General features: G+C 41.1%; 3 protein-coding genes across 4 annotated transcripts in view; all 3 read right to left on the bottom strand.

Moving 5' to 3' along the window:
• Window positions 1-1,415: 1,415 nt before the first annotated feature.
• On the bottom strand, window positions 1,416-33,898 carry LOC139462413 (zinc metalloproteinase nas-36-like). The gene is made up of 16 exons (XM_071244116.1): window positions 33,767-33,898; window positions 20,141-20,215; window positions 14,543-14,720; window positions 13,610-13,736; window positions 12,992-13,064; window positions 12,173-12,376; window positions 10,212-10,335; window positions 9,511-9,645; window positions 8,991-9,100; window positions 8,173-8,321; window positions 7,737-7,852; window positions 6,447-6,600; window positions 5,613-5,701; window positions 4,915-5,116; window positions 2,619-2,747; window positions 1,416-1,503 (listed from the first exon to the last, which is right to left on the bottom strand). The coding sequence occupies exons 1-16, from the start codon at window positions 33,896-33,898 to the stop codon at window positions 1,416-1,418; spliced, it is 2,085 nt and encodes a 694-aa protein (XP_071100217.1).
• A 3,317-nt stretch (window positions 33,899-37,215) lies between these two features.
• LOC139462422 (uncharacterized sodium-dependent transporter YocR-like) lies at window positions 37,216-59,126 on the bottom strand. Its single transcript, XM_071244128.1, has 12 exons — window positions 59,080-59,126; window positions 48,242-48,362; window positions 46,857-47,040; window positions 46,178-46,292; window positions 45,359-45,560; window positions 44,724-44,886; window positions 44,111-44,245; window positions 43,209-43,348; window positions 42,152-42,243; window positions 41,083-41,234; window positions 39,932-40,061; window positions 37,216-37,900 (listed from the first exon to the last, which is right to left on the bottom strand). Exons 1-12 carry the CDS (start codon window positions 59,107-59,109, stop codon window positions 37,700-37,702), a joined length of 1,665 nt encoding a protein of 554 aa, XP_071100229.1. The 5' UTR covers window positions 59,110-59,126; the 3' UTR covers window positions 37,216-37,699.
• Window positions 59,127-61,968: 2,842 nt separating this feature from the next.
• Window positions 61,969-72,089, bottom strand: part of LOC139475078 (bone morphogenetic protein 7-like) — a 45,321-nt gene continuing 35,200 nt past the window's right edge. For both annotated transcript variants that reach the window (XM_071258327.1, XM_071258317.1), the window contains 3 exons: window positions 71,570-71,749; window positions 70,190-70,263; window positions 61,969-66,159 (listed from right to left, as the gene is read on the bottom strand). In XM_071258327.1, coding sequence (XP_071114428.1) covers window positions 65,899-66,159; window positions 70,190-70,263; window positions 71,570-71,749 — 515 coding nt within the window. In that variant the 3' untranslated portion in view covers window positions 61,969-65,898. The remainder of the gene's footprint in view (window positions 66,160-70,189; window positions 70,264-71,569; window positions 71,750-72,089) is intronic.

Here is a 72,089-nt window from a genome sequence, read left to right on the forward strand (position 1 = left end):
CAGTGTTGATAAGTGGTTTGAATGTTTTATTCCATACAAACTCCTACTGATATGTTAAAGCGTTGAACATTGTAAGCTGTCAACCTTCAGATAGATGTAGGCTTTGTGTGTGTGTGTGTGTGTGTGTGTGTGTGGAACACACGGTGTGAAGGTGATGACTACCCACTGTAGCTGCTTATACAACATATATGTACAACACTCTTTAACAAACATAAACAACACTTAAGTTAAATAAAAAATCAGCACCTGTTTCATGTTAAAATGTAAGATCCAAAAATAACAATAATAATAGTTGACAATTTAATACAAAGATTTCTTGTCACAGTTATTTACATCATGTATTTCAGAAACTTACAATTAGTTTTGAATATTTGTGCACTATAGTGTCCAGAATATTGACTGAGGATATCACTACTCTGCAGTCACTTTATTGTTCTACAGATCAGATTGTTTTTCTACTTTAGAAGTCTGTGTATTTTTATACGCATTGTTTACAGGAAAATAAGTTTCCTGTAACAACTCCTAAATGTTTCATGGAAAAAAGATGCCTGCTTTCAAGGCGTTACTGGAGTGATATTGTTTGTCAAACAAATGGATTTATTTATATCCCGAACAGTATTTATAATGTTTAAATGTAAACAAAATCAGGGTTTTCTTAGCAAGATTTCAAAGTTGTTCACATGACCTTGAAAGTAGGCGTACACAGGTATTAAAAGAGAAGAACGCATTTGTCAAGTGTACACCCTGTATGACATTGAAGATGAATATAAGTTCCTTTTTATATCCCCATTTTATGTAACATTAAGGGCTAAGTACACACCTGAATATTACTATGTTAATCCCAATTTCTTTAAACTCACATTCCTGTTAAACAATTCGAAGTGCTAACTTTTACAAAAGTTACCGATGTTTGTTCATCATGCAATGAAACACTAGTATGAAACACTTAACTTGAATTGTACGTGTCTAGTCTAATATGTACAAGCAGGGAGAGAAAGCATACGGAGGGCATAATTCCTGCCAAGCATGTATACAAAACAAGACAAGAAAACATAATATAACAAAACTGATGGTGATGTCTGACATGAAATATAACAATGAACTATGACCATACACGAAGCACATCATTCCTCCATCACTACAGCAATGGACGCCCACTGTTACAAAACGGTAAGAGAGAGAGATAGAAGCACTTCTTGGAGACTTGGACCAACTGATTGGTGATCCTTTTGTGGTCATTTGAGGCCACTGGCATCATCAACATGTTGCTATGCCAACAGAAGGGGAGAATCGAAGGCTCTGATGTATGTGGAAGAGCTGACATCAACATGGTCAGCCTGCTTGGACACAGTGTTTCTAGCTTGCTGGTCAGCCAGTAATATCACAGATAGAATTGGTTGGTGGTAGTTGGAGAACTAGCTTGGGTTTTCGACACATTTCCCATTCTCCAGGGAATATCCCGTGCAACACTGAGTGCTGCACACGGCCATGTAGGTCTGGTACCTGAAACATTACGTTTACGGTGCAATAAATACGTTGTAAGTGATTCCTTGACATTTGATTGACTGACAAGCAATTCCTGTAGCATTTATGTTTCCATAAACCGAAAAATGATTCGACCACGCCCAATAACGGACTACTGTTTCGTGAATAGAATGGACGGGGCTTGTGTTGCATTACTGCCTGAACGATGTCACTTATGTATTGTCTGCAGTCTTTTGCGTTAATAATTAAATAAGCAGTGCGTGAGGTTATTATTGTTAACGTATTTATTTGTAAGAATAAACTTCAAAGTGTGTTTGCGTTCATGGAGTTATAGACGTAAAAGTCGGAGTGCACGCTTAGTGTTAATGAATCAAATCAAGGGGAGATAACACGCTGTGTATTAAGATATAGATTATCTGTAAGGATGTCTCAAAACAACGAACTAAGTTGCATCGCTCGCATATGAACAGTAAAAACTACCGAGAGCGACTTTTCTGGCAATGAAACCACCCATGTTTAGAATGATAGACACCAAAGGAAGGGTATTCTGATTATTAAAGTTATTTTACCAGAAACGTTTACACAGTCAAAACACATGGTCAGCTGTCGTCATATAACGTCAACGCCAGAGAATAACCATACTCGATTATCCGACGGAAGAGGCAAAATAGCGGTGAATATTATGTGAACGGATCACTGAAAGTCAATGATAAAAACGTGTTCGCGATAAGGGGTAAGCATGTCCTTCAATTATTGAAGCCTGTTTTGTGTGTCTAAAGAATGTGATGCTTGGCAGCAATTTTGCTTGTTTGTTTGTTTGTTGTTTAACGCCGCACTCAGCAATATTCTAGCTATATGACAGGTCTGTAAATAATCGTGTTAGTCGCCCCTTACGACAAGCACAGTCTCCGTTTACGGCAAGCATTAGTTGCTGAAGACCTAGGCCCACTTGCACAAAGCGATCTTAGCGTTAAGATGATCGTAACTCCCATACTTTAACATAGGCTTACGATAGTCTTAGCTCTAAGATCGCTTTGTGCAAGTGGGCCCTGTTCTCTAGCTTTGTGGCAGTAAAGGGTGTTAGGTTTTTATGGCGTGCATCTGATGGACGATGTTGTGGAATGTTGCATCACCTTGTGCACATCTTGGAGGACCAGATCATGCACTGCTGCTGGTAGCTTCTCTTCTTGGGACACAGGACCCTGGCGGAGGGACACGGGTTGTCCTGGCAGTTCGTCGTCTGCTTGTCCTCCGTCTGGTTGCTGAAACACGGAACACCCTAGGAAGAGGACAGGTCCACTGCACAGTCGTCCTCTGTGACTGTTTAATGTCTTTATTGGGGACGATTGGGTAGCCTAGTGGTTTAAGCGCTGGTCCGTCACACGAAAACTGTGTTCAATACGTAAAAGGTGAGATGAGGTGAGATTATTGCACTTATATAGCGACGTGCATGCACGTGTGTGTGTGTGTGTGTGTGTGTGTGTGTGTGCTTGTACTAGTCCGGACTGATGTCGATATATACTGCTAGCACACTTAGATACCACGCCGCAATACCCCACTCAGACACAGTATACTGACTCCGAGCCGACCAGTCCTTGTTTTAGCCCATTAATGCCGAGCGCCAGACAGGGTAACAAAAAGTACCATCTTTTAAGGTCTTTTGGTATGACGCGGCCGGGGATCGAACCCCGGACCTTCCGCTCTACCACTAGACCACGGAGGCGGTCCTATACGTAGAAACCCATTTGTGACTCGCAACGAATCTAAAACCCTGCTATGGCGTTAGGCTGGGACATATATGAAATTATTCCAGAAAAAAATAATATTGTCTCCGCTTATGTCCTGCCAAAGCATGTCACGGGACAAATAAGTATCGGTTGCCTCCTTTCAGAGAAAAGACTCAATAGTAGACAAATATTCTGTTTCTAACAAAACTCAGCCCATCGGAATATTACGTGGTGGGTGCCTTGGAAAAGGCTATTAGTACCCTAGTCCGAGACAAGTGAAACTATTTACATTTATATGTGAACTGGCGGGCAAAAGGAAGTATACACTTAAAAGTTGGATTTTACAACAAAATTACAAAAGTTATCAAAAAGTTACTAGGCTGAAAATACTGAAAACGGAAGGTTAAAACACAACTGTGATACCCGTATCAATTACTTCAGCATCGTTATAACCAGTACTTGTTTGTTTTATTTTAGCCACCATCAAACATGGCGCATACATTGTTTTGAACCAGCACAATAGATACTATGAGTTGAGTGTATTAGTTCATTATCAATACAAAGGTGTAGATACGCGAGGACCTCACCAACTCTAACTTCATTATAGTTAAGAATCACGTATCTGTATATGGCCCCATGTCCACGCTGTAGCCAAATAGCGAAATCCACTTGTCAAGCATCTCAAAGTATATTAAGTGTCTTTGGATATCAAATATAATCGATAAAAATGTATCGACGATTGTGTATATATTTGATATCAAAAGACACGAGGGTGAGATTATATTTATCATCCAAAATCATTCTTCCAACTAGTTTAGTTTGTAAACAGTAATAGTGAGTGAGTGAGTTGTGTTTAACGCCGCTTTTATCAGTATTCCAGTTATATCACGGCGTTTCAGCTTAACGTGGGAGGAAAGCCCGAAGTGATGCAGGTCTCAGATATTTACCACTTCGGTGAAACCCACGAGCACTGGTATGGTGCTGACAAACCTAGAAACATAATCGGGGCGAATCGGGATTCGAACCCACTTTCATAGGTTTCTGGCGTGCCCAAGGGACGCAACTCTGCACAGCGAATCGCGGCGCGTTAGACGACTGGGCCACCCGTGCCCCCTGTAAACAGTACTAATTAACCAGTATCTTGAATGTAATCAATTCAGTCTTAGTTGCAGACAGATTAGGGATGTCATTTGATTGTGAGGTAAGCATTGACGTCACTATTTCATTGCAGAGGTATCGCTTGATATTACCCATAAGTTAAGAATCATCGTGTTAAAAACGTTCCTATATTTGTACATGTGAATTTTCCCCATGTTAATTGGTCAGTTGAAGCAAAATGACATCATATTACATCATTGTTGAGAAAAAACACCATGACGTCAACCATTGTTTACTACGTCACAAATTTATTACATTACGTCATCTGAACAACAGAATGCGATATGTGAAGTTTATCCATAGGGTTGAATTTTTTTACGTTTTTTCTTCATTTTCTCTTTGAAACGTGAATTAGTAATGTAGAATAACCTACTCAAACTCGGGATTACGGATTATCTATTGTAAAAGGGATTAACACCATTCCTCGGAGCAGACAACCCGTAGCTCGTTGGTTATTCTGTCAATGATAATTTCGTGGACTTCAAATTGCCAATATTTCACAGCATGAGCACTGAAAGCCAAAGAAGTGCATCCCGTTGTTTACCTGCAGGATCTCTTCTGTTTATCACAAGCACGTGTTCTGGTTCGTGTCCCGCATCCACCGCATGACCGTGAGCACGCCGACCACGAAGACCACGTGGACCAACCGGTGTCGATGACGTCGTTGCTGATGGCCCGCGCACCCCCCTCTACAATATCAGTGATTGTGGAGTGTGTCGTCACTACATGGGGTTCGGCTAACGTCACTGAAAGAGGTGAGGTGAAATGTACTTGTCTGGACGTATGCCGATTTTATATTGCTAGCCCATTGAGATACCAGTTTCAACATGGGTACTCTAAGACAAAGGATACCGACTCATTAATACCGAGTGAGTGAATGAGTGTGGTTTTACGCCGCTTTACCAATATTCCGGCAATAGTGCGGCGAGGGACCCAGAAATGGGCTTCACACATTGTACCCATTTGGGGAATCGAACCTCGGTCTTCGTTGTGACGAACGAACGCTTTAAACACTAGGCTACCCATGGCACGGGATATTGTAGTGAGGAGGGCGGTAGGGCCTTTTATAGATTAGTTATTGAAAATAACGCTGATGATGGAGGGACATTTTTTATTCCCCCCCCCCCCCCCCCATCCAAGAATACCCCCAAACACAACTGGGCACACACTGAACTTGGCTTATCTAAACAATGTCCGTTGTCAAGTTTGGATAAGTTTGCTTCATATGACATATATACTTACATGTGCACCTGTTACCAGAAAGCTTGAAGTCACCACAGCATTGGCCTACTTCACGGAGACACTCGCCACGTCGATACGCTGTTTTTATTCTGAAGCACAATGGATTGAGTGAGGTTGATTTAAATCCGCGTTGAACAATAGTTCAGTTTCAACACTGTGTGTGTCCAGTAATAACTGTTACCACTTGTGTGAATCTCATGAGCACATGATGTGGGAGGAAAATTGAATTTGAACGCTCGATCCTTTGGGTGCACAACATATCCACTCTCGTCCCAACAACAAAACTGTTCTTGGTTGACAATTTTTGTTTACAAAGTATGCAACACCTATCTAAGAAGCATGCACATTTTGACTAATTAGAGTGTGTAGATATTGTTTTACGCCGCTTTTTGCAACATTCCAGAAATATCACGGCGGGGGACACCAGAAATGGGATTCACACATTGTACCAATGTGGGGAATCGAACCCAGGTTTTCGGTGCGACGAGCGAACACTTGAACAACTAGGCTACCCCATCGCCCCTCGACTACTTAGAAGAGATTATAAAATGACATGCACCTATTGTTAAAATATTCTGTTACCTCGGATGATATTTTAAGCACCCAATGTACGCATTTTTTTTACATTTTGGAACACAAGCATGTCTATTAGGACATTTGGATTTGTTTGAATAAAACGTCGATATGCACGAAGCTTATTAAGTGTTCCAGCCGCATGTCGTTGACATTATGGGAAAAGACATATTGCAGCGTCAGCTGTTTTTGATATACTGTTTTTTCAATCGAGTCAGTCCTGGAATTAATCAAGGTTTAAGAAATGAATAGTTCACTCACGCGTAGTACCCGCATCTCCATCCCACGGGTCTGAAGAAGGATGGACACGGCACCCACTCCTTCAATGTCCACATCTTCGGACACCACCTCGTCTCCTGGACCATGCACGCCGGCTGGTCGGTGGTCGTCTGCTCCAAGCAGCCGCCGCAAGACGCTGAAAGGTTGACGTGACGTTATTTCCCTGTTGTATCACAGCAAGCAAGGGCACACTGGCTATTATCATTGCAATGTGAGGGGGGATCGGTTGTCTCCGCTTTGAACAGCTGTACCCCCGTATCTTGGAGAAAAGGACAAACCGACACAGGTCATAGACCTTTACCACGCACGGACAAAGCAAGGTAAAAAACGGGACGAATCAGGAATTCGAACCAACGATCACGGAATCTGGCACGTCCAAGGGACATAACTCTTAGACCACTGGGCCCCGCATGTATCTGTTGAGTAACAAAGCGAGGGATCGTGACTGAAAATGGCAGAACAGTGTTAGTAACACTGCGGCCAGCTCTTTAAATCACCAGGTGGGTTAGGCGAAATGGTTTAACGTCCCGTTCAAGATTAATGCAGTTACATAGCGACTTGCATGTACCACTGTGTGTGTAAGTCGGTCCTACAGACACTGAAACAAATATATCAACTACAGCCCATGCAAGTCTAGATTACTGCAGTATCTGAAAATGAAGAAAGTCTCTGGGCTCCTTTTTATTATATTTTATAACTATAATTTCACAACTGTAAAATATATTCATTTCAGAGACTAGTTTAGTGTATATGTGTGGCTGCTTAAAGAAGTATGGACTTAATACACCAGACACATTATACTGTCTTCGAGCCGACCAGTCCTTGTTTGGTCCGAACGCCAGGCAGAGCAACAACAAGTACCATCTTTTAACGCGTTTACTTATTTTCACTGTCAGAAGCTCTATCCACTATCCACTAGATCACGCAGGTGGTCTTTGAGTAACAAACTACGACTACAGAAGATTGAAGAGCCCATGTAATAAATTGTATTCACCAAGGGAATGCTAATGACGTTACATTATTCCGTTTGCTTGTCGTAAGAGGCGACTAACGGGATCGGTTGCTTGGTTGATGCATGCCATCGTATCCCAATTGCGTGGATCGATGCTTATGATGTCAATCACTGGATTGTCTGGTCCAGACTCCATTATTTACAGACCACCGTCATGTAGCTGGAATATTGCTGAGTAAGGCGTTAAACAATAAACAAACAAACAAAACATTATTACGTTATTGTAAAAATCTGACCTAAAACGGTATGTGTCCACTTACTTGAAGACACGATAAACTTAAAGCCACCGACACCGCCGTGTTTGGTTCTGAAGAGTACCATCATTGTGTTGTTCTCCGACTGTATGGCAGAGGTGGGTGCTTCGCCACAGCAGAATCTACACACAAAGGAAATCATACAGAAAACATAACCTTTGTAAGTACAAACTGGAATGACACACGCTGCTCGGGGGTGTGTGTGGGGGGTGGGGGGGGGGGGGGGGGGGTGGGGGGGGGGGGGGTGGGGGGGGGGGGGTGGATTTATATGAAAATAATTGTTTGCATTCTTCAAAAAAGTTGATCTAGTTCATATTCACTAAAGAGGTTAAAAAAAGATACTCAATCAGCGCCTGCGTGTCATTAACTGCATAGTAACGTGGCTTATGGTGAGGTTCAAATTGTGTTAATTTGATTACCTCAACCTTTATCTAAGTTTTACCTGGCTCCAGTCTTGGCCATACTGACTCTGTACTTTATTTCAGTGTATTCTTCATCACAAACATTGCCACCAAAGCTGTCGCAGGATGGTTGTGGTGACAGGAAGCCATCTTGGATTGGCATCAGGTTGACAACCTTGTCCTTGGCGGCCTGGAAATATTTAAAGCGACCTCGTACTGTTTTACATAGAAACTATTTTGTTTGCATCGTGGTGTGAAAGCGTGGAGGAAACCCCGTACTCATGAGTGAGTGAGGTTGGGTTTAACGCCGCTTTTAACAGTATTCCAGTTATATCACGGTGTGTCAGATTCATGTGGGAAGAAAGCCCGAAGTGATGGAGGTCTCAGACATTTACCACTTTGGTGAAACCCACGAGCACGGGTACGGTGCTGGCATACCTAGAAACATCATCGGGACGAACCGGGATTCGAACCCACTTTCATAGGTTTCTGGCGTGCCCAAGGGACGCATCTCTGCACAGCGAATCGCGGCGCCTTAGACGACTGGGCCACCCGTGACCCCTCGTACTCATGAAGGTCTGAGTTGTTTACAAGTTTGGGAATGGTCCGATATTCAATATCAGGGCAAAGCGTTTACCCGGATCCATGACCTTCTGGTGCTGACAAGATTGACAGATTCATATTTGCACCGCGAATGACTGGGACTCTGATCACTGGATCACCCGTGCCCCCGAAAACTCTGTAATGGACCTTGAGATAACAATACGAAGCAAAAAGGACATCGGCGCTGCGTACAGTCGGCATGATCAACTGTTCATTTCAACCTGGAGAGAAGGACTATGACTCCAGCATGACTCACCTTGATGATCCAGTTGCACTGCACGTTAGGCTGGTAGTGAAACGGATACCCGGGAGTTTGGATGGTGTACGTTTCCCGGCCCTGTATCTGCACGACCCCACCACACGACGCTGCAAACAGCCATAGTTAAGCTTCATTTTTAACTGATCCCTTATATGAGAATACGTCAATGTGAGGACAAGATACAAATCCGCATACAAAATATAATGTACAGTAAACGACGGTCATAACGAACACGCTTTTAACAAACTGACGGATATAACGATCTTACTTTTTTGGTCTCGATCATTTGCTGTATATATGCTTATAACGAACTACGGTTATAACGAACTCAAATTAGTAGTCCCGTTGTTTGTTTAGTAACGCATTAGTTTCTTATAAGAATAATATTTCTGTCATCCTTGGTATGTAATATTCTTCAGTGGCAGTATTGTATATCAATGACTTATAGAGTTGGTTGATAATATTCTTCAGTGGCAGTATTGTATATCAATGAATTATAGAGTTGGTTGATACGCACTACCTACAGATGGCGCTACCAACTGGCACGTGGTTCCTGTAAGGCCATCCGGGCATTTACACCGGGAGCACTCATTAGGGTCTGGATAACCCTCATACTGGCACATTCCCTTGACTGGCGAAGATGCACATTTGTCTAGAAATGAAATTCCATGAAACATATTATGTCAAATAGTGACATTCAATCCACACAGTGTTGCTTAATACGCATTTAACAGACCTGAGAACCGTTATTTCCATACATATTCAACCACATTCCAAGAATTTGAGAATCATTTGTATAGTGTCAAACAAATGCGCCTAAGGTATTCCTGCTAAATTTTGGTTAACTAGCATCCTTGGCTTTGATTGACATTTAGAAGTTCGAACATGAAGACACCAAACGGTTATGGTAACAGCTTCTTTATTGTTTGTCAGAACGATTCCGGACTACGTTTTGCCTCTTCACAAGATAAATGACTCAACTGGTACATGTAGAGTTATATACAGGTTATAGTCACGCGTGCTATGACTCTGCACAGAGATATAAAGATAACAGGGACAACGAGGCGGGGAAGACACTGTAGGCGACGTAAAAAGCTTTCTGCATATAAATTAAAGGGCCTCGTTCCACAAAGCTATGCTAGTGCTACCATGTTTGACCATACGCAAGTTTTAGCCCGGGTATGTTGAAAGAGCCAGGACGAGGCACCAAACACTCACCTTTACAGTAGGCGAGGTTGGCCTGCTTGGCGTCATAGAAAGACAGCATCTGACGTTGACCCAGCACATTCTGCTCTAAAGGTTCCAGAGTTTCGATCGTAGCTTTGCTTCCTGTTGAAAACGCCTGCATATGACAGATACAAACGTGTTAGTCGCCAGGATAAAGATACACTAGTTGTTGGTCGCCAGGACAATAGATACAAAATTTGTTGGTCGCCAAGACAACAGATACAAAACGTGTTGGTCGACAGGATAAAGACACAAAACGTGCTGGTCGCCAGGACAATAGATACAACATTTGTTCTGTCGCCAGGATAAAGATACAACATTTGTTGGTTGCCAGGACAATAGATACAACATTTGTTGGTCGCCAGGATAAAGATACAATATTTGTTGGTCGCCAGGACAATAGATACAACATTTGTTGGTCGCCAGGACAGTGGATACAACATTTGGTGGTCGCCAGGATAAAGATACAACATTTGTTGGTCGCCAGGACAATAAATACAACATTTGTTGATCGCCAGGATAAAGATACAACATTTGTTGGTTGCCAGGACAATGGATACAATATATGTTGGTCACCAGGATAAAGATATAACATTTGTTGTTCGCCAGGACAATAGATACAACATTTGTTGGTCGCCAGGAAAATAGATACATAATTTGTTGATCGCCAGGATAAATATACAACATTTGTTGGTCGCCAGGACAATAGATAGAATTAAAACGATGGGCTCCTTATCTTCTGATGCAAAATTATGTTTTCAAAGTGTTAATGAATAATCTGGGTAAAGCAGGAAATGACACTTTAAACAGAAACCTACAAAATACACGTATCATGATGACACTTCAGTTATCCATCATCTGGTTAAATATGGAAACCTTCTTGTCTTGAAATATAGATAATAGTATATGTTTGTTTGTTGTTCAATGCAACACTCAGTACATGACATCGGCCTGTAAATAATCGAATCTGGCCCAGACAATCTAGTGATTGATATTGTGATCAACGATCTACGCCGTCGGGCTCAATCAAGTCCTCGAGTCTGACCACCGATGCATTTGGTCGCCTCTTACGAGCAGCATGGGCTGTTGGAGACATAATGTAACCCGGAATCCCATCAGGCGAATGATAACTGGTGATGTGAAATGGGGTTTAACGTCGCAATCAAAATTATTGCACTTATATAGCGACGTGCATGTACGTGTGTGTGTGTGTTTGTGTGGCTGCTTGTTCTAGTCCTGACTAATGCCGATTTTATAGTGCTAGGCCAATGAGATACCGTGATAGTTTAACATGAAGATGTCACTCAGACACAGTATACTGACTCCGAGCCGACAAGTCCTTGTGTTAGCGCCTTGATGCCGAGCGCCAGGCATGGTGACAAATAGTACCACCTTTAAACGTCTTTTGGTATGACGCGGCCAGGGATCGAACCTTCCGCTTTACCGGGCGGACGCTCTACCACAAGACCACGGAGGCGGTCCGAAAAATAATAAGTCCCACATACCGCTTTAAAAGACAATTATGTTTAACATTACTCAGTATCTTTCAATAGTCAATTTGACCCTTGAAGATCCGGGGTAGAATGGGTTTTCAGCAACCCAAGCTTGCCGTAAAAGGCGACTATGCTTGTTGTAAGAGGCGACTAGCGGGATTGGGTGGTCAGGCTCGCTGACTTGGTTGATGCATGTCATCGATCCCAATTTGTTCGGATCGATGCGCATGATATTAATCACTGGATTGTCTGGTCCAGACTCGATTATTTACAGACTGCCGTCATATCGAGAGAATATTACTGAGTGCGCCGTTAAACAACAGACCAACTAATAGTCAATTACATTGAACTAAACTTAATCAAATTTCATCATGTTAACGTTTAGTTGTATGGAATGTCTGAAACGTCATCTCGTCATTCTCCAGCCGCTGCCTCTCCTCGGCTTGAATGGATTCTTACCGTGGAGCCATAGTGCATGACGGATCCTATGTCATACGGCACATCCAGGTTGTCAAGGTAACGCCACGATTCCTTTAAGAAGTTGAAGTCCTCGCCGACGCGGACGTTCTCGTACTTGACCCTGATGTGGTCGTCACGGTCAGGGCGAGAGTGCTCGTGCCAAAACCCTATGGCGTGTCCCAGTTCGTGCACCACGACCCCCAACTGTTGGCAGAAGACATAATTATATCGGGCGTCTCCATCGTCGATTATCCACTGTATTTCGCCATTACATTTCGATAAAAACCCAAGACCCACTTTTGATTGGATGGCGTCATGTCATTCGAGTCAAAACGAAGTTATGGCAGTTAATCGTCCCGGATATTTATCAAAATAGAAATAGATATAGAGCACCCAGATTATCGAAGGAGAGGCGCGCGATACACTGGGGCATATCTGTCGTTATGGTGATTTGAAATAGGGTTTAACGTCGCGTTCCATTTCTATAGTGTTAGTGTGTATCAGTGTGTGTTAGTGTTAGTGTTAGTGTGTTAGTGTTTGTGTGTTAGTGTATTTTAGTTAGTGCAGAGACCATATCGTTATATGGTCTCTGGTTAGTGTTAGAGTTAGTGTGTGTGTTAGTGTGTGTTAGTGTTAGTGTGTGTGTGTGTGTGTGTGTGTGTGTGTGTGTGTGTGTGTGTGTGTGTGTGTGTGTGTGTGTGCCTTTATTGGTATGACGCGGCCAGGGGATCGTATCACCGACCTTCCGACAAGACGCTATATGCATTAAATTTCATCAAAGAATCATATTGTTTATTTAATAATGAACATTTGACTTACAGAGAAACAGCCTTCTCCCACGGATATTTCCTGTAGTTTAAATGCATTTTCCTTGCCCACATAAGACCAGCATCTAGTAACAAACATCAATGAAGCATTAAAGTATGAGTGAGTCCAATTAATGAGAGGAAGATGGCGTATACATATTTCGAACGTATAATTAACTACAGTACGCCTTCCCCTAACAAAGCTCTTTGTATGAAGGTAGAATACCTCAAAAGGTTTTAGTCATTACAGATGCTGTAATTCCCCTGCTTTAGATTCGTACGCATCTGATGTGTCAAAATATTTCAGACCTACCAGGGATGCCTGGGACATCCAGTCAGGAACAGACAAACCGACTATGGTATGCATCCATTTTTACCAGCTTCAGAGATTCCAGGTCAGAATTGGTAACAAAAATGGCGATCAATTAGTCAGGCTCGGTGACTGGCTGATTGCGTGTCATCGTTCCCGGATATATTAGATCGTTGTCCATGCTTTCAGAAACCAGAATATTGCTGAATGCGTCGTGATACAACATTCACACACTCACATCCACGTTAGTAAACTCGTCACCCTAATTAAAATCAGATGTTTATCTCATGTATTGTAAACATATATTAAGCTGGCACCTACCCTGTGTGTTTCTTGAACAACAGCACGGGCCGGAGAGGGGTGTCTATCGGAACTTCCTGGAACCGGATGCATGTGTGTTCCTCCCAATGTCGCACGCCCTCCAGGATCTGAGCCTTCTCCGTCTTGTCTGCAACACCCACAGCCGTCACTACATCGCCAACCAACACTGGTAACCATATACCCATCGCACACTAAAACTTAAACTAAATCTGAAGACACGCAATCCTTGCTATGTTGTCCCGGCGCTTGATCGTCTCAAAACCATAGCAGAAAACTGTTTTAGTGTGCAATGCATACTTTTCTATCTTGCACATTTCTATCTTTGTGGACACATCTTAGTCGTCTTCCCTGGACGGCCCTCAGACATTAAATATCGAACATTAAATGTCCACGACTTACCATCACGAAATACCATCTGACACACTCCATCCCTTATCTCGCATAACCTTCAACGACATTCAAATTAGAAAGCAATGGAGTGCGTGTTTTCTCACACAGAAGCTTGTGGGTACCCTTCTAGAACATAATGGTGGTGGTTCCGTTATTCAACTGTTCTGCATAGCTAAATAATTCCAACCCGATGATATATCGTTATGACTATATATTAGAATATCGTGGTTTTATCCCGACACGGACTACGGTCTTATACCCGCTTATATCGAACTACGATATACTAGTGCATTAACCGATATACATTTTAAGGGCCCTTAGTCGAAGTTTATCGGTGTGGTTTGCAATCTAATTTCGTAACATGTAAGCACATTGCGTGACTTGCGCATTTAAGACTTGAACTCAACTAGCTCCAAGAGCTCGACCTTGTATACCAAAATACCAATGGTTTGTATTCGCAGTGAATATGAATGTATTCACAACAGGCACTGGCATCGTGGGAAACACATCCACGCATATATGACGTATGTAGCACCTACTCACTAAAGCTTAATTCCTCATCAAATCGATAGGGTATCGGGAGCGTCCACCACTTGTCCTGGTTGGCTGTGATCTTCCGTTTGCGTCTTCGTTTCGAGATGGAGTCGAGGATCTCTCTGGCTTCCTCCATCCTCAGTTTGATGTCGCCTTGAAACAGAACCTCTTTTAACAACACACCCTCCTGGAAATAGAGTAAGTGAGTGAGTATGGTTTTACGCCGCTTTTAGCAATGTTCCAGGAATATCACGGCGGAGGACACCAGAAATGAGCTTCACACATTGTACCCATGTGGGGAGTCGAACAAGGGTCTTCGGCGAGATGAACAAACCCTGGAAATAGAGACGTCGGCCGTTCGCCGGTTGATATCAATCGTACACTACCACAAGCCTTAGGGTAATGGTTAAACAAGGTGAACAAATGCTGCTCCACCCATTATTATGAACTATACACAATAAAGAAGAGTGAGTGAACTGGGCTTAATAACGCTTAGAATAGCAGCTCAAATATGTCATCTCAAATATGAGATTTGTACATTTATTTGTAGTATTTTTTAGTGGCAGCAAATAATTGGAGTGCTAGTAAAACGTTGGTTGCTGTCGGCAGCAACGAGTGGAATTTGGAGTTATCTGCCCTGGTTGTTGATTACATAGGCTTGATCGTTCGAGAAGTTTCGGGATGGGAGAGATTCCAGAAGGCCGGCTGTACCTATATACGATCGACAAGTGGCAGTTCGAGGCATTTTTCGATCTGACCTGCATCTTGGGATGGGATACCTGTCTGGAAACACCGAACTCCTGCCAGCTTATAACTTTTTTTATGAATTCAAGAACGGAGACTTGTTTCAAACATGCGACAGCGACATCATTCTGATCATACGTAGGTGCACTTATACATTATTTCTAGGGCATGTTACTTTTTGCTGCTCTTATTTAACACATTGTATTGTCTTCTTTGATTGTAAACCTAAAATTGTGTGTTTCAATATACGTTATTCCATATTCATTGATATCATGTCGTTCTGATTTCACAATATGTGCGAACATATTTCGGGTTAATCTTAGTGTTTCAATTTGTGTTTATCTCGTAACAGTCAAAAGTGATGCAGTTCGTAGACCATAAACCGTTAAACCCATGAGTACGGATATACAGCTGAGGGTCAAAAGGTCATAATAGGACTCGAGCCGCCGATCAGCGGATCCTGATACAATATGGGACGGATCCGCACAGAGACCATAGATGTGAGAATGTCCTTGATAAAATGATTTATATACATTTATGATGGGATTTTGTTTTGTTGGGCCACTGATGACGGCATGTGATATATCTCTGGTCTTGATGTCAAGAAATCTAAACAATTCTTTCCGCAAGTTATGTTTTTCTAGAACCATCCTGTGAGAACATTTCCGAGACGAGGCTGCACATTCGGTGTGATTTGCCAAAGGGGAAAACGAAACATAACTGCATTGAACGTAAATGACGACATCAGCGGATGAGAGGCGACACCGGAAATTTGAGGACAGTATTTATCTATTATTCCTTGTGATCATGTAAACAAAATTTTATAAAGGCTCCATTAGGCTCTGTAGCTCACCTGAATTGAAGGAAAAATGCCGACGCTGTTTAAAATCGGATCGGAATTTTGTGAGCAACAATTTTAGAGACGTCATTGCTGGGATCATTAATATATTCATACATCCATTCACAGCTTCAGCTCAATCAACCTTTTAGTGTCAGATAAGATGTCGAAAATGTAAAAGTTTAAGACAGACGGACGACCTCATGACTTAACATTTGCCCGGCCCCAGTATATATATATATATATATATATATATATATATATATATATATATATATATATATATATGTGTGTGTGTGTGTGTGTGTGTGTGTGTGTGTGTGTGTGTATGTATGTGTGTGTGTGTATATATATATATATATATATATATATATATATATATATATATATATGACACATTACTTAACAGAGCATTCCGCATTTTTATATATTTCGATAATTCAAAATAGACTCGCATTTTAACAGCTGCAGATATCATGCAACGTCATTCCTTAAAGCTATGATAGTGATGAAAATCAGTAATACAGTAGTGTTATCGTATATTTGATTTAACAGCCCAGTCGTCGTGGGAGGTCTCATGGATTACCTCCCACCTGTGTTTGTCTGCAGGTAGCAAGTGCTACGTCTAAACAACCAATGGAAACGCGGCATGGGAAAAAAAATAAGAGGACTTTAGATTAACTAGATTATATATTAATGGCAAGACAAACAAATCGGTTTAATCGAAAATTAAAGAAGAAAATCAATTTAAACTATTATTATTTATTATGAAAGGTAAGCCCCTTCGTGTTCGTTTCTTTATAAGCTATATACTTGGTATTCTGAAGCTATAGCAGGTAGGTTAAACGGTCTCCTTTAAAATTCCATTTGTGAAGTGAAATTGAGTTTAACCTGGCGTTCAGTTGTATAGCAACGAGGGTTTTAATATTTTGGCCCAACTATTTCTTAGCATAACTGATTAACGCGAGTATGGACGAAAAGCGACAGCGAACACGCTCTACCCACTACACCACGGAGGCGGTCCATTTGTATGGGTTAACGCTCACATACTAGTATGGAGAACTGTCGATGAAGACAGCCAGAAGCTCGGACATGTTTAGAAATCCAGACGTACATACATATATGAATGAATGCATTGCATTCATACACAGCGTACTGGAACACATACAGGCATATATCAGGCTAAATCCCATGTCGTCATTTGAATAATATAACACGATAATTCCTTAAGCAGGATTCGATTTACGCTAATGAAAGAAGATATTTTACATAAATATGACAGGTTTGAGATGTAATCTTTACGTACACTTGATATGTAGGTCTATGTCTCGCGGCCACGCCTAGCACGTGCGGAACAGGTGAAGGGAGCCCGCGCGGCCCGCAGGCAGAAGGTAAGATGGCGGACATACTGGCGGGAGTTTCTGATGGCAGACGATAACAGATCAGCAATTAAAATCGATGTAGCGGCCCCGGGGACAATGGATCAAAATTATGACATCTTGGTTATTGTCCTAAAGTGAGGAATATATCACGATTTTATTTGTTTTAAAGGAAGACAACCATTCTAATGTGTCTGATTTTAGATGTGTCTCTCATAATTGGTAATTGATGCCTTTCTGCAATTGGGTCGAATGTAGTTGAACTCTTGTGAGTGTGTTTGTAGAATATAGTGAAAATGTTAAAAGCTTCTTGGTAATCTGTGGGTAGCACTTAATTCTTAAATCTTAAGATTGACAACATGACAAACATGGATTGTCGATATATGACAGCCTGATAATAGTCTTCTGAGATCAAACATATCACTGATTGTTAATAGCCTTCTCAGTTCAAGAATGTAACGTTCTGATATTAGCCTTCTGTCATCAAGTATATCACATAATGAAAATAGCCTTCTGAGAACAAAGATATCACAAACTGATAATAGCCTTTTAAGATCAAATATATTACAGACTGATAATAGCCTTTTATGATCAAATATATCACATCCTGATAATAGCCTTCTGAGATCAAATATATTACAGACTGATAATAACCTTCTGAGATCAAATATATCACATCCTGATAATAGTCTTCTGAGAACAAAGATATCGCAAACTGATAATAACCTTCTGAGATCAAATATATCACAGACTAATAATAGCCTTCTGAGATATGTAGATCAAATATATCACAGACTGATAATAGCCTTCTGAGATCAAGTATATCACAGACTGATAATAGCCTTTTAAGATCAAATATATCACATCCTGATAAAAGACTTTTAAGATCAAATATATCACATCCTGATAATAGCCTTCTGAGATCAAATATATCACATCCTGATAATAGCCTTCTGAGATCAAGTATATCACAGATTGATAATAACCTTCTGAGAACAGGTATATCACAGACAGATAATAACCTTCTAAGATCAAATATATCACAGACTGATAATAGCCTTATGATATCAAGTGTATCACAGATTGATAATAACTCAAGAGATCAAGTATATCACAGGTTGATAATAACCTCATGAGATCGAGTATATCACATCCTGATGATAGTCTTCTGAGATCCAGTATTTCCCATACTCATTGTTTTCCAAACAATAGCCTACTACTACTACTACCACTACTACTACTACTACTACTACTACTACTACTACTACGACTACTATCGCCTTTATTAGTACAAGGCATAAATACAGGTTGTGGTTGCACCGACCGGTGGGCACAGTTAAAACATATTGGACCAATCTGTGCAGCATTTAACTATGAAATATGTTGACGCACGTGGATTGACCATAAGACATTGTATGTACTCTATCCATCGTCAGTATATATGCACCCAGAAAAAGTAAGGCGCCATCCTTCTTAACTATCCTTAACTTACTTGTGTCGTCAGGAAATATATGCTTATGACATTGGTTTGTTTTTAATAAATGTCCGCGTGAGTGAGTGAATTTGTTTTAACGTATTCCAGTGATAATGCGTGTTAGCTTCATGTAGAGGGAAAGCACGAAGTGATGCAGGTCTCCCACGATCATAGGTTTCTGGAGTGCTCAAGGGACGCAACTCTCCACCGCTAATTGTGGCGCCTTACACGACTTGGCCAGACGTGCCCAAACTTGCTAATAGGCTGGTACCAGAACATTGTATGTTTCTCCAGGTTGGCGCATATGCTTGAAAGTCAAACTAACTATTGCCACGAAACAAATCGGAAACATATCATCCAATAATCTAATTCGCTTTCTCAATATGAGGATGTCACTGTCAGCAAATATAAAATTAATGTAATTCGCCTGAAAACTACTACTTGATAGGATTTAAAATAACATATATAGTATGTGGTGTTTAACCTGTTTTTAGATGTGGATATTAACACAGACAACTATAAAATAAAACATGCATCAAAAGCCTTTAACCTAAATCCAATTACCCATATAAATGAGATAGGGAACAGCCTCTGGCTGACAGTGACATGAGAATAAACCCACAGCATAGATGTTCGCTTCATCTGGGGGCTAATTGAAACGTATTCCCATCATGCTTTGCGCTGACACTTCTATCATCCTGTCAATCACATATTGACCATACCTAGGTTGTGATAACATCCACGTACTTCCGGTTTAATGGCATAGGGCCGCCCAAGGCTAACACACCTATTGGTATGTTGGTAGAACATTTGCTGGGCCACTTGTTTGTTTGTTTGTTTGTTGATGTCACCTGTTTATCAAGTAGCGCATTCTCTCACGTACACGTTGGAAGAAATTGGGTTTCCTATGTGTATAGGAAGGACGGGTAGCGTTGTAGATAAAGCGTTCGGTCGTCGTGTCGAAGACCCGGGTTTTAATCCACACAAGGGCACACTGTGTGAAGAGGGGCGTTCGCCTCCGTGATTAGCGTTATCTCTGTAACAGTTCTACTATCTAATGACATGTTCAAGTAATGCCACTATAATTACAACAATTGTTAACAATATAATACACAATTTTATAATAATGTGTCCGTTTGTCAGATTTGCAAGTTGGGAACATTGCTACTCACAGTCGTGTTGAATATATTCTGGCTTAGAATGCCTGCTCGGAAGGTATTCAAGGTTCGGTTGATTGGTCGACCGGCCTGAAAAACAAAACAAATATAGGAAAATATACTTTAATGGAAAGCCGAGCCAAATGTTCTAATTTTGATATTAATCTTATAAGGTATCAGACATTGGTAAATGTCATCCACGATGTCACACGTAGAGAATTATTATTTTGGTATATGCAGCTTCAGAACGTTGTGCGTCTGTATAAATCTGTGGATGTACCCTTCATCAGCGGATGGTACTCAAGGGGAGTGACAGTCCGTTCACCCATGTACTTGGACACCCGGTGTCCTGGATATCTTGTCTATGTTTTAAATGCGCTGTTGTTTCTCAATATCCACAGATGTGAGGGATCGTGACATTGGCGTCTACTATATGTTTTCTGACGACTGCAATGTACTACCAGAAGTGGGTGTGCCGGCTAGAACATGGTTAAATACAACGGTACGTCCGTCAGTAGTCCGGATCCGCTGAATGTGGATTCAAAATTCGCCTCGATGATGCTCCTTGATCTGTCTGAATCCATACCCATTGGTTACATTAAGCGGCAACCGTCTAGGACTGGTAGTTCTTTGTGATTGTTCTAAAAAGCCTTGACATACTGTTCACCGTGGCGTCAAGTCATCCACGTGATAATATCGAAGTTTATATTTAAATGAAATAAAAGCGTAAAAAACATTCCAAAATCATAAGAAATCCATGCTGAGTCTATTTAACAATTTCGACTATATCATAAAACAATGCGATTACCGAAAAATACTACTGATTTAAGTAAAATGGACTGATGAGGTTGTGAAGTTTTGTCTGTTTTACTTTTTTTGAAGGTTATTATAAAATATTTTGCAGTTCACATTGGTAATATCAAAATAGGTTTTTTGAAATACTTCGGTTAATGCGCATATAACATTTGTGGAATCTGGCTATCTCCTTCACATCACTCTGACATCGAATGAGTAACACTGTAACACAACTGCCAGATATCCGGATGGTTCACATTTGAATACTTGATCTCTTCAAGATAACACAAGTGAGATGGGAACAAATATGTTGAAAATGTGGTCGCATCCTAACAATACACACCTTGTTGACGACAAATGTTTGTCTTTATAAATGAATAAAGTATTTATGAAATGTTGCCTAAGGCAAAACGGGAAAATGACTTGGCAAATGAGCTGTAAAATTGGAGAAATCCAAATCACAAAAAAACAGATATCTTCAAGACAAACAGATATCTGCAAAAAGACATGCATTTTTAACAGGCTACCTCATGACATGATACATAGATCGTATGGTGTCCCCGGATACTCGACTCCGATTATCACGAGTAGTGTTCGATTCTAATATCAATATAAAACGCCAGCGCCACAAAAAAAACATTCCTGATTATCTGTCAAAACATATTCCATTGGGGGCAAAAAGCAAAATAGCAATGAAAATAAATTATTTTATGAATGGATCACCGAAAAGCAGTGACATCAATTGTTCGCCAAAATAGTTAGCATGACCTGCCCTACCGAAGCGATGTCTGTATATCCCGCATTTCTTTTATAATTACCTATTTGTCTTTCATTCTTGGAGGTAACGGTTTGAGAAGTGAACCCTCTTCATCGCCCAGATTAAAACATTTTTTATTCGTATTTAAATACTTTAAGTAGGTCATTGTAAGATACACGTAGAGAAACTATATAAATAGTTGCTGAAGATACCTGGAACATATGTGAGTGAGTGTGTTGGGGTTAACGCCGCTTTTAACATTATTCCAGTCATATCACGGCGTGTCAGCTTAATGCGGGAGGAAAGCCCCAAGTGATGCAGGTCTTAGACGTTTACCACGTCGGTGAAACCCACAAGCACGCGTGCTGACAAAACTAGAAACATAATCGGGGCGAACCGGGATTCGAGGAACATTTGTCCGAAGCACATCACACCTATGCTATATACATGCTCTTAAAGTAAAGCTGTGCTTGTTGGTCAATGCCACAAATAGAATAGCAATATTCCATCTATATGACGGCCACCTGTCAACAATCGAATCTGAATCAGACAATCGTGTGATCGATATTGTGAGCATCGATAACCAAGTCACCGTGCCTAACTATCCGATCCATTTGGTCTCCTTACACGACCAGCACAGGCTGCTGGGGACCTATTCTAATCCGAAATTCTCTCGGGGGTCAAGTAAAGTTATTGTATTGACTGAATTTGTTCTTGATTTGGCTTTGTCCTTGTTTGTTATTTAACGCCGCACTCAGCAATATTCCAGCTATACGATGGCGGTCTGTAAATAATCGAGTCTGGACCAGACAATCCAGTGATTAACACCATGGGCATCGATCCACGCAATTGGGATCAATGACATGCTCTGGATTTGGAATTTAGCCCCATCTTAATGACGCAATGCCTATATGTTACTTCCTCTTGCTTTACAGCATCACATATAATGTCTTCATAAACATCATCAACAAAGCAGCCAGACGTTCTTGAAAGTATAAATCGTTCAAATCCAACATTTCAAAACACATTTTGAATTGAACGATTTCAAATAGTTTTTTGCTTTTACCGAAGGCCATACGCAATAAAACTACATTTCAATGGTGGTGATTGGCATACATGATTGAATATTCTGTAGAATATTGCATGTTGGACATATTTAGACAGATTGCGTGGCGGTTACAGTCTGTGGCCACCATAACATATATTACACACAGTGAGCGTTACATCGCAGTATTAAACGATATATGTACGACGAAAGTAAGGTATTTATAGCACAGAGAGAAAATGATACTCGTTTTCCATCTTAACATAGCTATTTTGCAGATCCACTGTTCTCTATTCCTTCCCACATGTCGTCAGTTACGATAATAATTTTACGAAAACTACATGTAAACTTGCTTATGGCAATAGAAAATGAATACACTCTATTTTTCACACACACTCAAACACACACACGAACACACACTCATGCGACTTATACAGGAATTGGAAGTGGAATCCTAGAAATCGTCACTGATCACACACACACACACACACACACACACACACACACACACACACACACACACACACACACACACACACACACACACACATACGTGAGACTTATACTTGAATTGAAAGTGGGATCCTAGAAATCGTTACTGATGTTGTCCACTTTTGAAAATAAAGATCATTTAATGTTTAAAGTATTGTTGTTATAGTACAAATAAAAATAATTGGATTTGATTCACCCATTAGGCACTTGCTATACATTAACGGACCTCGGGACGTCACAGATGTAGGACTATTTGGCTAGTAACTTGCTAAACCTCGACACAGTACCCTTGGAAAATGGAGAAATACAGATTACACCTGGAACATGCAATACACGAAGAATGCTCGAGACATTCCAACACGACTCAGTGTCTCCCCAAGGCTGTCATTACATGCTATGCTAATGGCAACATCCACCTACTCAATAGAGGATATTTCATAATCGCCGTAAATAATTAAGCCAAGCCTGTTAGTGGGAGAACGGCGAAGGTGCCCATTGAAAATATGGTCTTTGTGCGTGGACTCATTTCCTTACGGCTATCTGTTATTATGCGGACAAAGTGCACCCTGTGATGACACGACGATAATAATTTGTGATGAAGATGGTTTGTGAGATTGTCTTGAGGGTGTTCAATATCAGATGGAGTGAGTCTTGTCAATGAAACGCTGTGTTAGGTAACCCTATACTGGTATACACAATCATCCATTTCTTTACGTAGCCTTATACAATGACAGGACATAAGTGGTCAGTCCCGGGTTGTGCTTCTAATGGACGCTCACTTCCACACGCTGTTGTCTAAAATTTAAGTGAGAGCCACTTTAAAGTATATTCAGAGGTAAACGTAACGCTGATATAAAGATGTATTGATATATGTTGCAGGAAATGTATTATGCTGATGCTGTGGGCCATGTAGCTATAGATGTAGCTACTATAGATGTAGACTACTAGGGTAGCTGATGTCAGTCACATACATACTGCTGTCAAAGAGAAAGTCGTATCGGAACTATTCTTCCAATTAAAACTCCTGTAACTCTGAAATAAAGAACCTTATATTTCTCCCAGCTAGTATAATAAAATAAAACAAAAACTTGGTGACATTTATAATGTATTTAAAGCTTATGGAGCCACATTTCGTTTGAAATGTTTAAATCAAAGGAGAGATTTTTCAACATATTCAAATAGGGAGAATGCAAGAGTGTCTGGAACATAACTGGGGTACAACATTTCGAGACAATAGTTTCACGTTCATGTGTTTTCCTTCCTCAGTTTGCAAATCACTGATATCTGTAACTCCATACAACGGTTACTTCGTGGAATTATCTCTGGAAATCCTCAGGCAAATGTCAAGAAATTGATAATAAAAAATATTATGACTCACTTCAATAGTTCTACTGTTACCACAAGCGATATGTAAATGTATAGGCTTTCTGGCAGTCAGTCACTGTAGAAGTGCTTGTGTCAGGGCCACAGGGCCTCAGGGCTACTGCTTTCTTCAATGGATTGTACACGATGTCTTGAAGGATGATGCCAACGGGTGTTAATAAAACACTGTCACAACATTTTGAGCTATATATCATCTCAACATTATGTCTTTAATGACTGTCAGATTGAAAACAAATCTCCGTTTGGATAATAAATATTGTAGCAAATGTGTATTACATTGATATAGAATTTAACAAAACTTTACCCTAATGATAAAGAATGTTACATAACGAACAGCTCGGGATGAAGAATTATGGTGACCAGATTCATTGAACGAACACTACTAATGATGAAAGTAAGAAAACGAAAACTTCGCGCTGAAGAAACTAAATTATGGTGAAAAGGATGATATCTGAATCACTATCGTCACTGCACTATTTGTAAAATATCATAACAACTGATTGGAATATTTAGTTTTACTTTTAATTAATCCCATTCCCCCCAAAAATATATTCGTTCGATATGCACACGTGAGGGCATCAACCATGACGTAAGCGATGGCGTGGGCGGAGTGTGTGTGGGAAAGCTATTAGCAACTACACCACAAAAGCACAGTGGCGCCACAGATAAGATTTACGGCTACACAAAGATGGAGGGATAATATTTATTCAAATCTAAAGGGCACTTTTAAAAATAGTTTATAAAATATACATTGGGGCAATAAAGATTGTAGCAAATATGTAGTATAATGATGCAGAATTTCACTGAAGTACATGGTGACAAAGAGTGTTACATATGAGTAACAAACTCATCAGGATGAAGAAACTAATGTATGGTTAACACATTCATTGAAGTCTTCGACATGCATTTAGAAGTTGGGAGAACATGGGCACATGGCACCTTTTTCATGGATAGCAACTTCTTCTATTCTTTGTACGATGTTTCAGAGCTACTTCTTGCTCCTTCAGCAGGTGAATGCTTATTCACTCTATGCACTTATTAAGCATTCACCTTATGCACTCATTAAGCATTCACCTTATGCAGTACATGCTCGTACCAAGCATTCATCTTATGCGCTCTATACACTTATTAAACATTCGCCTTATGCACTCATTAAGCATTCACCTTATGCAGTCCATGCTCGTACTAAGCATTCATCTTGTACACTCAATGTACTTATTAAGCATTCACCTTATGCACTCTATGCACTTATTAAGTATTCACATTATGCACTCGATGCACTTATTAAGCATTCACCTAATGCACTCTATACACTTATTAAGCATTCACCTTATGCACTCTATGCACTTATTAGGCATTCACCTTATGCACTCTATGCACTTATTAAGTATTCACATTATGCACTCGATGCACTTATTAAGCATTCACCTTATGCACTCAATGCACTTATTAAGCATTCACCTTATGCATTCTATGCAGTTACTAAGCATTCACCTTATGCACTCTATGCACATATTAAGCATCCATATTATGCACTCTATGCACTTACTAAGCATTCACCTTATGCACTCTAAGCACTTACTAAGCATTCACCTTATGCACTCTAAGCACTTAATAAGCATTCACCTTATGCACTCTAAGCACTTACTAAGCATTCACCTTATGCACTTACAAAGCATTCAGCTAAAGAAGGAGCAAGAAGTAGCTGTGAAACGTCGTACAAAGAAAATCCATCAAAAAGAGTCATGTAAACAAATCCATAGAACGAAAACTACGTTATGATGATAAAGAATGTAAGAAAGCTAAATCTTCGCGCTGGAGAAACTAAATCATAGTGCAATTGATCATATCTATATGACTAACGTTAATGCACTCTTTGGAAAATGACATTACAACCCTTGAACTATATAGCTATACTATCATTTAATCACAATATAAATCGTGGGACATGCACACGTGACGGCTACAAACATTGCGTATGAGAAGGCGTGTGTGTGTGGGAAAGTTATTGGCAACTATATCTTGAGATCACAATGGCGCCACAGATACTATTTACGAATGTATAAAGATGGAGGGATAATATGTATTCAAATCTAAGGGATACTCATAAAAGTGGTTGAAGATTATTTTCTGATTAAAACGTGCATATTATTTACAAACAAATAAATCATTTCATGAGGTTTTCCGTGCCCAGCAGCTAATGATAATGTTTATTGAACTGTATATTCATATAAAGAGATGAATAGAGTGAATAGGACCGACAAAACCATTTCCAGAATCTGAAGAAATCGCTACTAAAAGCAGAGTCCATTGTACGATTCCGACTATATCATAAGCTTGTGTTGATGAAACAGTATCAAATAGAGATGATACCAGGTGTTCACGAAAAAGTGCGCACATCTTGCCCGACCGATGGCATAAACACATGCAAAGGCAAGTCAAGTGTTCACATGGAAACACACATCCAAGGGCATATACTCTAATACTGACGTTACGATTGTCAAAATGTTGCAATGTTACATTCTCATTCACACATATATATTATGCAAATAAGCAAGCATAACTGATACTTACAAAAGCAAATTATTGAATTACACAAGCACCCCAACATGTGTTTGCAAAATCACACACATATGATTTTGTTGTTGTATGTCATAATAACTTTATAATTTGGTGTAGGGATGAGTAGTGTTGACAATATTGAAACCTGTGTCGATAAGCAACCAGGTCAACATGATACCCACCTTAGTCTCTGACGTCATATCACATTACGTTAATAAAGCGAAAGAGTTCGTACAAATTGTTAATTATTCGATTGTCTTGGGCTAATACATATATTTACTGAACAAATCGGAAATGATTGAACGTATCGTTGGCAGTTGGATCAAAACGAAAACCTTTCTATAAGTTCTCTGTTCAAGAAACCGCCTGGTCTAGTGGTAGAGCGTCCGCCTGGAGAGCGGAAGGTCCGGGGTTCGATGCCCGCCCGCGTCATACCAAAAATATGGTTGTTGTTCTTACCCTGTCTGGCGCTCGGCATTAAGAGGCTAAAAGAAGGACTGGTCAGCTCGGGGTCAGTATCCTGTGTCTTAGTGCGGCATGGTATCTCTATAAACTATCTCTATCTCTAGCACTATAAATCGGCATCAGTCCGGACTAGTACAAGCAGCCCCACACACGCGCGTGCATGCAATAATCTTTGACGCGACGTTAAACCCAATGTCACCACACCTTATGTTATCACCCATAGTCCCTTTTTTCAGTGAACATTTAGAAAAAAGTGGAATGCAACATCTTATGTGGAAATATCAGCTGTTTCCCTATTATTAGATCAACGTTACATCATATCGTTTGCGACGTCATATACAGTGGATGACGTCATCTTCAATTATTTGTGACAGCGCTTTTATGACGCCATGTTACGACGATTGTCTTCGAAAACAACGAAAACAATGCAAAAGATGGAACACACTAGCCAATCACTATGAAGCAAAAATGCTCGGTGAGAATTACTGAATATACTTTCAACTCTATCAAAGCTCCAATACATAATACATCAACAATACATCAATCCCAACAGCTACATTGTGTTAAACTGCGTTTACGGTTGGAATGGAACAGGCAAAAGGACATGGTGGCAACTCTTTTAATTTTGACTTTTTTATATGTTCTCTTTTAAATTTGACTATTTAAGGTCCACGTTGTCTTTGGTACAAAACAAACTTCGCTGCAATGAGCCTATATATGCATGTAAAATAAATAATTAAATAACAACAACACAAATTTAAAATAAGCAAGCTGTTTGAATCAATTAAGATTAGTTATATGTGACGTTTCATTTTATACTTTTAAAATGTATAATATACAATTATATTTCATGAAAACGTTTTCATTCAGCTATGCAAGGCTGTTTTACGTTTCCAAACTTGGGACAGCATGAAGACGTTGAAGCATGTCATTGTACTCCTATTCCGTGGATCGATGCTCATGATATTCATCACTGGAATGCCTGGTCCAGGCTCAATTATTTACAGACCGCCGCAATACAGCTGTAATATTGTTGAGTGAGGCGTTAAACAACAAACCAACCGACAGAAGCCAATGCCTGCACCCAGACGTGATATGGCCAGGGTAGTGATACATACAACAAAATCACTCCCTATTGTAAGATATATTTTGTCTTGTACTATCAAACATTATGACCGAGTCCTGACACGCTCCACATTGAACTAGGTTCCCTCGATCTGTCTTAGGTAGGCAGATTGTGACATGAGAGCGTCAGGTTGAGTGTGTGCATTTTGACATTAGGCGTTTCCGGATATTGCGACTACAAGCCTAGAGTTGTAGAGGACATGAAGGACATTGAAGTCAATGTCCTCCGGCAGTCCCAACACGTGCTATGTAACATGACATTGCTGAAACATTTCCTCCTTGATGGAATTTACATCTCGCAGATAAGTGAGAGAGTTCACTCGTTTGACAGCACATCCTTTTCGGCGACATGTTTTTCGCAGTTGCAGTTGAAATGAAAAGAATAAAATTATTGTTTGTGCTATTTACATGTGAAAATGTAAATAATTGTTAAATGTCATGACTATGCGAGTTTTATCAGGCATAATGTATGCTATTTTGTCCTTCTCTCAAAGGACGTTTCCTTTTGTATTTCTGTAGAATTATATACAGTATTGTTGATTAAGTAAGTCTTAAAACCATTCTCAGATATATTCTAATTTACTGCAACCTTCATACAAATAACATTTGCAATAAGTGGTGAGAGAAATTATCGCACACGTCAGCACCAGGCTAAATACTTATCCTGGATCACAGGAGGCCCATAGGTGCAACGTGTGTCCTTCTGGTCGTGCCAGGAGCTCATTTTCCTAGGTTCGAATCCTCGATTCCATCCAACTATGGCCCTGGTCTATCTGTACCCTATCTGTCTCCTGAGATTCACCAAAGTTATAATCTTCTACAATCTGCGCACTTTGGAATATCTATCATTAAGCTGTGATTAATACAAGCTAGAGTTCAACGTTCAAAGTTCAACTAACTGAATCACCTATTATTTCCAAATCAGAAAGTTTCAACAAGAAGCCTTATAAAACCTTAAAAATATGGAGTTTTCTCCTCACAGCCAGATCATTCAAGAAGAAGTGAAACTCAGATGTCATTTAATTCTGCACAAACTGACATACGAAGGAAGGGATTCCTATTAATGCCAAAGTTTATTTACCTATTTTAAATATATTGCTGCGTATTTAACTGGAGCAAAATGCACCATTTTGTGTTTATTGATATCAATAATATGTTGTTCTTTGATGTCGAGAGAGACAGCTTAGTGGGGATTACCGTAAAAAGATAAAATGATGGGATTTTCTGTGTTCTGAAACCGATTGTCTTCACACCAGCAAGCAAATTGAATTTTACACGACGCTGGCCTGAATGTTTTATCCGACTTTCTGAGAAGTCATAAAACGCCATTGGTAAAAATGAGATAAACATAGGTTGAGACCCAATTCCAATGAGTGCAATACAGTAGTCATGATGTCATACTTCCAATTCTTTGTTTTGCTGATACCTTAAAACCCGCATGCGATTGCAAACTGCATGATATTAAGTCATTAACTTATGCTTAGTGAGCGGGACTTGTTTTTGTGAAAACCAAAGAACTATCGGGGTGTTAAATGATTCAGTTGGGAGGATCATGGATTTTCACGAATCCACTTGTTGGGGAACAAAAAAAACTGTATTAACTGAATAAACAGATACTAGTACCTGGATAAGTGCGGGATATAAATGTGTAATATAATAATATCAATAATAAACAAAAGCTACGAAAGCATAACAACCATATAGCGACAGCAACGAGGACGTGTCTGTTCCGACTTTTCGATCATATATGTCTATGCGCTCAAAGACCAGATAAGGTTGGCAGCAACAATTTTTTCTTGTTATCTATTCAGTCTTCTTTCGTGTATTTTGAGTAGGTTTGGTAGTATTTATTGTCACCAACGATCCCCGAGTACTGCTGGAGTTAAAAGACTTCTTTGTTCCCTGCTTTACAATTTCCTTTAACACTGGACCACCTCTGAGGTCATAATGTGTCGAGCGTCTGCACGAAGAGTGGACGGTCGATGGTTTGATCACTGGCCGCGTTATATCAACAGGGTTCAAAAGATGGTACTTGTTGTTTCTATGCCTGTCATTAAGATGATAAGACAAGGACCGGTCGGCTAAGAGTCAGTCTACTGTGTCTAGGTGGGTTATGCATGTTAAACTGTGGCACGGTATCTCAGAAGGGCTGTCACCTAACATACGTCCTGACACGAACACACACAGACACAGACACAGACAGACACAGACACAGACACACAGACACACAGACACACACACACACACACACACACCATTTTCAATGGAGACTTGATATGTTTTCAGAACAGCTGAAAAACAACAGAAATTGGATGTAATAAAAACTGTGAGTCGACATATTGTTTTTTTAAAAAACAACATCTTGCTACAAAGTACATTTTGTGTCTGACAATTTCTGTTTTTCAACTGTCTGAAGCATTATATTTCTTTCGAGCTATTTCTGGAGCAATTTTTTGTTCCGATCTTGGATGCGCCAAAATATACTTCCATACGCAGGGATCCGAATAACAATTATGCCTGTGATCATTGTTATTTGCGAATGAAACTTTCCGAAAGGAAATAAAATTGGTACATGAAACTTGATAATGTCATTATTAAATAAAATTGGTACATGAAACTTGATAATGTCATTATCAAATAAAACTGGTATATGAAACTTGATATATCATTATTAAATATAATTGGTATATGAAACTTGATAATGTCATTTTAAATAAAATTGGTATATGAAACTTGATAATGTTATGATTAACGTACAATACAATTATTCAATAAAGTGATCTCCAGCTACTCTAAAATCTACGATCAACTGCAACGAGCATGTAAGTCAGTGACGGGACCTCCTCATGTTCAGCTTCATGCAGTCAATGTCACCGATTTGGTTTCCCCCGATGCATGCTTTCACATAATAACAGCTTCAATTATATAAATCAAATACAACCGAACAAAAACAATTGCTGCATTACAATCTTAACGCAGGATGTACAAATTATTTTCGTCTTCATCACTTACAAATAATTCTTGTTGAAAGAATCAGCCTATTTCAGCTTCTTGTTAATTTCGAGTGTACATATTTATGAGCCCCTAAAACACACAAACCCTCTTCACCCGCAACACGCCAAATCATTCACTAATATTGAACTGTCCTTGGATCGATTATGTCAACTAGAAGACAGTGATAGCATCGATTTTGCAACCTAACATGGCCTGACTAAAGACAGATTTCCGACTGAAAGATTTAATTGAACTCGGACTTGTGTGAGTGGCGGTGGTACCACGAACACCCGGTGTCATCAGTGAGTTTCACCGATCCACGTTACTGTCACCATCATTTTGCCTTTTACACCCAATGGAATTTGTTTCGGCAGATAATCGAGACTGGTTATTTTCTGGCATTCACATTTTATATATATGATGAATGAACAATTACATTGAACTTTGCTTCACTCAAAGCAGGTGAAGCGTAATTGCATGATAGGATCAATAGGCAAACCTTTGCCCATGGACTTCAAGGTAATTTTAAGCAGTTATTGTATGACCCAATGATAATATTAATCAAATGTCAAACATTTAAATGTTTAAGTTAACGAACACAATGAAGGATGTTTTGTCCAATACTTACTGTATAGCGTTTATCGGCGTTTTTGACATACAATGTCTAATGTCAAGAAGCCCGAGACTAGTCATATACACATACTACTCCTGCCAGCATAGAGATGACTGGCTTTTGTTCTGGAATATCTGGTTTGGTACAAGAAAGAGTGCAAATGCCCCCAGTGTTCGTTCACTATATAGCTCTTTGCTGGAGGTAGTATTTCTGCATATATTCACCCAAAATAGACAGTTAAAGAGAGAAGCAACATACACAGAAATTGATATTAACAAACAGCATTGTCGGTGGATGCGTTAATGGAGCAACAACGAATAGTTCAAAGAACATAATTACATAAACTGCGGGCCAAAGAAAATTTACATCCATCTTTGTTGGTGGCTAAATTGAAACAATGGTTATTCGGTGGTGATGTGTTTGATACGGGTATCATAGTTAGGTTTCGGCGACTGTTTTCAGCCTAATAACCTTTTGATAACGTTTGTAATTGTTGGTCAAATACAATTTACAAGTGTATACTTTTTTTGTCCGGCAGTTTACTTTGTCTGGTGATATTTAGGATTTCTAAGGACACAATCATTGAATTGAATCCTTGACATATGGAGCGCATTGGAACTAATGTCTAAGCGTTAATTACTCCTCCGTAGTATTCAACTGAACAAGAAACAGATCAAGATAGCTGATTAATAATTTCAGTACCGGCTCGTGGTAAAACAGCAATGATCAACAACCTCTTCTAAATAAATGACGTACCAAGTAGTATCACCTTGCACATCTCTCTAATTATTCCGTTAACTACAAACATGAATTAATTACGCCCATGACAATTGTGCTGACTTTACAACATACATATTTAGGGGTTTAGGTTCTTATAAATAATAAATGTTTTCAATCTTAAAGGGGGTAATTTTAAAAAAAAGGTTTGAAAAAGGTTCCCGTTGTATCGTTACAACTTACATGTAAACCTGGTTGTCGTCGTGTATATTGTATTTTTCCCTTTTTGTAAAAGAATCCACGCTCTGCTACACGAAGGGCGGTGACCAAACACTATTGAAACGATCTTCCTTACTTATTGTATTGTTTGTTTTTATATCATGTCGAAGCTTTACAAATCCTGTTCACATGCCAAACCGAAAGAGTTATGTATGAACTTTTGTTTATAAAGTAAAACCATTTAATATATGTATTCCAATCCGACAATAAATCACAACGCACCACCCGAATCACGCCAGTGAATAGCGATAATTCAATTGTCAAGCGTAGTCGCTTTTAATCATAGAAAAACAAGAAACTTGACGAAGGTTGATCCTCATAAATATCAGTTATACAAATGCTGTTGTCCGTCAACGTCCTTACAAGAACTGTAAAAACAGTATGCGAAAAAGCGATCTCCGAAAGTTGAGTTACCTGTGTTCGTGTCTCCTTTGCACTCCATCCAAACATGAAATCAGGCAGCGCTGCTTGTGCCCGTGTCATCATCACCAACGCTACCAACATCACCCACATCCACGACGACCATGTACATCCCTGAAGATTCATGTCTGTGTCTCTCAAGAACCGCTTCTACAAACCAACTTGTCGTATAATGACTTTCACCAGTTTTATGCTTCTATTAAACCAAAGACACTCGGCAGCCCTCGGGCACAGTCGGCATATTTCGTGTGCGCATCTCTGTTCGATCAGAGAAGTCATCTCTGCCTCGGGACAAACTTTTCCCGTCAGTGACTCAGGAGGTAACCTAAAGTACATCAGTGGGAGCAGTCTACAGGTGGCTTCATGTCATATATCCAAAAGGGAGACAACTGTTACAGAAAGGTATCGTGGGTCTATCCGTGTATGTAAATGGGTATGTTCACGAGCCTCGGGTTGGGTGACTGGCAATCTGGGTGGGGAAAGAATGCCAGGGTTTGGGACGCCATTTCCGGGAAACATGCCTTCTCTTTGCAGTCTACTGACTGTGGCGACTTCTTGACAGTCTGTTGCAGCAGCTGAAAAACTTTATTCCTAGGTGCACTTTTTGCACGTGCAAGATATGAGCCTGCTGCCTTTGTCACGTGACTGTGTCAATGTAAACGTTCCCTCAAACAGGTTCCATATATCACCTATGTAATATGCACTTTATGTTCACACGGATGAGGGGCGGCCGGGTAGCCTAGTGGTTGAAGCGTTCGCTCGTCACGCCGAAGACCCGGGTTCGATTCCCGACATGGGTACAATGTGTGAAGCCCATTTCTGGTGTCCCCCGCCGTGATATTGCTGGAATATTGCTTAAAGCGGCGTAAAACCATACTCACTCACCCATCCACACGGATGAGGTACCATATGGAGGTACAAGAGAAAGTGTAGTCGATTCAAGGCCCTTCTAAACTCCCCACATCACTGGCCGGGGTTTTGATTCCCCACGTGTGTACAGTGTATGACGTCTTTTTCCAGTTTCCTTCCGCCGTCATATTGTTGGAATATTATGACATGCGGCGTTAAACCACATTCACTCACTCAAACATATTCTCATGATAGGGAAAATCCGTTGGGATTCGAGGCTGAAAACATCCCCTATACTTACCCCCAATTATAGAGATGGGGTTACAGGGTGTAATCTGGCCGATTGTGTGTCATCGTACCCCAAGGGTGAAAGCTGCTCATGCTGTCAACCACTTGCCTGCTTTGCCCAAACTTGTAAGGCCGCCTTGATAGAGCTGGCGTATCGCTGACTGTGTCGCAGACCAATATTCACTCACTCACTCATGACCGGAAAACATTAGCATATACTTGTCTCACTTTTGTTTAAGAGGGTTCATGCTCATGATGTCAATCACTGGATTGTCAGGTAAGACTCGATTATTTACAGACCGCCGTCGTATAGCTGGAATACTGCTGAGTGCGGGGTTAAACAACAAACAAACAAAAGAAAAGATACAGGTGGTTTCCCTAACGTGTTGCAGCACGTTGCCTCACCATTGTCGCTTGATTTTACTAAGTTCGAATCTAGCACAGACACACCATGGTTCACGGAAACCAGCGCAACTAGTGTTGTTCATTAGGACGGCACATCCACACACTGTAACATCGCGTATATGAGTGCAATAAGGTTTGGAAAGATCGCGAAAATGTTTCAAAGTATGTCAAAGAAACTATGTAGGCTCTTGAGGCAGATGAGGAATTAGCCTTACCCAAAACATCAATGTTCCTGATGCCAATGGCGAGGAAAGCAAAGACAGTAGAGTATTTGTCTTTGAGTCACGTGTTTGTTGATGTTGGTTGACCGGAACGTGACACACATGGAACTACCGGAAGGAATCAATATCCCAGACCAAATATACGAATGCTCTTGAAGAAATAGTTACCGGATAAAGTGTTATTTAAACTCGGATACACCCTACCAGCCCATGATAAAATATGCATACCAACTAGTGTTCACATGTCTGTTGTGATAGGATCAATGTATTGATGTAAATCAGTATTCTTTGTAATAAATTCTATTAATGGTTCTTACTAAAAGAGTTTGTTTTAGTTTTCTGAAAAAATTACTTCTAGTACTCCTAATTATCCCATGACGTTGTGCAAACGTAAGACCATACCTGATACCCGATACCTGATACACATTAGCATCTGGAGAGTATTGTTTTACGCCAGTCTCAATATCCAGGTAACCGAGTCTGGGTCAAGCAATGGTTTAATGCATGAGCAACATACCACGCCGTCGACCATCATTGTGACCATCCGATACACATTGTTTGACGTTTACATCAAGTTATGCATACTGCGGATACTAAAGGATTGAAAACAGCTTCGAAAAATATATTTTTTCAATATATACATATGCACACAACAGTTTAAAACAAACCTTGTGTTTTCGTTTATCAACTTGTTTTTCTTACCTGTTTCCATTCAGCAGACATCATGTACGGACCGCTAGTCCGCGTCTCAACCCTCGCTTGGAGGACAATCTTGTTTGATACTTCTAAGTGAATACAAACGACAATGTCTTCTCCAAAATCATAAGCATCCGATTCCGACTATATCATAAGCATGTGTTTAGGAATCACTAACAAACGATGACCCAGGTACTTGCAAAACACCCCGTTCCAGTGGTATATTAGCAGCGTAATTGCAGCGTTCGGAGGAACGGTGTTTCACTGTATGACTCTTTCTTCCAGACATTGAAGATGTAATCAAATCCAAGAACATTTTACTATGATTCGCGATTGTTCTGTTGGTTAAGTAGCCGCTTTTATTCCAGTGGTAGACTACTTCTTGTGACGTAAAGTATATAAAGAAGATATCTTACTTAGCTCTTCCAGTGCACATATGACAAGGAGTAACTGGGATCGCCGATTCACGCATATATCTTATACTATGAGCATGACATGAATTTTTGTGTGTTTTTTGGTGTTGTTTAACGCCGCACTCAGCAATATTCCAGCTATATGACGGCGGTCTATAAATAATCGAGTCTGGACCAGACAATCCAGTGATTGACATCATGAGCATCTATCCACGCAATTGGGATACAGTGACATGCATCAACCAAGTCAGCGAGCCTGACCACCCGATCCCCTTAGTCGCCTCTTACGACAAGCATAGTCTCCTTTTACGAGAAACAGATAATTCAAAAGGCTGGGGATGTTTTGAAAATTATTTGTTCAGATGAACTGACTGATGAACCTATATAGTACCGCAGTGGGTGAATATCGGTTTCTGCCAGTGATTAATATCCAGGTAACAGAGTCAATGGTTGAAGCATGACTGACGTCCCACGCCGTACTGATACACAATGGCTGACGTTTACATCAAATAGTGCATACTGCGGGATACAGGATGCAGATGAAGATGAAGACTAAAGGATTGAAAACAGCAAAAGAAAAATGTTTATTGATAATCAATATGTACACAAGTGTTAAAACACAGTTGAAGTTTTCATTTTTCAACCAGTTTCTCTTTGCCAAGAAACATCAATTACAAAATAGACTTACATTAAAAGCATGGGAAGATAAATCAAGCTGAAAGGATTGATTCTTTGCAATATGTTTGATTTTATCGTCAAGGAAGCTTGGGGTGATCTGGTCGGGATAAAATGCCCATCCAAAATTATTTTTAAAAAGCTCAAACACGGAAAGGACAATATACCGTAATTCAGTTCAAATAACGAAGACAATGATGGATTGCACTGCCCATTCGAGTCGATTGCACAAAACCGGACCCCGTTTCGCAAGGCGACCATAACTTACGACAGTCGCAGGCCAAGATCACTTTGCGAACGGGGTCCTGGTCACTCTACCACAACATACATGGACATGAACGAATATACTTTAAGTATGAAGAGATTATGAAGAGCGTTCATCACAACTTGATGTCCTGGTATGTCTGTGAGGAATGCAGGTCCTTCTTGCTCACTGAACCATATTCCGGCTCTGATGCCGTGAGTGGTTCTAGATGACTCGTGTCCTGGAAGACCATGTAGGTCGAACTCTTCGACCATCTCGATACACATACTATGGCCACCACATTGCACAGGATTGTCAACATCATCAAGCCAAACCACTGAAAATAATGCAAGTGGAAACATTACGTTTCACATTAAGAATGGCTGCGGGCATGAGTTTGTGTTCACTGCGCAGCTCGAACTGTCGTATGTCGGGGGTCCTTTCACGACATGTCGTATCTGAACTTATCAAATACTGGACAGTGTTATGGATGCTAGAAACCAATCCGATAAATATGCAAATGAGGCCACCTGGCAGGAACTATGTTTAAATGGAAACCTCTGCATGTTCAATATATTATTGACTAATGTTCCCAATACGTTTTGATGCGGGTTACTGGTGTGTGTGATTCTGTGGACATGTGTGGTTGCAAAGTATTTTGCACTACATGATATATGGGGCGGTTCACTCAAACACAATATTCCTACGCGGCTTCTAAAGTTATTTCTTTGGGCGACATTAGGTCTGAATTGAACCTCGAATATTTAAAGAATGACATTATAGGATAAAGACATTATTGGACTTGTGTTTCCGTATCATAAACATCTCATATTAGGAATAGAAAGGCAAAAGGCAAAGGCTCGCTTAATGCAATTTGGTATTCCTAATATATGATATTAATACGGAAACATACTCAGTTAGTAATCTCTATATATCGCGATGCAGGCGCTTATCATAGACGGAAAGACAAATCGTCGTCATAGGTAGCTCTGTATCATACAGAATTAATTCCCATTGTACAATTCGCGCCCTTCTTCCGGAACAAGTGAGTGAGACTAGTGCCGCAACGAGCGTTACAACTATGATATATAACTTAGTATTGTTTTCTCGTAGATGAAATTTTTATGTGGTTAAACTATTTTAAATTAATTATTATTAATTACACTTTTTTGCAAAACCGTAAAGACGATGAGTGATTTCTCTGCAGACCTTTATTGTAAAATGAGTATTTGCGCGGAGGTGTAAAAGATAAAATAGCTGTGAAAATTGTTTGAGAAGATAACTTAAAATAAGTGAAAATTCTCTGAAACCATCCCATATCCTGTTAAAAACGCATCGTACAAATGCCGCCAAATGACATTCCGATAGGTCTTCTGGCACGTATACCTGTGGTCGACAGACCATCCTACACTGTGCTGAGGGCACTTGTTCTGAATAATGGTGGGGCACTGAACATTTTCAGACAGTGAGTGTTCACTAACCCCACCTATAACAATATTTCAAGGCGATCCGTACATTATCAAGCCTCGACCATCTCTAGTAATGCCCAAATGCCACCTCTACCAACTGGCACGTTGTTTCCCTAGCAACGGCTACGTGTTACTACTCATCTTCCCGGGGCAAGGGAGTTAGCTGACTGTAAAAGTCCAGTTTCCACCCTTGCCGACTTGGGCTGGAATTATGGAGTTACATTTTAGCTGGACTAACGAGTCTATGCATAGTCCAATCAGAATGGCGCAACGAAGTAGATATCCGGTTCGAAAACAATATGGTTTTCAACGTGCAGATTTCGATCAACTGCAGGATTTGCAAAGCATGTTTACCGCTAACAGGGCGTGGACAGATATTTTCCAAATCTTTCCATGTTTTAATCAAGGATCTGAAATGATTTGATGCACTTCGCGAGATAAAACCCGTTTTATTACAATATAGATCTTGATTATCGATCAGATCTTCTTGACTGGGTGCTGCCATTTTGAAGCTGTGCAAGTGATAAGAGAGATGGAATCTGATTGGTCAAAAGGAGGGACAGAAGGGACGTAACTCGTAATAGCTACGATTGAGCCACGAAATTCCAGGGTAGTTCGGCAAGGGTGGAAACTGGACTTTTGTAGTCACTTAACTATCTTGCCTCGGGAGAGGGTTGCCACTCTCAACTTTGACGTGTTCTTACCAACAACGCCCACGCACAATCTCAAAACGACATCCACGCACAGTCTCCAACATCGTCCACGCACAGTCCCCAACAACGCCCACGTACAATCTCCAACAACGCCCACGTACAATCTCCAACAACGCCCACGCACAATCTCCAACAACGACCACGTGAATCTCCAACAACGCCCACGCACAGTCTCCAACAACCTACCTGCACTACTGTGACAATGAAAGTTTCTCTTCCGAACTCATACCACTTCTCGCCATCTCCACTTGAGTTGGAGATGAGGTCAATAGCCCACCACACGATGAGCACAACGCCCTCTAACGGGGCGACAACCCTGAAGACAGAATCAGTGAGCGTGACTTTACGTGGCCTTTAACAATATTACAACAAATAACACCGCGGTGATAACCAAAATCTATTGGACTATGTGGGGGGAATTGAAACCAGGGTTTTTAGTGTGATGAACCACCGCGTTAACCACTAGGCTACCACACACCTTCAAAAACAAGCGACCATACAAACAAAGGTCAACTAAAATATATGTAGAGGACAGGTCTTGGACGCTTACCACCCTGGTGATATCCACGAGCACGGACAGGTGCTGGAAAAACTACAATGAGGGCGAATCTGGGATTCGAGCCCATGATAATAGGATTCTGGCACATCTAAGGGACGCTACTGCGCACAGCGAATTCCGACGCTTGTGTCCCCACGGCTCCCATGGACTGAACATACGAATAATAGTACCCTGCTGTGCTCTCATAATTATCCACTTTCTTCGGCCCACTTGACTATCCAGTCCCAGAGACAAGGTAGAAGGAAGTATCCTACTATTGTAAGTGTACACAAAAATATCTACTACACTATTCACACTATTTACTATCTCCGGCTCACTTGACTATCCAGTCCCAGAGACAAGGCAGTTTCCTACCCTACTGTAAGTATACAAACTATCTACTATCTACGGTTCACTTGACTATCCAGTCCCAGAGACAAGGCAGTTTCCTACCCTACTGTAAGTATAGAAACTATCTACTATCTACGGCTCACTTGACTATCCAGTCCCAGAGACAAGGCAGTTTCCTACCCTACTGTAAGTATACAAACTATCTACTATCTTCGGTTCACTTGACTATCCAGTCCCAGAGACAAGACAGTTTCTTACCCTACTGTAAGTATAGAAACTATCTACTATCTACGGCTCACTTGACTATCCACTCCCAGAGACAAGGCAGTTTCCTACCCTACTGTAAGTATACAAACTATCTACGGCTCATTTGACTATCCAGTCACAGAGACAAGGAAGTTTCCTACCCTACTGTAAGTATACAAACTATCTACTATCGTCGGCTCACTTGACTATCCAGTCCCAGACACAAGGCAGTTTCCAGTCCCCCACGCCGAAGTTGTTGACGACCTCTGTCCGGAACCGCTTCACGCCGTATATGATTACCATCGCTTGTAGCATCAGGCCGTTGATGACAAGAGCAAATCCCCACACAAAGTCCTGCAAGGGAAACATAATGTTTCTTAATACGTCACAAGGATCACTTACACAACCGCATGTCTGCTCTAATTGTCACAGATCCTTCTCCATACACATAGTAAAAACAATTCCTAGATATTGTACACAAAGAGTTTCAAATTATTATTATAGCAAAACATATCAGCCCTAACGAACATCAAATATGGATATTTGTTAATAAGAAGGGGAGTGATTTGAGCCCGGGGAGGCACTTGGGCTTACGAGGGTGAAATGCTCTGAGGCTGATCTCAGCCTTGGCTCAAAACACTCTGGAGTGATCTCAGTCACTTCAGCATTGACCCGTCATTCCAGAGTGATTTGAGCCGGGGATTGAGTTTAGCCTCCTTCACCGGCCTGAAAAGCTCCCTTATGTCCAGCAATATTGCAGCAGCTTCAGCCTTCGGTGACACGATTTTGGAGGTACAATCGAGCATGCTCTTTCTGCGAAGATTTCAAGGAGCGTCATGCGACTCTTGCTAAAAATCCGTTTGATCAAGGTTACAACATTCAAGGCCTCCGTAAAGCTTTAAAAACGTTCTATAGTAGACATGTGGAGGTCAATTCCAAATTTGACGCGTCAAAACGACCATAATGTCCGATGCAATTAAGTGTTTTGACTTGTACCATATGATTCCATGTTTTTAAGGTGAACACTTGACTTCCCTATGCGTGTGTTTGTGACAGGTGCAGGAGGGTCAGGATAAGTTCAACTATTCGCGAACGCCTGGTATTACCACTATTTGATAATGATTCATTAACACACGCTCATGATAAAGTCGGAATCGGACAATCAACCCAGCTTTCAGTAGAAATTTCATATGATTATTGAAATATTGTCGCCTTTATTGTTGTTCAAGCTTGTTGAAGCCCTTAAATGTTTTGAAAATCCTCGACGTTACCTGGTTTGTGAGAATGTCCAAGTTCAGCGCAGACATGAGCCCAATGAGGAACGTCACAGCCACTGTTAACGGGGTGCCGTATCGCCTCTTTACTAGAAACACACAGCCAGAATAGCATCTGTAGTGTCATAAGGAAAGCATCGGTCGACACATTAAAACTGCCTCCAGTGTGTTGCAAAACGAGCACATGTCTTGGTTGTTTCTCTGTGTTTGTAAGCGGCACGGGTGGCCCAGTCGTCTAAGGCGCCGCGATTCGCTGTGCAGAGTTGCGTCCCTTGGGCACGCCAGAAACCTATGATTGTTGGTTCGAATCCCGGTTCGCCCAAATAATGTTTCTAGGTTTGTCAGCACCATGCCCGTGCTCGTGGGTTTCACCGAAGTGGTAAACGTCCGAGACCTGCATCACTTCGGGCTTTCCTACCACATTAAGCCTTCGGAATATTGTTAAAAGCGGAGTTAAACCCAACTCACTCACTCACATTGTGTTTGTAAGCGGCAGAGTCTCAGCCCTTGTGCGCCGAGCACGTGGTTCAATAGTGACATGTCGCTTTGGTTTCATCAGGATCAGTGAAGTGCTATCGCGTCTTTATATTGTCTGGTCTACTATTACTTGATGTCTGGCCAACCTCGATTGTTTACTGGCCGACGTCGTATGGCGCTGTCGTATAACATATGTCGGGATATATAACTGATATGTCGGGATATATTGAACTCAAATGGCGGGATAGTTTAACTGATATGTTGGGATATAAAAACTGATATGTGGGGATATATATATAACTGATATGTCGGGATATAAAAACTAATATGTCGGGATATACATAGCTCATACATCTGGATATATAACTCATATGTCGGGATATATTTGTCTCAAATGTCGAGATATATATATAACTCATATGTCGGGATATAAAAACTGATATGTCGGGACATATATGACTGATATATTGGATATATAACTGATATGTCGGGATGTATAACATATGTCTGGATATAGAACTGATACGTTGGGATATATAACTGATATGTCGGGATATAAGCCCATGCTGGAACTTACATCCAAAGTCTTGCAGAGTATGTGTGAACAGCTCGATGTTCGATATAAGCGATGTAACTCCAGCGAAGGAGAGAGTCAGGAAAAAGAGGATGGACAATACTCTGCCAAATATTCCCACCGAGGAGAACAAAACTGGGATCCTGCAGATACACAAAACACCCGGATGAGAAGAAATCAACTCAGTACATACACATCAGTGAATAAATAAGTAACAATCATCAGATTTAAAAAAAAAAGTCAGTGATATATCATTACGAATCAGATGATATTATATCTGATAAAATTGCTGTGGTATGGACTTTTCAGACAACTGAATGAAAAGCAGACTGTAGTTTATCTCAAATATATTATGATATAAGTACCCTGGACCCATTCGTTTCCAGAGCTTCTTTATGAGTAGAATGATATACAGCTAAAAATAGCTGACCAATGAAATTGCTCTCATGTGCGAAAAAAGTCCCTCGCAAGACTATGACAGATGGAGATGATGACGTAACTACGCAAACGGAAGTTATGGCAGCGAATGGGTCTGGGTGAATGAGTGAGTGAGTGAGTGAGTGAGTGAGAGTGAAAATTATACGTCGCATCGGTAATATTTCAGCCGATGAGACAAATTAATCATTATACAAATATCCGTCGACAAGGGACAGTAAACTAGTAATGTAACTATCACATATTTGGGGAAAAACAAACCATGGCAAAAATAAGAAGACATAATAATTCCATATATCAAGACTTATCAATATAACAAGGCTATGAGCCACATACAACCAACCTAAGACCACTTTATTGGGGATCGAATGGGCCTCTTAATATAAAGGAGATCTGATACATGGGGTAATCGAAAATGGGAGAATGCGTCGACTAAAACACATTGACTGTCATGACTGTTGCTCACTAACCAGATAAAGGTGAGCCCAGTACTTCCGGGTCCACTGTCCTTGATGATGGCCACTATCTGGGACTGCGTCAGGGACGGCTGGGTGACGATGATGGCGGAGAACACGGTGGAGAACACGGTGATCCCGGATATCAGGCTGAATAAAAGTGAGTGAGTTAGTGGGTGAGTGGGTGAGTGGGTGAGTGAGTGAGTGAATTGGGTTGAACTTCGATTTGAAAAGAAACATGGAATGTGTTCCTGATACTGACAGCATCTACAACGCGATAAAATGGAATGATACATTCTCTCGATTTGCTGTCGTGGCCTGATTTCAGAAGTCGAGATAGCGGTATTGCGATTTTTTTCATCATGTACAAATGTTGAATTCTCGACTTTTGACAAAAGTGCAATGTTTAACACAAATCCGAAATTTTTTCTCGCACCTTTGGCATATTCAGCTAGTTTCCAAAGGTCGATATCGCAAAAATACATTATTCAGTATAAACCCAAACCCCAGCAACCATATCACATTCGGCTGGTACACCTGCACCTGGACATATGACATGGTAGACTGTGGTATTGCTGACTGCGTTGTAAGAGGTGAAAGGAACTGTAACAGTGTCGAAGTGCCGTACCTGACGAGGTTGTTGGCGGTGGGGATGAGGGTGCCGTATCGGACGATGCCGTTCTCCCTGGTCATGTAGGAGGAGTAGGGGATCATGAGCCCCGACCCAGCCCCGGTGTCGAAGGCGTTCTGGCTGAGGGCGTCCACCCAAACACGGGGGTCGCCAAAAGAGTCTGGAGTGTATGGAGCATATTTTTAATGTCACTGTAAATTCATTTAACTGTTTATAAGACTGCAAGACCTATTGTTAGAATGCTGGCCTATTTCCAGTTATTCTAACTGCGATCCTTCTCAGCGGTTTAACAGATGCCCCAAAACACGCTATGTTTGTGTTACTGAGGAGGAAAGAAAACTTTTGTTTTGGTAGGTTAGAAGATGGATTTTTCAGTATGCATTCAAGTGTCTTGGTCGCAAATATTTCCAAGGCAGATGAAGCAATGACTTGTCAGATGAACTCATTTTTAGTGAGGATGCAAAACCTTTCTTGTTAGGCAAAAATAATTACTTGGCAGTGGCACGCAGGTTTCCTGTTTATTGGGGACGTAAAACTAACCCCAGCGGTAAAAAATACCACTATTGGGGAGAGTGACTTCCTGCAAAGAAAAGGATTTCCGATAACATGTCTATTCACATATATTGTCATACCCCAGTTTGGCGTGAAGAGGTACTTGATGCCGATATCCGCGTACTTCCGTGTCAATGACCACACGAACGTGAACAGCAGGATCAGCAACAACACGGGGACGAGAAACATGTTGACCTTCTCTATAGTCTTGACCCCTTTCACCACGGACAGGCCAGCAATGACGATGGCGATCCCGTGAGTCAGTACCGGCCAAGCGCTTTTCTGTGTATAGTAGGGAGTTGGTGGGTCAGTGAATGAGTGAGTTGGTTTAGTGTAGCTTTGACAGTATTCCAGTTATAACATTGAGTGCAAGCTTAATGTGGGAGGAAAGCCCGAAGTGATGCAGGTTTCATCACATAGAAACATGATCAATCCATTAAGACGTCTCTTAAGGCACGACTAGGTTTTTTCACGGTTTTACGGAACGGTTACCGGTCAAGAATACGCGATCTACATCTTAAACCAATAACACGATGAATGATGAACACGAGGAACAAGACACGTTGTGCACGTACATTATAAGGTCAAGGTAACCTGTCAAATAGACATCGAATCCAAAGGTTTCATTGCGGGTACGCCATGTTATATACGGAACTGACTCCGAACGTAAACAATTCTGTGCAATAATATACACACACATTTAACAATCATTACAACTTATATGTTAAATTAAAAGCAAATCATTTCATAATCGATTTTAGTTGTGGTGATATGATTAATATTTGAAGCTTCTATATCTTGAGTAGTACCGTTAAACCTGTCATGTGTTGTTGTTATTATTATTATTATTATTATTATTAAGTTATAAGCGGAAGAGGCGGTCCGGGACATGTGGTTACCTCCGCGAAGTCGAGGAATATAGCCTGGGATTCCTCCACCTCAGTTGGCAGTTCGTGAAAGATGCAGTAGATGAAGTAGTAGAAGCACCATCCCAGAATCACGGAGTAGTAGCATCTGGAACATCAGTACATCATCCTCGATGTTCCAGGGTATAATATCTACTAACTATCATGATAAATACCTTAGACCAATTCACCATCAAAGGTTTGTTGCGGAAGAGACGTGATCCCCTTAATATAAGTATAACTCTAGCTCGTGATTTTAAACGATTGGACGGCGATTTTTAGCGTCATGTAATTTAAATCGGGTTCAAATTCGCTGTGATATAAATGTGTCCAGGGTATCTATCATAACAGAAAGAAGATATAATACCTTGGATACGCGATAATGTAAGCCATGTCGATACAAGTGAAGCAAGTATTATTTTTTAAATAAATGCAACTGGTAAGGAACATTTTACACACCATTAGGTCACGATAAATTGGGAAAAAATACGTTTCCTAAAATCGTGCGCGTCTTTCAGTTTTGCACGCACTGTTTTTAGGGCGATCAATATGTTATGGTCTTAGATCTGTGAATGTCATGGGTGTCTTCAAAAGACATTTTACGACACGTTAGTGCTTTCGTAAGGGCTGTTCCGCCAGGAAATACCAAGGAATGTCAGTGTTGGTGTCTTACGAGATCATGAAGGAAACGATGGTAATCCACGCCCCACACCATGCCGCCTTGTTCCCCACGAACTGACGGAACGAGTCCACCACTGCCTTCTGGGTGTATCGGCCCGTGCCGTATTCGATCAGAAGCATCGGTATCGACCAGAACATGAGGAAGAAGAACCACACCAAGAGGAAGACGAGACCTCCTGGAAGACAAGACACACATCGGTTGGTCATAGACAGTTTGGCACAGTGGGTGGTGGCAAGCATTGTCATTTCTCGGTAGATCCAAATCATTCTTTATGGGATTTAACTGAGACTAAATGTAGGGTGATTAAACAGTATTTTATTAAATTCATTATACCATACTTATTAGATATGAGAGTAATAATATCTGTGTGATGTTTCACATTTGTGACAGAACAAAATGACTTGGGAACACATTGGAGTCATCTTCGAGCGATGTAGTTTGATGTAGGGGGATGTCTGAAGAGATGCACATCTTAGACGTTTATCACTTGATTAAGTGAAAGAATGAGTATGGTTTTACTCCGCGTTGAGCAATATTCTAGCAATACCACGGCGGGGGACAGCATAAATGGGTTGCACACCATGTGGGGGAATCGAACCCGGGTTTTCGGCGTGACGAGCGAACGCTTTAACCACAATGCTACCCTACCGCCCCATTTTGATGAAGCCGATGAGCTATGGCATGGAGTTGGGAAACGAATTATCGTTATTAGAGGAATTCGAAAACGATAATATGATCCTATTTCTACCCAGGGACGTAACTTTGTACAGAGAATTGCGTGTCCAGAAATAACCTCGGTACAACAGTGTATAGACGTCGTGGAGGTATGCAAGCTCCTCACAGCGATAGCCCGTTCGCGGAGCTCTCTATACTATCGCTGCCACCAGTCAAAACTCCCCACTGTGATAGGTGGCCCAAACCATGCTTAGGGTTGAACTCGCGATCGAATGACCGTTATGTTTACACACAAGTGCCGACTGCCGTGACGCCGAATTACTAAGTTACTTTCTTTTTTTGTCAATTTGAATTTCTATTTGATTATCAAGTTGGTTGATTTCCCGTTATTCTGCAATTTCGAACCAATCTGATTATACAAACAACAAAGTAAATTCATCTGGAAAACATGGTCAGTCGTAAACCTTTTCAAAATGAAATATAATGGCATCCCCAAAGACATAAACAAAAGTATAAACGTTACTACGTTTGGGGTTAGAGTGCAAATTTCAAGATTCTTGTAATGGCCGCGCCCATACTGGTGGCAGCGATGTAACCGAGAGTGTAACGAAGGTGTCACGCGCTGGGAAGGAGCTTGGGAGGTATGATATTGTGTATGTATGCTGACGTATCTGACACAGGATATGACATCGCCTACTCACCCTCATCTCTGCTGTTGGTGGCTACTATCCGGGGGAACCTCCAGATGTTGCCTGTCCCCACCATGCATCCCAGGCAGGAGCAGATGAGGCCCAGCTTCGAGGAGAAGTGGGGTCGGTCACCCTGAAGAAACAACACTTGGACAGTGGGACAAGGAGATGTTTGCAAGTAAGCTTTGAAAGCATGTGTTCATGTTGTTTCACATACATGCATAGATGGACTGGAACTAGCGACATTTAAAACTACCATGTGTCCAAAAGGATGCGTAGGAAAAAAGACAGCATAACTTCCTTCATGTTATTGGGATGTTATCGGGGTCGGTTTTCCGAGTGCTTGGTCGGCGTTTTCCCGAGCGGTTGGTCGTCGTTTTCCCGAGCGGTTGAGCGTCGTTTTCCGAGTGCTTGGTCGTCGTTTTTCGGAGCGTTTGAGCGTCGTTTCCTCGGGCATTTGAGCATCATTTTTCCGATAGCTTGGTCGTCGTTTTCCCGAGCGTTTGAGAGTCGTTTTCACAGGCGTCTGAGCATCCACGGGATTTACTCAACGTCCACTATATATACTCAAAACGTGTAACCACGAAACAACATCGCAACGAATAGCTGGCTATATACCTCAGGAATATGAAGTTTTGTTTGTATAATACTTAGTCACGACTCCCACGTGTGATAGGGATACTTTAGCTACCATGATGACAGATAGTAACGTGTATATTCATTATGCGCCAAATCTACACCCAAATCCACTTAATTTTCAAAGTGAGCCGTCATTACCCTAGTCAATGGATCAGTGTGCACTTGATTTGTATTCCCAGCTTCTTAAGGAGTATACAACACAAGCTGCCTGTGAGACTCTAGAAGGTTTAACGGTCATTACCATTTAATCCGACCGGGTCAGGGCTTGAAAAATACCATTGCCCGACGCCCGTGCCAAGTAAGGTTTAGATGTCGGGCGTGTAATATACGTTTTCTAGCATGCCCGTGGACAAGTAGAGCACACAAAATGAACTGGGTCAAGTTTCACGCGAATGTAATCATGTGATCATGTTACGGTATTTGATTGGCTAATATTTTGTTAGTGTCCCAGACTGACAATGTAATTTGCATACAGCTACGCCAGTCAACCAATGGGATTAATACATTTTGATGTCAGGCAGGTCAACAACGAGAACAAGGCTCGTTTCATTGTTAAATCGTAGTAACACTTCCATATATGGCACATGTTTCTTGGAAATGGAATTTCTTGGAAATTGTAACGCGAGGTTGAAACATTTTCCGACTTTAGATGCTTCGTTAGGTCTAGCTTTGATGAAATATAATTTTGTCGAACTACAACAAACGGGACTTTTAACGAGTGAAAGTATGGCATTTATTTAATATGTGTTTCTTTTCGTTGTCAACTAAAGTTCATTCGAGGCGCTGACCGTGGTTGCTGTAAATAACGGCGAGTTGTGCGAATCTATCGACCCCTTTACGCACGATTTCGGCAAAATTGATCTAAACTGTATTGAATGAAATTTTAAATAAAAAAAATAAAATATGCTACAAACATATGTCAAGGTACAAACGTGTTTTTTTTATAACCAGATAGTAATGATAGGATTTAATTGCGGAATTTGTTGATTGGTATTTCCGGTGTTGCGTGCAGGTGGTAATGTTTTTGCGATGGGGAAATGACATTGTGTCAGTGACTTGAGTTTACTAAAAGTGTATATAAGTTTTGGGAACCACGTGTTACCGAACACAATAACCGAGTTAGCGCTATATTGAAGAGTGCAATAGCGAGGGATCACTGTAGTAAATCTGTTGTTTCAAATGAGTAAGCTAGTAAAGGACACAGTAGCCTCCATTTGCCTCATTAGCACCCAGAGGGGTATCTGCAATAACAATTTATGTTGCCAGTACCGCACATGGCCGATCATGTCTCAGCGGTCTATTTCAAGCTCTTTGGCGGTGGGGACGAACTTAAAAGGAAGGCAGAGGGAAATTCCGAAAGTTGTATATCGGCAAAGAATAAGAAGTATGACGAATGTAAACGAAAACGAACATTCATCGCTGGGTGGAAAGACCAGTTTCCCTGGGTTGCGTATGATGACACAGCGAATGTCATGAAGTGCACCATTTGTTCCAAGTATCCAAAAATACACGCTTGCAATCGTAAGAGAACGTTTATTGATGGATGTTCAAATTTCAGAATTTTATTCTCAGTCCTGCAGCAGTAACATTTTACTGAATTTATTAGCTTGATTTTGGGCTAGTACATTTTAAAATAGGGCAAGGGAGAATGTTGGTCATACTTGCCCTTGGTCAAGTAACATTTTTAATAATTTTTCAACCCCTGCGGCTACCCATTCACTGCTGGATGAACAGAGGTATATTTCGTTTAACGTCACTTGCCTAAGGAGAGATCACCTGTCCTTCAGTTTTGGGCAGTTCGCGAAACACTGGTCAACTGTTCTCCGCTACCAACGTTGCAGAACTTCACCTGAATTGTGACCCGTGTGCTGTACACAGGACCATGTGCCACCATGAACGGAAAAGGTATTCTTTAGTTGACTATTATGACGAAATAAAAGACCCGTAAAGATCCGGGGTAGAATAATTCTTCAGCAACCCATGTTTGCCATAAAAGGCGACTGCTTGTCTTAAGAGGCTCGTTGACTTGGTTGATGCATGTCATCGATCCGAATTGCGTGGATTGATGCTCATGATATCAATCACTGGATTGTCTGGCCCAGACTCGATTATTTACAAACCGTCGTCATATAGCTGTAATGTTGCTGAGTGCGGCGTTAAACAGCACACAAACAAACAAACAATCTGATGTCCGAGACCTCAGAATGTGACAAATATCAAGGTGAGGTGAGGTGAGGTGAGGTGAGGTGAGGTGAGGTGAGGTGAAATGGGGTTTCTAGTCGCATTCAAGATTGCTGCACTTACATAGCAAAGTGCATGCACGTATGTGTATTTGGCTGCTTGTATTAGTCCGGACTAATACCTATTTTCTCGTGCTGGCCCTCTGAGATACCATGCCGCAGTTTAACATGAATACCCGACTCAGACACAGCAAACTGACTCCGAGCCGATCAGGCAGGTTAACAACAAGTACCATCTTTTAACGTCTCTTGGTATGACGCGGTCGGGTATCGGCTCTCCAAGCAGACGCTCTACCACTTGACCACGGAGGTTGTTTTATAAAGGACAAACGTTGTGGTTGGCAGTACATTATAAGCGATGGCCGGAATAAGAAAGAGCTTTCTGGAAGGATTTTATGAACGCATCCTCGTAGGCTGCCAGAGAACAAACATACAACAACAAAAACTAATTTAGATTTGTCGAATCAAGTGTGCATTTTCAATTGGGTGAGAGGACGTGTGCTGTTCGAGGTAATACAATACGGTTGGTCGGATATCGTAATGAAATAATGAACTGACCATTCACTGTTAGATTTAATATTTGCCAACCACTCGGCCTCGTCCCAATAAATGTCAGCTGGGGACAGCTGGTCTCATTGTTTGTTTGTTGTTTAACGTTGCACGCAGCAATATCCAAGCCATTTGACGGTGGTCGTATTGTTCAGCATGGAATGGGTACCTGGTGTTTATACAGTCTGTACCAATTTCCGTAGATGAGCTTGTTAAATAAGTTTTGAATTAATTTACGATTCGTATAAAATGAAGTTATACCTGCCGGCAAAAAGAAAATATAAACTTAAAGCTTACAAACTGGATTTGACCCAATACTTACAAACGTTATAGGCGTTACTAGGCTGAAAACAATCGCATTAACACTGCAAACTTAAGGTCTAAGACAAAACTACAGTAAACTACGGTTATAACGAACTCAAAGGGACCACTAATTTTAGTTCGGTGTAACCGTAGTTCGTTATAAGCATATATACAGCAAATGGCCGGAGCTAAAAATAAATTCGTTATATCCATTAATTCTTTATAAGCATGTGCGTTATACACACAGTAATTCAATACCCACGAATTACCATTTCTTGTTTGTCTGAATTCTTAGCCACCATTAAACATGGGTGTACACCTTCCTTTACCCCTCTGTTTATCTCTAATCACCTCGTGCTGATTCCGGGTAAGATTAGGTCCCCGCCAATCCATGGTTAGAGAAGACTCTGTGGATTGGGTGGTCAGTGTCAGGGACGCGTGTCATCACAATATCAATTGTTTGTCTGTATGGTCCAGTCTGGATTATTCACAGGCCGCCGTCATAGTGCTGGTATATGGCTGATTGCGGCGTCACATAAACACACATATCTCACAAGGTTTTGGTGATTCTGATGTAAGTCAGTCAGTATGTGTACCTGTGAAACGTGTCCTGTGTATAGTGAGTGAGTGAGTGAGTGAGTGAGGTTTTACGCCGCTTTTAGCAATATTCCAGCAATATCACGGCGGGGGACACCAGAACTGGGCTTCACACATTGTACCCATGTCGGGAATCGAACCCGGGTCTTCGGCGTGACGAGCTAACGCTTTAACCACTAGGCTACCCGACCGCCCTGTCCTGTGTATAGATGTATGTACACGTATATAGATGTGACCGCTACAATAGACACTGTTGTCCCTATCAAACTCTTCAAGCGACAGGGAACAGTTAATGTAATTTAAAGTTTCGGGGTAGTTTATTGTGAGAGACATTGCTGGTATAAAACTATGGTTCACGTTATGTGATTGCATGATGCTTGCATGATGCGTCTTCAGGAGGTCTGTGGAGATCATAGTTCCAGTTTGAAACTTCTGTGGAGATCATGGTGCCAGTTGGAAATTTCTGTGGAGATCATGGTGCCAGTTTGAAACTTCTGTGGAGATCATGGTGCCAGTTGGAAACCTCTGTGGAGATCATGGTGCCAGTTGGAAATTTCTGTGGAGATCATGGTGCCAGTTGGAAATTTCTGTGGAGATCATGGTGCCAGTTGGAAACTTCTGTGGAGATCATGGTGCCAGTTGGAAACTTCTGTGGAGATCATGGTGCAAGTTCAAAACTTCTGTGGAGATCATGGTTCTAGTTGGAAACTTCTGTGGAGATCATGGTGCCAGTTGGAAACTTCTGTGGAGATCATGGTGCCAGTTGGAAACTTCTGTGGAGATCATGGTGCCAGTTGGAAACTTCTGTGGAGATCATGGTGCCAGTTGGAGATTTCTGTGGAGATCATGGTGCCATTGTGAAACTTCTGTGGAGATCATGGTGCCAATGTGTAATTTCTGTGGAGATCGTGGTGCCAGTGTGAAACTTCTGTGGAGATCATGGTGCCTGACACGTCTGTGGATGATAAGGTGGTGCCTGTTTAACATGTTGGTAATTTCCGTGTGATTGGTATGTGAATAGAGAGATGCCTGTTGGACATGCAGTAATAGTTCTGCAGTATGACATGCTCGAAGCGCACACTTGAAAGTTTGTAGCGAAAGGCTTGGGGGAAGAGATGAGATATGGAAACGTCCAACTTTATGGATAACAACATCTGGTTTATTGCACCAAGCGACGTTTCGATGTTGATTATTACACCGTTATCACCCCAGCTTGATTACGGTGTATATCCTCACCATTTTCTAGAATTCCAATCGAAAAGAAGAGACGAGACTCAAGATGTTAACGTAGAAAAGTTCAAATGGAAGCTGATTCCATGTATCTATTTGATATTTGGTTTATATGCCTACAGATGTTTGGATGCTATTCCTGGGTCTATATCAAATTTAAACTTATTTAGTTTTTGATAACTAATGGGTTTTTTTCAAACGACGGTTCATGTGTTACAGAAGGAAATGAGGGCGGTTGCCGCTGTGCGTATCTCTGACCTTCGGGTATCAGTTATCTTGGTTGGCCAAGAAAAAAATCTAGCACCAAACTCAGTTAATGATATCTGCCTAGGTCACTCTTGATATCACTAGAATCAGTCTTCAATACTAACATGGACATATGTGAGGTCTCCACGATACGGGACAAAGCTATCTAACATCATCACGACCTTCACCTTCACTTGACACTCGTGGGCAATGGTTATACCTGGGTAAAACTTTCATGTATCTATAAAGCGTCGTTCGACGGTCTGCCACTTTAACCACCGAATTCTCACAAGAATCTCTGAGTTAAAGAGTGATTGAATATTGTTTTCCCCTTTAGCAATATGCTAGCAATATCAGGGTGGGGAACATCAGAGATGGGCTTCACACGTTGTACCCATGTGGGGAATCAAACGCGGGACTTCGACGTGAACGAATGCTTTAACCACTTAGCTACCCCACCGCCCCTTTGAGGCAAAGAAGCCGTAAACTCTCCGTCCCATCACCCTGACCGGCATGTCTATCCGACCGTGGACGGCTGCATTCCTCACTGACGGCTGGAGTGACTGACATCACATTCGGACAGATAACACTACTTTACACACAAGTTAGTGTGGGCCCACATACTGCAAGGTCATTGTCTTATGACCGGCGCTGACGTATGTGATATCGGTGTAGATAGTAGCACAATATAAAGAGAAAGATATATTTACCAACGGCCTCAATGATTATGATCCATCCCTTGCAATAAAGATGATTACGTAGGATAAGGGCCACATAATATACACTTAAAAAGTAGGGGGCCGTGAAATACAAATGTTAATGCCAAGTATTAGAACAAAGATAAATGCTGACGACAAACATCCTATGCAAGAACGTGTATGTCTGTAAAACACCAAAACACGTACTATCGTTTGCACGTGCAGCACGCAGTAGCGTTACACTCATGCGTAGAGTGTCATTCCTGGGTTTGACGCTTTCAAGGAAGGTCGATTAATCTCTGTGGATCTCTGCTTTTCATTCATTGTTTATTTATGATCTAGCGATGCGACGTGGGTACAGGCTCTTGGCATGCTGGAAACAGAAGTCAACAGGTGGCCAACAGGTTCAACGTCTCACTGTAAATAGCAGACTATGGAACAGGTACCAAGAAACTCAAAATAATGTCGATCGACCCCGTTCAGGGGGTCCAAGGTCAACGACAAGTGTACAGGATTGATTGATCCGAACCCAGGCTCTATGACGTCGAGCTCAAACGGCGCATCAAATTGCTGCATCTTTCCTTCTTTCATCAGGCTACTGGAGTACGAGATACGAGTCAGACGAATAGAAATCGTCTATATGCAGCTTATTCCAAGCTCGACGGCCATGCTGTGCTGCCCCTTGCAAATCGTCATATTCCCCACAGGCCTCAATGGTGTACATAACGTCGAAACTGGGGCAATCGTCGCTTGTCAGTGTCTGGCGACTTCGAAATGAACGTCAACCCAATGTCAGCTTTGGCGGAGGATCGATTATGGTGTGGGGTGGCATGACTATGACCGACCAATCCCTACTCCATTTTGTGCAAGGAAGGGTCTCTGGACACTACTATCGGAACAACACACTGACACCCTTTGCTGTCCCGTTTGCGAGGCATGTGTGTCAACGTTTGGTCTTTCAGGACCGCAACTACCGTGTTCCTGTGCACGAATCTTCAATGTTCACCTCCTGCAGCACAACATTCACAGATTTCCATGACCAACAATGAGCCCAGACCTTGCCCCCACTGTCTGGCACGTGATGGGGAGACGTGTACGTCAACGTCATAGGCCGCCGACCACGTTGGCAGAACGTGGCCAGGCGCTGCAAGAGGAGTGGAACAGACTCCCTCAAATCAGTATGTTTCGTCGAGCGAATGAACGTTTGATATATCGTGGCGGTATTACGCACTACTGATCCAAAAATGTCAAGTTTGAAATTTTCCATCTTCCCTATCGTCAATCAAGATCGTTGGCGGTCATAACATCTACTGTCATACTTCACTCCCGGTTGTAATGTGTTCCCAATTCGTTCACTATCATCATACGACTATTACTAGAAACCAATATCTCTTATCTTTTAAGTTATTTCCCGATTATAACCCTTCCCTTTTTAAGAGATCAGCGTTTCGTATTTCATGTGTATCCGCAAGTCACTGTATCACAGCACTGGTCTTCCGAGGTCACAGTTACAACAAGAGTTACTACGAATTAATTGTTTGATAGGCATTATTTCAAAATTGACGGATGACAAAGTAGACACAATTCATAAATAACAACTTCTATAATTACTGTACTGTTTCGGTATAGATCCTTATACCGTTGCCAATACCGTTGCCCTTGCTTGACAGCGGGATGTGATTTAATTAGAGAAGTTGTGATCATAAATTGTGTCTACTTTGTCAAGAGTTACTACGCTATTCCTACTTCTTGTATATCCGAGAAGAACTGTCTCCCAGTTTTATTCTATTCATATCGTTCATACATGCGTTATTCGTTATATTTTTACCCATAGTCCTTTTTTCTGTGAAAAATTAGAAAAAAGTGGAATGTGACATCTTATGTGGGAATATCAGCTGTTTCCCTATTATTAGATCAAGGTCACATAATATTGTTTGTGACGTCATCTACAATGGATGACGACATCTTCAATTATTTGTGACAGCGCTTTTATGACGTCAGGTTACGATTATTTTCTTCGCAAACAACGAAAACAATGCGAAAAATGGAACACACTAGCCAATCAGTGTGAAGCAAAAATGCTCGGTGAGAATTACTGAAGATAATTTCATCACTATCAAAGCTCTAATAAATAATACATCAACAGTACATCAATCCCAGCAGCTGCATTCATCACATAGTGTACTTGTTATGGTAGCGGGTTATCATTGATAACGTAGAATTATTTGGTTTTCACGTTGGGCTTAAATTAAGTCGTAGGGTGAAGGTGCAAGCTCTCCTCGCGTGGCCTGGTCGCATCTGGTCTCAGTGTAATTACCGCGAAGCATCCAGTGTTGAAACCAATTTGTTTGTGTACTAAAAACTGTGGTAAAATAAGAATGAACTATTGTCTGTCAGTCATTGTAACAGTAGCAATATACATTCGCCAATATTGACAAGCATGATAGCATCACGTACAGCACATTGTATGTTCCTTACATGAAACAGATTTGAGAGAGTTTAATATTCAATTGTGTTCATGGTATATGTCCTCATACTGGCATAAGTGAACGCAGTAATACCATAAGTTAGTGACGCAGTAATACCATAAGTTAGTGACGCAGTAATACCATAAGTTAGTGGAGGTTTCACATCATACCTCGGAATCTACAAACCCCTCCCCTACAAATCCACCCTGCCCAGTCATTAATGTTGGAATGTTGTCAAGCTAACCTTCCCCATGTGGACCGTTTCTTGCTGATGACATAAAGTGTCTTGCTCAACAGTTGATAGGGATATGGACGTTATTTAGGAAATAAACGACGAGTGGGAGTTGTTAATCGTACAATAAAACACCGCAGGGAGAATAAACCATGAGGGGTGCAGTTTATTTTCCAATGCAGATAAACGAAGAACGATCGCATCCAAAAGCGGGAGAGATGTGACAATCGGTACAGGTAACCGACATGAGGAATGTGAAAATATGCTGGAAATACCCAGCAGTGCATAAAATGGACTTGTCCGACATTGCCGAGGTCGGATTTTATTGAGGGAGTCATCATTATTAAAATACGGGTAAATATTTAGAAAGCTTGACAATGTACATTTTATCTTCATCCTCAAAGAGGCTGTGCATGTTTGCAGTGTTTGTACACAGAAGATAGATTCATGTGTTAAACAAGGTAGTCCACATCATCTGCGTGGCATTATTAACTCTCATTTACCAATACATCTGTATGATCAGTCACTTTGGGCATAGAATATTCTTTAAAATGCAAAGGACATGTACGAGTTCTGTGTCTTACTTAAGAAATAAACGGATCGAGGTCGTTATTTACCGTACAATAAAACACTGCAGAGAGAATAAACCACGAGGGGCTGCGCCCCTCGTGGTTTATTCTCTCTTCAGTGTTTTATTGTATGATAAACAACAGCCATTCGTCGTTTATTTCTTAAGTAAGACACAGAACGTGTACATGTCCTTTGCATTTTAAAGAATATTCCTGCCCAAAGTGACAATGGTCATACAGATGTATTGGTAAATGAGAGTTAATAATGCCACGCAGATGATGTGGACTACCTTGTTTAACACATGAATCTGTCTTCTGTGTACAAACACTCCAGGATATCGGGATGACGCCTATCTTAATGTATAGAAATGTAAAACACAATCTCACTAGTTACCACACATTTCCCCTTAACGAGTGTAAACACAAATACAGATATTTCAGTTTGAAACTTGACATAAAGATTTAAATGTACATTAAACATATTTCAGAAAGGATATTTGGTCAAATCTTGAGCCAAAATAATCATAAAAAATCAAAGGATAAAAATATTTATAAAACGACATGATATCAAGGTTACACTTCCTACGAGGAAACATTATTTACATGTACAAGGATATTTGCGATAGACAGTGACAAATAACGTTTCATAGCATTACCTACTCCCTAAATCTCATTCCGTTTTAGCTGAATGTCGCAAAATGACCGCAAATTGACCGCAATAATTCCATGTCACTCGCCCATATAAAAGATAGCAAATTACATTTTTTAACGCTTATTGGTGTTAGATTTACAATGACATTACATTGCACAATTGTTGCATCTTATCTCCAAACAGTAAACATGTAATGCAATATGAGACAACAACACTGTATCAGTGTGAGAAGATATCCCGTATACAAACATTCCACACGGCCATTGTAACGTGGTTTGACTGTAGTAAACAGGTAAGTTTCCTAACCACTACGTTTTTTTTGACAATCTAACCGAGCAACTGTGTACTTTAAGCAACAGTTGGACGTCGTTTTAGGAAGTTGTGAAACACAGTAAGCGTTGATGATTGACCTGATATGTTTACGTACCTGTTCTTTGACATCCTTACCGCCTGCCATCAGAAATGAAATGTGTGGTCATGTGATCATCACATTCGGTCACATGATCAGTAACGTGACTTGCACGCGAGGCCAGCCTTGATAGAAAGATAATGTTTCATTTTTTAGTGATGTATGCAGATGTTTATGAAGATGAGTTCAGTGAATATTCAGGCGTATTGACACATATTGGTGAATGGGTCAGGAAAAAACTCTTTTCACTATCGTTACATGGGAGGTAACTCGTGTAGGCCTCTTTGTCCAACATCAGTAACGCCTGGCCATTCGTCACCACTCGCCCCTTTCCGTAACCTGCAAGAAGACTCGTTCCCCTATCGATGAATGTTATGTGCGAAAATACGACAAACCAATCAGAATGCGCGTATGATTTCAAGTTCTTCGTTAAAGAATCCCTCAGAAATATTTTGTGATTTTACATGTGTCTTGCATCTAAAAAAATATACCCAAGACACAGTTAATTGTGTTCAATCATATTGTTTAATTCTGCATGTCCCGATGTGCTTTAAATTGCATCTGAAATATGTATAATATATGGGGAAATATATGTGAACCATTACACAACGAGTTGACAATTGTTTTAGGTATGCCAGTTTGCGCTAAGACGGAACCCGGTCGCAAAAATGGCCATGAGAAGGGCACGAGTCGCTATTCGGCTTGCCCCGGAAAAACACGAGTTAGTCACGAATGACGCATGGCAAGAGTGAATTTGCTAACAGTATTTCAGTGGCGTCACAACATCTGAGCTTCGCGTGGAAGGAAAAACCGAAATAATGCAGGTTTCTGACGTTTACCACTGCAGATTAACAGATACATGAACACGGCAGAAACGTTTATAAGTAACAGATCTCCATGTAGTTAGATCTGCTTCACAGCTGGTGCTCTTTTATGGATTTGAACCGGTGTTATCGTCGTAAATGGTTGACTAACTGAGCTACCTCACCGACAAGTAACTTTTTAAAGGAATGCGATATTATACTAACCTAGATGTCCAATTCAGGATGTGACGTCACAACACCGTATGTGCACGCTTGAACTGGTTATTTCTGTTCTCGGAAACGTTTTTATCCCCATTACACCCATGAAGATCTTGGTTAGGATTGATCTTCAAACCAATGCTTGCCGTTAATAGTTGGGTGGTTTGCTTGTTTTATGCCGTACTTAGAAATATTCCAGCGTATATGGCGGCGGTCTGTAAATAATCGAGTCTGGACCAGACAATCCAGTGATTAATATCATGATCATCGATCTACTCAGTTGGGATCGATGACATGCATCAACCAAGTCAATGATCCTGAATACCCGATCCCGTTATTCGCCTCTTACGACAAGCATAGTCGCCTTTTACGGCAGGGATGGGTTGCTGAAGACCTATATTCTACCCCGGATCTTCACGGGTCTTGTCGTTAGAGGAGACTAACGGGATCGGGGGGTCAGACTCAGACTTGATTGATGCATGTCATCGTGTCCTAATTGACTGGGGCGGTCGGGTAGCCGAGTGTTTAAAGCGTTCGCTCGTCACGCCGAAGACCCGGGTTCGATTCCCGATATGGGTACAATGTGTGAAGCCCATTTCTGGTGTCCCCCGCCGTGATATTGCTGGAATATTGCCAAAAGCGGCGTAAAACCACACTCATTCACTCCTAATTGCCTAGATCGATGTCAATGATATCAATCAATTGATTGTCTGGTCCAAACTCTATTATTTACAGATCGCCGTCATATAGCTGGAAAATTTCGAGGGCGGCGTTAAACAACAAACAAACAAACAAACCGCATCCCCATTTTGTTACAAATGGTCCCGAGGAATCTGTACTAATCGTAGAGGCGACTAAACGGATCGGGTGGTCAGGCGTGTCATCGTACCCGGACGGCGCGGGATGTTGCTCGCTGTATCAATCACTAGTTTGGCCCATACTCGATTATTTACAGGCAACCGTCGTATGCCTAGCACACTGCCGACTGCAAAACAACAAACTGACAAACCAAATGTTGTCACACAAGAGTTTGAAACTTCTTTTCTCTTTCCAATTTTGCTTCCTGTCCAGAGTCAACTCGGACCCATTCGTCCGCGGAAGAATTGCTATAAAACTTTAATAAAACCAATGTGTTGCTACACGTATCAATGTTTCAGATATTCTTAACCGTAGACCATGAGGCGGTCTGTGATTGAAGCTTAACACTTTGAACAATATTTCAGTTACGACGCGACGTCAGTATAATGTGTTATGAAAGCCCAATAGACACAGACCCTAGACGTTTGCCTTTCACGTGGAACCCACAAGCAGGAGTATGGTATTAACAGACATCACAATTACAGTTATCATTTTTGGGTCGAATCGGATTTAAACCCCAAAACATAAGCGAATCCTGGCATGACTAAGGGGCGTAACTATGAAGCAAACTATTGGGACTAAGACAAATGGGCGCCTCGTCGGGTTTGATTACACTGGCTCAACTGTTGTTCTGCGAAACAAGCTTCGCGCTTTTACCCAACAGGCAGCAGCCAAAACTGAGAACGATGTTTATGACCCTGCATTCATAGCGTCCTTTATTACGAATATAAAGAAACATGGATATATATCTACACCCAGAAAACTTGTTTAGGGCGATAAAAAGTATAATCACAGTTTGGTGATGTAAAACTTACTTCGCGTATGCTGCTCTTTGTGTTCATTAGATACCGAGGACCAATATGTTTGCCATGTTTGCTGTCGTCCCATCGCAGCCTACAAGAGATCAGCCACCGCCTATCTACTCCTTTAGGTCGACAAGCGCACAGTCAACCAGTTTGACGTCAGATTGAAATGGACGATAGTATATAACGATACACAACAAGTTTTGATTGATTTTATTCAGAATCTAGTTCAAACAGGAACGTTAAATAACACAACCATACATAAATGCTCGTATGTCATAAAAGATATGTATACATCATTTGCAAACAAATACACAATTCAAGATAATTTGATCCCTTTGCTCAAGATAATACTTTTAAAATGTGTTATTCGATCATAAGAAGCGTGCTTGACACAGAGAGGTAGCATGTCTTGTAGCAGCTTAGCCCAGCATGTGTACTGTGTGTTGACAGAGCTGCCGGTACTCAGGCACTGAATACAGGGAGTACACGATCGGCCATTTATTGGTGGCTATTGAAGGCTGCACAGGCAGACCAGAGCAATACTTTTGAAAAAATGCGAAGCAGATTTTCATTTTGCCTCGTCAGACCCAACTCAACAATTTCTATCTTTCTGAAATAATTCAACGGCCTTTATCATATACTTAGTTTTAAGAATAATATATCCCATAGGTAATGAGTGGGTGAGAGTGGTCTTATGCCACTTTTAGCAATTGTCCAATGTTGGGAATTCCGGGGCTTCGGCGTGGCGAGTGAACAATTAAACCAACCTACCCTATGTGAAATAAATACACATGAATTACATGAATAGAAACGTATCACACTTGTCAATGAACGGCAGCTTTAAAGCAAAAATCAAGGTAAGTTTGAATTCCATCATGGACGTTTGCGCTGGTCGGTCCGTTGAACTGAAACGTGAGTGAGCGAGAGAGTGACTGAGTGTGGTTTTACGCCGCTTTTAGCAATATTCCAGCAATATCACGGCGGGGTTCACCAGAAATGGGCTTCACACATTGTATCCATGTCAGGAATCGAACACGCGTCTTCGGTGTGACGAGCGAACGCTTTAACCACTAGGCCACCTGACCGCCCCCACTGCAAAGTAAGGGACTTTGGTTTTACGCCGCTTTTTGCAACAGCCCAGCAAGTGTCATGATCAGGTCGGGGTCAGAGCAAGAATGGGCTTCACAAATTACATCCATGCGGAAATCCAACACTATACATTGGCGTGACGAGCGAACGCTTTGACCACACAGCCAACCCAACCTCTGCAGCCTTGATAACGATCAACATTATTTAATTTTAGAGCTACAGTATTCGTAGCACGGAGGGTCTCAGATCGATGCAGTGGGGGAGAGCGACCGTACATTTCACGAAACTGCTATGAATATTTTATATCTTCTGTAAAAGTTCTTAACATTCTTACGCATTGGACTCATACCGTTATGGCTGTTAATGTGGCGGTCACGTGACCCACTTCTTGTCTGACCAGTAAGCCAGAAAACGTTGTTACAATAACTAGTTAAACATATTTTTTCTGTATTTTAGTTTGGATAAAAACATGGTGACTGTTGGTAAGCACGATTCCAGTAGACAGCAGCTACAAATATCCAACCAATGACATTCTCATAACGTACTTAATCATGCAAATGGTTTTTTTTGTAGCTCGCCACTAAAAGCCAGCGATGTTTCTGCAGGCTTACAACTATATACAATAAGATGAAAAATTGCACTTATTCATAATGTAACAAAGAAATGCATATTCCGGAAGCATTGTTCAATTATATATGGATCAGAACACTCTTTCAAGCACAATATTTACAAAATACACCTACTCTGAAGTAGTGTTCTAATTGATCATCGGAGCGTTGTATGGATGCCCAGAGCCTGTCTACAGCACTACAGCAAATATTGTCCTTTATAGTGGATGTCATAATCTTGATCAGTTACACTGTATCAGTGTGTACATACACCACACTTATCTATACATCCTACCCATCCAGTTTCCATTATTCACTTAGTATTAAACAAAATCTGTAACGAGAAAATAAAACGACATAAATTCACAAATTTAGTTTGATATATGCGTAATTCCAAATGTCAGTGAATATTAAACCTGATAGACATTGACTATCCGTGATTATGTAATTAAATATTTTACATTTATTATTTTATTTATAACTCTTGTGAAGAAACTCTCCTTGCTAACGTTGTGGAACGTTGACAAAAATCCCTGTCCATTAAGCTCGGCAATAGCCATTACACGTCAAATTTGACGGATGTAGATTTGACACGAGACTGATACAGATTTTATTGGATGAAGGGAAATATCTAACTCTTATCTTTTCTTCTGCGAGACATCACTCAAAGTAGATTTATAACGATCTAACGATGTAAGATTGTAGGGGGGGTATTCCCGTCACACGGTTAATAGCCAAGAAGATTCTGTTCAACCATATAATTAAGATATGTACATCAGTGGGAAAATGGATAATGGATGTTTATTTTTTTTTCAAAAAGATAGCTACATGAGAATTTCACGTGTCTAACATGGGCAATGTTTGCGTAAGTAACGCTATGACATTACCTTACCGTAGATATATTTTTCATTTCTATAAACTTGGCATTAAGGGACGACATTGTTTTTTTCTTTACTTAATCATAAATCGAAGGCGAAATACTGCCGCCATGTGATAGGAATATACAGAGCGTTCAGGTTGGGACTGAATATGAACGATTGCTTTGAAACAGTTTGACTGAAAATATTTGAAATTTCAATGGAAACAATGTAAATTCACGAATAGTATTCGATGTATTACAATGGAACTTTAGCTTCAGGTTAAGTGCTCGTGTTTATCGTGAGCGTCCTTCGGGTTTCATTACAATATAAACTATCTGTATCCTTAACAAAAGTTGAGTAGAATAGCATAAGCAGGTATCTTAGTACAGTACGTCTGTTTGGGTTTATTTTTGTCAGAGTCGGTATGCGATGTTCATCATTGAGACACGACACGCGGCCGTACAGATGTTCGTGTTTATACCTATAGTGAGTGAGTGAGTGAGTTTGATTTTACGCCGCTTTTAGCAATATTCCAGCAATATCACGGCGGGGGACACCAGAAATGGGCTTCACACATTGTACCCATATCGGGAATCGAACCCGGGTCTTCGGCGTGACGAGCGAACGCTTTAACCACTAGGCTACCCGACCGCCCCTTATACCTATAGCATACCAACATATCAGAGTGTAAAACCACTGTACACCCTCCCTGGCGTTACACTTTGTCACGATAGTAACATCAGGATACGACACATGAACTCCCACTTTTGTTAACTGTCTATTCCATCACAAAACGGTTGGACGACACTTAAACCATTATCGTAAAGCTGAAGCAAAAAAAAATAATGCCTTTAGGTATTGTCAGAACCTCAAAACATGACATCCACATATGTATCCACTTGTTGCTTGGTATCGATACAAAACCTCAATAATCGATACCGGTACCTGTACCACGGTGGCTCCTATCTACAGTACATCAATGTCGGCGTGCTGTAAATATCAGAAATATGAACGGTTTTCTCGTAGAAGTATGCCATTGTTAATATTCCCAGGAATCACAATGTGTTCCAGTCGATATGACACAAGCCATCATTAAACAGAGACGGATCTTCAGAACAAATAGTGGTCAAGCTTTGCAACGATTCTTCAGCATGGCATAAGCATCTTTGGAATTTCATGACAACGGCCTTCGTGTTTTACTTTACATGTGTTCGTCGTTCTTTGGCAATAAAACTAACTGCCATGTTGCAGCGACGACAGAGCCTACCAGTACATATTCCATGAATTTGGAAACCTGCTATGTTTGTTCAGCGTTCTTTGTAGCCTATCGTTTTTAGGTTGAAACTGAAAAACTGTCACACATGACGTTGTTTTAATAATCGGTTGTCAGCCCTGGTTTTGGATTGTCAAGTTGACGTCAGTTTAGCTGGTGCAACTGGCTTTCACGCAGTCTTCATCCACGGATCAATAGAGGCTACGAAAAGGTCACGTTGTCCTCTTGAACAGCATCCATAGAAATCGAGTTTTATGCACACTGAGAAAGCTTTATACACCAATGGGCCCATGTGAGTTACACCAGCGTGAGTCTCGTATCTCAGTGACAGCCACATGCCTTTACTATCATCCCCTTGTATTTTTTCAGCACAACGTTCGAGTTATGGTCGAAATATAAGACGGATATTGCGGTGAGTTTGGTGGGAGCACAGCAGGGTTTGGGGGCCATGAAGGGATCCATGAGATGTACAAGAGTCTGAACAATGGCGTGGTTCGTGGCGTTCATGTGAGCTCCGAGGGGGAAGGCACATTCTCCATCGCAGTAGAACGCCGAGTAACCGTCAGGGGCGATAATCCAGTCCTGAAAAATATCATTATGAACCTTAGCAAATGAACAACAGGACTATGCTGTTTCGAAGTAGTTTCGTAAGACCCCAGAGAATATATTTAATAACGCAACAACCCATTGCGTTCGCATACCCCTCTCAGCTCTAGCAGCCTACACTCATCCCCTCAGCTCTTAAAAACATATGAACTCAGGTTTGATACTCCAGGTCTCCTTTATAGGCTTTTTTCAACCTTATACATAACTGTTTTTCATGGACTTCAAGGTAGGCTAGAAACTGTTGTGTATTGTGCTGTGCTTGTGCGTGTCAGATAAGAGTGTGGGAGTATTTCTTGTGTGCGCGCGTGCGTTATTGTGTAGAATTAAACACGTCCGAATCTGGACTAAAAATATTTAAAAAGATGTGCAAAATGACAATTAATTGGTCACAGACCCTGAAACAAAACTATATAAATATAATAGTTTGGCAAGTCTAGATTTCTTAATTGTCTGAAAATGAACAGATTCTGCCTGGTCTCCTCATCATTATATACAAGACAATTTAGCGAATTATTTACATTTTAGCGACTAAATTATAGTCTTGGTAATAATATATCTAGCAATCAATAACTTCCTAATCCATTTTATTCCAGGGGCAGTCGGGCAGCCTAGCGGTTAAAGCGTTCGCTCGTCACGCGGAGAGCCCAGGTTCGATTCCAGACATGGGTACAATGTGTAAAGCCCCTTTCTGCTGTCCCCTGCCGTGATATTGCTGGTGTACTGCTAAAAGCGGCGTAAAACCATACTGACTCACTCATTTCATTCCAAATACCAAACATCAACATCAAAGACAATCCATCCCCGTTTAAAAGGGGAAGGGGTGCGATGTCAGTCACCACAAGAGATCTTCATCGTTTAACTAATACCAGCTAAGCATTAGCTGCAAATGAGTCGTTTATCGGTTGGCATGGACTTGCACTGAAGTAACACATGCACCTGCCCTGAACACAACACACACAGACACCGAGTTGATGATAGCGGCGGCCAGCTGCTGGGCGAATAAAGATGCCTAGATTCCGACTGGAAAGGTTCTAAAAAGGTTTTGCCTTAATTCAAAACAAAAAGAGGGTAGTATGTGACCTTTGCACTTTCATCTCCCACTTCAGTGAGTATGGTTTTACGCCGCTTTTAGCAATATTCCAGCAATATCATGGTGGGGGACACGGGAAATGGGCTCCACACATTGTACCCATGTCGGGAATCGAACCCGGGTCTTCGGCGTGACGAGCGAACGCTTTAACCACTAGGCTACCAGACCGCTCTCTCACACTTTAAGTCAACCATACCGTCACTACTTCAAGGATACTGTTTTCTACTGTTTACAAATTGCTACTTTTGTACTCCAATATCGCACTAATTAAATATGACATTATTCCTAATAGTATTCATATTTATATAATTACACATCACTCATGTAATAGCACTACAGTAATCATCATACGTTAACGTTACACTCTGTCATGTGTTTGATTTTGATTTGACTTGTTGTTTAACACCGCACGCAAAATGACGGCGGTCTGTGGACCAGACAATCCAGTGATTGATATCATGAGCATCAATCCATGCAATTGAGATACGATGACATGCATCAGCCAAGTCAGCGAGCCTGGCCACCCGATACCGCTAGTCGTCTCTTTCGACAAGCTTAGTCGCCTCTTACGACAAGCATAGTCGCCTTTAAGGCAAGCATGGGTTTCTGAAGACCTATTCTACCCCGGTTTTTCGGGTCTTATGTGTTTGAGCAAGTTCCCATACAAAACCAAAACCTCAAGTCTATATCCCAAGTCCACGCCCTGTGGCGGGACCGTGTTATCCCAAATATTCCAGTTCTCACAATTCAGACATTTACTTTCTTTATTGTAACTGGATACAGTAGTGCGTGCTGTTTTGAAAAAAATTACTACTTCAACAAACGCAACAGCCTTACGTTAAAATCTAAAAAAAAGTTATCAAACATTCAGAGAATATTAGTTTTCTTTGAGATTAGCTCTAGCTTAAAAGCACTAGTCGGGGAGTGCGGCGCGGAATGACAAATTGAGCACGTTCTGACAACTGACTTAAGTCTCTCTACCATAACTCATTTGATAAGCACTTGGCGTACCCCAGCTGGCGGCGAGGGCGCTGCATATTATTGATCAAAGATGATGGATGTCCCATTAGGTTGCGTCAGAGTCGGTCGAAACTGTTCGAGCCAAGTCATGAATGAAATTATTTCTTGGCGTTTCTAATACTATTTGCAAAACAGTAAAACGGTGGCAGTTTAAGTAAACACTGCGGAAGGTTGTACCGCGGCGGTAATCGATATCGGCGGGCCTTGGGTAGATGTTATTGATGGCACTGCATGACAACAGAGTTATGTTAAACAGATACATACATGTGACTAATTGCCGTCACTCACGCTACTGTTACAAAGTGATTCATGTTGAATTCTGACCGTCTTGTTAAGCCTTCCCTATCAGTTGCCCCTAACTAGGGATTTCTCAGTCAATGATTGAAACATTCTCAGGCAACTGGGAGGCCCAGTCGTCTAAGGCGCTGCAATCGCTATGCAGAGTTGCGTCCCTTGGGCACGCCAGGAACCCATGGACGTGGGTTCGAATCCTGGTTCGCCACGATTATGTTTCACGGTTTCTCAGCACCATACCCGAGCTGGTGGGTTCCACCAAAATGGTAAACCTCTGAGGCCTACATCACCTGTGAAGCTGACATGCCATAATACATCTGGAATACGGTTCATAGCCGGTTCATAGCCGCCTTAACCCCGAAACACTCATTCACTCTTATGACAGTACGCCCTGATTATTTGTGTATTGGATGGAGATGTAACATTGTGGATCAGATGGCACTGTGTATTAAGTAAGTGTGTGAGCGTGGCTGCACACCAGTCGGTAATATTGCAGCAATATAACGGTGACATGAACATAAACGAGCCCCAAATGACAACCAACGTCATCGTGACACATGTAGGGTGGGTCGTAATCAGCCAAGCCTGAGGAGCAGGACACTTGATCCAACTTGTGTCTGTTCTTACGACAATCATAAGGTACTGTTAACCTATTCTGATCTGGAATCCCGATAAGGTTATCACGGAGGCCTGGGATTGATCGCCTCTTGCCATTGATTTACAGCATGAGCAACGAAATACGCAACGGTGACGAACAAATGTCCTGTTCAAACATGGTGAGGTGAAATGAGGGTTAACGTCGCGTTCAATATTATTGCACTTATAAAGCGACATGAATGCATCTGTGTGTGTGTGTGTGTGTGTGTGTGTGTGTGTGTGTGTGTGTGTGTGTGCTTGTAATAGTCCACACTAATGCCGATTCTATAGTGCTAGCCCACTGAGGTAGCAACGACACCGTTGAAGAATTTGTATTGTGAGTGACTCTTGAGAACTCGCGGTGGTGTGACCCGTTTCAGGACACACACTGTTACAAAACAGCACCTTGTTCGCATGTTACATGATCTGCTGAGATTCCATGCCGCAGTTTAATATGAATATCCCACTAAGACACAGTATACCAACTGCGAGCCGAACAGTCCTTGTTCGAGCCTCTTAATGCCGAGCGCCAGACAGGGTAACAACAAGTACCATATTTTAACGTGTTTGCTATGACGGGTGGACGCTCTACCACTGAGCCACCGAGGCGGTTCCAAACATGGTAACCATCCGATATTTATGTAGTTCAATTCCTAGAAACATCTGAAGCTTCAACATAACCACGATTAACATAAGCTTCACTTCCAACGAATTAACATTTAAAAAATATTCGGAGAACTCTTAACACCTATCAATAACTCATGCAATTTCCATTACAGTCTAGGACAATACATATAAGCTGCGCGAAACAAGGAAAAAATACAATATTTAAATCATTATTATTATTTTCTTTTTATCATCGTTTAAATGTAACATCTTTTTCATAATCAACTACCAGCTCATCTTTTTGGACAAATCAGTCTGAAGAAACGAATCAACTTATTGCCAAAAGGACAATTGACGCACCTGCCATCCAAGGTCTCTGAAGCTCACGTACAGTGTTCTGCGTTGGCAGGCCTTTCGCTGGAACCTTGGAAAGTCTGAAATGTAACAAGCAATGTCACCTCAAACTACGTGTCACGCCCATAGCCTACAGTCACATTGAGCACAACCCTCAGGCGAGTATTCAAGTCGCTTTGCTACCTTTGCCCAAAGCTTTCAAATCATCACAATATAGTGCCACGACACCCTAACTCTCCTTGATATGTAGTCAACAATTTATACTGTCAATCAGAGCAATTTTACAAGGTGTTGCAATCAGCATTGATGCAAATATATGCATAACGACTGAGGAATGACACACGTGCCAAAGTTGTGAATCGGCTTCCTCAGACTGGCATTTTTTGGAGAGTACGTTTGTAGGACAACACATGCATTTTGATAGAATTTGAGATCTTTGTCACATCAAGGTCAATATTAAAAATATGGTGCAAAACGGAACGTATGTGCCCTTCTAACTACATCCATCCCATTACAACCTGAACAGAAAATGGCTTAAAATTGCCACATATATCATTTTGTCATTATGGCTGCCGTGGCGGCCATATTGAAAATCAGCTTCCAACATCCTGTAAACTTTCAGATGTCACTGGTGGGAAGAAACGTAAAGAAGGAGAAGAAGAAGAAGCATTTGGTAAAAATACACATGCCATCAGGTGAGCTAAAAAGCTTATGACAACTTTTTGGATGTTTAATTTACAAACACAGAAACTTGTTCCTTCCATTCTTTATCCGTCTGCTGGAACTATTTTGAAGTGTGAAATCAGGATCTTGCTCAGACTCTACAGGGGATGACCGATTACTCAGTATATTCGACAGCTTATATCCACAACCATAATTTTGAAATGATCTTTTTCTATATGTCATGATACACTGCCTGCATAGTTAATGCACTGATGTGATATGATACACTGTTTGCAGGCATAAACCTTGGAGATAAGGCTCAAGATTTGTATCGAAATACTAGTATCATTTTTGCTTATGTTCTACAGATAACAATGAGGCGAAGGAGTTTTAAAAACGAAAGAAAACAATACATTACTCATAACAAATTTCTTTGTTTGTTTCTTGTTCAACGCCGTACTATTAGGGCGGTCTGTATATTTTACCCCCAGCTCGGCAATATCCAAACTATATGACGGCGGTTTGTAAATAATCAAGTCTTGGCTAGACAATCCAGTGACTCACATAATGAGCATCGATCTACGCAATTGGGATATGATGACATGCATTAACCAATCAGTAATAACCTGACCACCCCGATCCCTCTGGTCGCTTCTTCCGACAAGCATGGGTTACTGAAGACTTCTTGTCTATCCGGATCTTTAGGGTAGCATAACAACTTACTGCCTGGGTAGGACGGCTGGTCTGCGTAGGTGACGTCTTGGCGGTACCGCCGTCGCGTGGAACGCCGACGTCGTTCGTGCAGTTCGCTATCCATCCGGAAATACCCGACTAGAAACGGCTGTTTGGCCATTGAACCCCGCCGTCCCACTATGCCAATGTGTCTAGGATCCACGTCCTGACCTGAAATATGAATTTAATTAATTGACTTCATTATGCGTTTGCGTATATGGAGATAGAAGGCGTCAACACGTGTGTGCATAATGTTTAAATCCGCGCAATTCCATAAACGCAACTATATTTGAAAGTCAATTCTTCTCAATAAATGCGTTAACAATGCTAACTTCACAGACTGCTTCTTTTATCATTTACATTAAAAATATCCTGTAGACAGCAATACGAATCAGTGACGTTGAGGGCATTAATGTAACACTAACCTCGCCAGACCGCTACTGGGCGTGGCCTATTTAGTTTCGGTTCATGGAACCATAAACACAATAATGAATTGCTTGTTTGGCTAAAA

This window comes from Haliotis cracherodii, unplaced genomic scaffold, assembly GCF_022045235.1.
Source record: "Haliotis cracherodii isolate W230 unplaced genomic scaffold, xgHalCrac1.p SCAF_1, whole genome shotgun sequence".
In the NCBI taxonomy this organism is placed as follows: domain Eukaryota; kingdom Metazoa; phylum Mollusca; class Gastropoda; order Lepetellida; family Haliotidae; genus Haliotis; species Haliotis cracherodii.

Excerpts from the sequence above, each read along its gene's own strand:
- LOC139462422 (XM_071244128.1), bottom strand. The coding sequence starts at position 59,109 with ATGGCAGGCGGTAAGGATGTCAAAGAACAG. Across the intron at positions 44,887-45,358 it reads CCTCTTCACGCCAAACTGGG|ACTCTTTTGGCGACCCCCGT; the intron begins GTATGACAATAT and ends CATACACTCCAG. Across the intron at positions 44,246-44,723 it reads ACCGCCAACAACCTCGTCAG|CCTGATATCCGGGATCACCG; the intron begins GTACGGCACTTC and ends ACTTTTATTCAG.
- LOC139462413 (XM_071244116.1), bottom strand. The coding sequence starts at position 33,898 with ATGAATCTTCAGGGATGTACATGGTCGTCGTGGATGTGGGTGATGTTG. Across the intron at positions 14,721-20,140 it reads AGAATATATTCAACACGACT|GAGGGTGTGTTGTTAAAAGA; the intron begins GTGAGTAGCAAT and ends CTCTATTTCCAG. Across the intron at positions 5,702-6,446 it reads TGGAGATGCGGGTACTACGC|AATAAAAACAGCGTATCGAC; the intron begins GTGAGTGAACTA and ends ATTGTGCTTCAG.